The following is a 68,382-nucleotide window of genomic DNA, read 5'->3' on the forward strand; positions in this document are numbered from 1 at the left end:
GGGTATGGATTGGCTGTGCCTGCCCCTCCAATGCTGCTGCTGCAAGGGTATTCCGTTAAAGGAATCAAGGGGCTCACCATGCTTTTGTCCGCACCACTGTCAAGGGGACTAGGGCCACACAAGAGCCCCTGGGAGCATTTGGGGAGAGGTGAGGGTCTGGCACCCAGCTCCATTTACTCCCCAAAAATGTTTTCCCTTACTGACTTTGCAGGTTTGTGGATGTCAGTTCTGTCACAACCAATGCCTAAGCAACCACTCACATTTTTTAAAAAATAAAGTTGTGGCCAAAATTATGCCAAAAACCTTAAACAAAAATTCCTGTGTGAAGTGTGAATTCATTTGGGGGTGGCTTGGGGACCTCGACACGCAATAGACCTTTCGTAGTAATTTCCCTTTCAAACTAACATGGTAGACACTAGAGACATCAACTTAAAGTATTCTTCCTTTGCGGGGGGGAGGTGATTGATGGCCAGAAAGCATGGTTTCATAGTGCGTGCCCTTTGACTTAGTAAAACAGTTTGGATCAAGCACAATTCATGAAAAGAATGAATTGTTGGAACTTGGAAGGAGAACATCTTCACTTCTTTCATCTTCAAGGTGAAGAATCAGAGAGGGAACGGACCTAGGGAGAAGGCAATTCAAACGGCAGTTTCTTCCTTGAAGTATCTAAGCTCTGCAGACACTTTAATTGAAAGAGAAGTGCTTTTTAAAAGATTTGCTTCCCTCTTTCCAAGTTTCCTTTTCAGTGCTTCTCACTAATAATCATATTAACTCTTTTCTTTTAGAAATGGTTTTTCTCCCCTCTCTCCCTCCACCCCCACACTCTTAAGCATGCTTATCAGCATTTGCTAACCCACAGGTAGACAACATGATGGCCACCAGCTGTTGCTGGATTCCCATCAGCCATGCCCAGCATAGCTATTGTGCAGGGATGATGGCAGTGGCTGGAGGGCATCCCACTGGCTATCTCTGGACTACATACATACATACATCCATTGCCTTATACACACCTGTGGTGAACTCAGGATTTAAAAGGGCAGTCCTGTCCCTCTCCAATCACATTTGGCCTCAAGATAACCTGGTTTCCAGAGAAAAAAATGGGACACATTTGTGTTGTAAAAAACAAAACATGCATAGGAATACGCTTAAGAGCATAAGAGCAGCATGCTTGATCAAGCCAATGGCCCATCTGGTCTAGCACCCTGTTCTCACAATGGCCAACTAGATGCTCCAAATGGAAAACACGCAAGCAGGATTTGAGCACAAGAGCACTCTCCCTTCCTGTGGTTTCCAGCAACTAGTATTGCCTCCAACTGTGGAGCCAGACCATAGCCATGGTGGCTAGTAGCCCTCAATAGCCATGTCCTCCATGAATTGTTCTAATCCCCTTTTAAAGTGATCACTGTAGAAAGGAAGCAGGAATCAGACCATTTGTCCATCTAGCTTGGCATTATCTATATTGGTAGATAGTGGCTCTCAAGGGTTTCAGATGGGATGTCTTCCAGCTGTATCCGAATATGCCAAGGACTGAACCTGGGACTTTCTGTATTCAAAGCAGATGCTTTAACCACTGAGCTATAACCCTTTCCACAGCTAGTGGAAGTGGAGATAAAACAGTGGTTCCAAAATCAACTACTTAATGTAGCCTAGGTTATCCAGAAATGCTATTCACCAGGAGCCTTCTGTAATGCCTATTTACATGTAAGTTAAATTCAGGAAATGTCCTGTATAATATTAATTGAAAGCTTCCTGTTTTCAGGTTCAGCCATCTGCAGATTGCAGTGTATTGAAGTTGCTGAATGGCTGGGCCTAAACATGACAAACATGGATTCAAATCCCCATTGGCCGAGGAACTTAGTGGGTTGCTTGAAGAATGCAGTACTTTGTCTCAGGCCAACCTCACAAGGTTGTTCTTAATGTGCTTGGATGAAAGGTGTGATCAACACTAGATCTAGGGCAGTGTGGGCAGTTCCACTGCACAGGTTGCCAAGTTTGCACAGGTGCAAAAATTATGGTGATGATGATTATACCTATATTTATATGGGTACCTACTCAATTACAGTGGCACCTCGGGTTAAGAACTTAATTCGTTCCGGAGGTCCGTTCTTAACCTGAAACTGTTCTTAACCTGAAGCACCACTTTAGCTAATGGGGCCTCCTGCTGCCACCGCACGATTTCTGTTCTCATCCTGAAGCAAAGTTCTTAACCCAAGGTACTATTTCTGGGTTAGCGGAGTCTGTAACCTGAAGCATCTGTAACCCGAGGTACCACTGTATTGTGAAAACGATAAATATTTAGGGAGAGGTGCCAAATTTTGTCCTCACTCATGGCACAATATAACCAAAGTCTGCCCCTGGTGTGATGCAAAAAACACCAAATAAATAGATGTAGGTGTTACATATGCCAGGGGATGCTGTGCTTCCCTGCAATACTTTTTTAACCTTTCGCGCTCCTGCCGTTTGCATGCTGTAGAAATCCAGAGTTAGTTTTTCTATTCCATTCTTCTTATGTAGCAATAAAGGACAGTTATGTGTGAGAGGCCTGCTCCTGGTTCTTCATGATGTGCTTTCCTTTTACCCCTACACAACATAGATACGCCACCCTACTCACAAAGTAACTGAAACTATGGGCAAATGCAAAAGAAAACCTCTGATTGAGATAGATGACCTGACAATTTGCATGACTTTTTCTACAGCTGCCCACTTGCATATTGGGAAACTAGGGAGTGACTGAAGATGTGGACGGGAGATTCAGCTGACTAAAAGATTCTTATTTTATTTTATTTTTATTTTTATTTTTTGCATTTATATCCCTTTTAGACACCAAAGTGAAAAGTTATTCCTCTATGGTATGCGTAACCTTCTAGTGTTCTTCACTGCCTCATTTTCATGCTGAGCTTTATTAAATAATTAATCAATGTGAATGATTGAATAGATGTGTCCTAGATTTCTCAGTCACCCATCCTTTTTTTTTAAAACCGCAATTCCTCATTTTCTGTCTTAATGCAGATACTATCAAAGAAATAAATGGACTGCTGTGAACAAAATGAGAAGAAAAGGCTTTTCTTTCTTATTCCCTGATGCAGAGAGAAATAGGGCGATGCAGTGGTGCTGTCACGGCCAGTCTCAGGAGCTGAAGACAAGGAACTGCACGAGCAGAATGAGGAAGAAAAGAATTCCCAGACACAGACGCAAGTGAAATAATGCACATTGCCATCTAGAAATCTCTCTCTCTCTCTCTCTCTCTCTCTCTCTCTCTCTCACACACACACACACACACACACACACACACACAATTAGCTAAGTTTCCTAACGACACCATTGCAGTAACCACTCCAACAGAGCCCTTGTAGAACTTTAAAGGAAGGTTAGGGAGATGTTCTCAGCCTAAGACCACACACCCCTGAGGGGGTGATTCTGCAATCATCTTCATACACTTGGGGTGACTCTCCTCCTCTTCCACAGTCACGGGGCGGCTACTGACTCTTTTAGGATTGCAGTCAGCTCTCCTAGCAGAATGGAGCTGCTGGAAAGGAACGCCTTCTTCAGCCCTCAGAAGAGGCTCTGGACATCCTTACAATAACCCGGTGCGATATGAGGGTCAAATTTAACCCCACTTTGTGGAGGGGTGGTGGGGGTTTTTGTGGGTGTGTGGGGTTGTGGTCACCAAGCTGAGTTCATGGCAGTTGAGGGTTCTTGGTACACAATATACAGCACTTGTGTTTAATTAGACTTTATATGCATGGGTCGCTAGTGGGGCAGAAGGCAGGGAGTCCAAACAGTAGGTACAGCCAGAACCAAAACAGGTGGAGTCAACTAATTCTAGTTTTGTCCCCTTCCTCGTCCTCCCTGCTGAGTTTTCTAAGGAGCAACATAGAGGCTGAGGAGGAAACAATCAGGAAAGGCGGTGTTGCTAAAAAGAAGCAAGCAAGTGGGGAGTGGCTGAGGACAGGTTGGGGGTGATAGGCAGTGCTCCATTCACTCTAATGGACCAGCCTCCACTGCTGTTATATATGTTTTAGGATTGCAGCCATGCAATACAATCCTCGGGGCCTGTCCAAAGCATTTTGCCACCTGAGGCAAACCACAAAATGGTGCTTCACTCCCCACGAGGGAAGAAGGGTGAGTGAAGATTGACAGCAGGAACAAAGTGGGGGGGGGTAAAGGTCTATATCAGGATTCACTGCCCTTGCGGATCCTGCTTCCTGAGGCAGTTGCCTCACCTTGCCTCATAGGTGGGCCTGCCCTGGCAATCATATATATTTCAGTCAGAAGTAACACTTCTACATGGGGCTTGCGCACTATAAGTATGTTTACGAATTCAGTGCTTGGCTCCTACAGCACATTCACTTGGGAGTAAGCACTATTGCACTTAGTATGGAGTGTAGGGAGCTGGCTCATAGCCAGACAGATTGTCTCAAGCCAAGGTCTTCCCCGTCACCTGCTTCCTGATGCTTTTAACTGGCTGAGCCACAGGTTGAACCTGAGAGGCCTTCTGCATGCAAAGCATATACTCTCCCACTGAACTAGGGCTGTTCTGGGGATGGAGTTCAGTTCACATTTTAATGCAAATGTACCTAATTCTCACATCCCGAACCAGTAAACACAAACAGAAATTTTTGCAGTGTAGTTATCTGTATGGGAGAAAGTGCATATTGATGAAAATGACATGCAAAAATGTATACAAATATGTGTGTATTAGGAGAAATCCACATGATAATAAATGTACATTTTTGTATTATTAATAAAACAACCACCACCACCACCTGCAAAGTGGAGCAGAAATGGAACAGACCATACTAAAAGGTCACTAAAATGGGGGACTGAAATGGCCAGATTTGTCTGTCCAAAGGCTCATCCCAGTAAGAGATAAGAAGTAATGGGACTTTCTTCTGAAGAAACATGTGTAGGGTTGTACTATCAGTCATTAAAGGTACAATCAGTTCACATATACTATTTCCACTTGAAAACCTCTGTCTAGTGTTTAATGTATGGTTGACTTTCTTATTCATTGTCTTGTTCCTAGAACATGATCTCATTTCTTTTACCTAACAGCATAAGCTATACGCTCCATTAATGAAAACCTGATAGTTGGCATGGAGGAAACAGCGAGAAAGAGTTTCTTGCTGTAGTACTAATTGCTCTGTCAGCTAAAGTGCTTGCATTAGTCAGATGGAACAAGGAGTCAGGCCATCTGCCAAATGTTCTTCTTTGCCAATGACTTCTTTTACAAATATGGAAATGAATGATTAATTATAATATGACAATGTGCAGACTTCTTTCCTTCCCCGGACAGGTAGAATATTAATATACTTTGTGGCTTATGATTTTCAACCACACCAAGAATTAATTAACATCGTAGAAAAGTCAGATTTCTCATACAGCTTAATCTAAATTGCTTTTTCAAACAAAGACCCCAGAAAATCAACATAGTAATGGAACATGTTCAGCTTAATATCCCAGAAAGAGAGAATTGTATTTTATAAGAAGGTTTTTGTTCTGCTCTTACTTTATGGAAATGGCAAAATTGTTGCTTTGCTCTTCAGTTAAGTCCCATTGAATTCAACTGGATTTCAGCACCTGCTGAACTTTTCCACTGGAATAACTGGGACAATTTTATTTTTTAAGTGCTTAACTGTGGCTAGATTGCAGCCCATTGTGATAATTAATTACAAATTCCTGGTCATTGGTAGATCACTATCACTATTTTCAGTAAATATTTTTAACTTCAGTAGATGGCCAGTTCAGAGTTGATTAGTGTGATATAAACTCAAATATTACAGAAATGTCTTGAGCCTTTTCGCACTTCACCTGGCTGAATGCTACATCTTCCTATGATGGAGAACAGTAGGCCAAGGGGGGCTGTGTGTGTATCAGTTTTGGCCAATACTGGAAGCTGTAGACACAGAGGCTTATCTTGCTCTGTGCTGGACCCAAAGCTGTGGCTTGGGGATCTCCCTGGGAACCCAATGGGGAGACAAGATCTTTGGGGAATGGTCTAATAAGATCTGCTAGAGTGTTAATGCTGTGAGCCCTTCCACCCTATGCTTAGGTTGTATATGGCTTATATTATTAAGTGAAGCCATTTGGTGGCTTTTGAGTATAAGCCACTTAAATTGAATAGAAAAGCTTGCTGAAAAATGATTTCTTTTTTGAGCAAGGGAGGTGGCAATGGAGAGATAATTGAAGCAGTCTGTCTTCCTTACTATTTACAAAGACAAAATTTCCAGGTCTGAAGACAATTGTGTTTCACTGAATTAAACAGGTCTAATTTTGTCAGTGCTGTGGCTGGCTTTGATATATTAAGTATAATTGAGTTAAAGATTGGACGAATCCACTTAAAGCCTGCTGTCAAATGGTCTGTGACTTGAAACAGTCGGCCTTGTCCTCAGATTGATAGCAAACATTAGTTCTGGTCCCTTTTTCAGGTTGTGTTTCTATACTCATATTCATAATGGAAACAAGACAACTGCTTTATAATCTTTTGGGGGTGGAGGGGGAGAGAGAAGCAAGGCACACTGAAAAGGAAATAGGAGGAAAACAATCTATTTCCATACACAGCTTTGGATGCTTTCTTTTATTTTGAGCCACCCTCAAAGAATCAAGAATTTGCTCTATTATCAGAATATTTTTCAGAAAGCATCTCTCTCCATCAGCTCTCTTGCAATGGACAAACCCCATCAGGCCTCTTCACCCTCCTCCTCTGTCACCTGAGGGTATAATTCTCCCTCAGTGGGAGAGCTGGGAAACAGGGCTCTTTTCATCAGCTTTGCTGGAGGCCCAGCTCCATCAGGCAACTCCTCCCCTGAAATGGTCACTATAAAGATTGTTTAAGCCTGGGTGTGATTTCCCCCCTCTGCCCTCCTGGCCCCTTGTGTGTTGTGTTTTTGTTTGTTTGTTTAGATAGTAAACCTGCAGGGGAGGGCTGTCTTAGAATCATAGAATTGTAGAGTTGGAAGGGACCCTGAGGATCATCTAATCCAGTGCAGGAATATGCAGCTGTCCCATGTGGGGATTAAACTTGAAACTTTAGAGCACCATGCTCTGACCAATGGAGCTATTCAGTCTTGTCTTAATTGACTGCATATAAGCCACTCTGGGAGACCTTTTGGCTGAAGAGTGGTGTGCAAAGAGCCAGTGTGGTGTAGTGGTTATGAGCGGTAGTCTCATAATCTGGTGAACCGGGTTCGCGTCTCCGCTCCTCCACATGCAGCTGCTGGGTGACCTTGGGCTGGTCACACTTCTCTGAAGTCTCTCAGCCCCACCCACCTCACAGAGTGTTTGTTGCGGGGGAGGAAGGGTAAGGAGAATGTTAGCCGCTTTGAGGCTCCTGAGGGTAGTGATAAAGCGGGATATCAAATCCAAACTCTTCTTCTTCTTCAAATGCTCTAAATAAATAATGGTGTGTAATATAAATAATTAGGATGCCTTTATGCCTTTTCTGGTTCACCAGCATCCCTGACCCCATTGTTCTATCTTGGTGGTTTTTAAGCTGGGATGTCACACGCACCTGAGCAGGGGCACTCCCTGCTTAAATGTTTATGAGCAATACTGGGGTGAGCAGGAGGCCTTGCTAGTACCGTCACCTCCCCACTTTCTCTGCCCAAAGGCATTTAACTTGACTCTGGAACATAGGAGGGCACATCCACATCTCAGGAGCTGCTGGCACTTTGAAGTGGCTGCTGCCCCATGTGGTAAGCCACTAAACTGCAGGTGGCAGACTTCATCAAGGAAACCTTCTGAATGGACCTTGCCCACCCAGGCTGACCACTGGATCTTCATAGGCAGCAAGAGCAGCCCATCCCATTTAGAGGTAAAATGGGAAGGCGCTGCCCCGATTGCACACTGTCCACTGCTTGCCCTGCTCTGCCACCCCAGCTGAAGCCTCACATCAGTTCAAAAAGGATGTTTCTAAAATGTGGGTAACACAAAACAATGGATGTCTTTTGTCAAGGCCATATTTTCTTAGGGGATTTAAGGTTACACTTGATTAGAACCCAGAGGGGAGTCAAAGCCAAGGCCGCCAGAATTTGGTGGGAAGTCTTGTTTGCCTCTAGGATGCCCTTTAATGATGCCTCACATACATGGAGGCTGCTAACACATCACATGGCTTGATGGCATCATTAATTTGCATCACTGCATTGCAATATGTGACAATAGTGGCCCAGAGAGTACAATACGCTGAGCTCTTTCTATATAGTACATTTGAATGGCTATTCAAGACTTCATTTCAGAGCACAGGGGACTCACTTCAGAGGTCACTGGGTTTCAGAATCCAACCTGAAGCCTAGCATAATCTGAACTCAAAGCTGGGTGTCTACCAAAAATATCAGCGTCAACAGTAGATGAAGCCTAAATCTATTAGGGAAAATGGCAGCAAATAAAATGCATTCAAGTGTGCTATATCTTTTCCAGGCTTTACAAATTTTTATTTCCAATAAAACAATACACTCTTGGCAAAAGTTAATAGAAGGCTATATATTTGGGGGAGAAGACAACAAATTTTAAAAGTCAAAAGATGAAAAGAGATGGGGGTATCCCCAATATTCATTTAACATCATGAGGCAAACCAATTAAGACAAATTCTGCTATTAGTAAAGAAAGAAGATGTTAAAATGTGGGGTGTGAGTGATAGTCAAGATGTATTCCTGGTAGTGGCAGCTTTTTTACTTAATGAAAAACCTTAAGGATGTAGAATTGGGTTCAAAGCCTTTCATAAAAACAAGTTACAATTTTGCAGTCTAGATGGAAGCATCCAGTTTCAATTAAGACCTTGCTTACTTCCATTGGCATCATCCACTGTTCTATAATAATAGAACCCAGGTATTTTTTAAAAAATGGTTAATTAAGGGATATTATAGAATTAAGAATTTCTGCAATAATAATGAGTAAGAGTGCTCTTGGTTTGAGCTTAGGTGAGTTAGTTCCTTTATAGTAAAATATATTATTAAACAGCAAGTAAAAAGAGAATTTCAACCATTCAAAAACCTGATATTGGCACATAATTTCAATGCCAAAGGATGCATGACCCCAATTTATAAACTGTTAACAAAATGAATTTATAAAATATTAACAAAATGAGGCACAGGTGATCTAACGGAATTATAAAAATGTAGGGGAAATGGTTTAGGTTGTGATACTGATCCCATAAAATGGAAAATAAAATGCAGCAGGGGGCATATGAAATCAATTTCAGCAAGAATTCACGAAATGACCCTTATGATCAATTTTAGGTTCCACTGGTGATAATCCCCAACCTCTCCCCCAAATGAGTGCATATTTACAATTATGGAGGGAATGCCATTCAGTGGAAGTTTTTCATGAAATACCGCTCCTAGAAATTAATTTAATGCAAGAATTTATACCAATCCTATCTTTAACATTATTGAGGATATGGGATGGGCCAAATCAAAATAGTTTGGAAAGAGAAATGAATTTATATTTTTTTGTTTGCTGCCAGGATGATTATCAAAAAATAAATAAATAGGAATACTTAGAGATTAAATAAGGATTTATGGTATAGTCAAATCAGGCCCATAGCTATTGCTGAAAAATTAACTCAGAAATTAAGGGCAAGCAAAAAGATTCATTTTCAACTATATAGCAAGAATTTATTTTATATATACCGTAAACGATGATAACAATGTTCAAATGCCTTTTTGAAATATGCTACTATCTTGAATTCTTAGAAGCTTTTCAGCTTAAACTGAACTCTGAAAAAAGAACATGAGGACAACATCCCAATATTTATGAACAAAGAAAATCTTTTTTAAAAGGACTTGTTACTACCATCCAAATCAACAATTATTTTTTCCAGGCATTGTGAATGCAACCAACATGGGGGGGGGGGTTTAATTTTGATTTTCATGCAATTGTATTGTTTTCTCCTTAGTTTTATTTTAATGTTATTGCACTACACGTTTCTGATTAAATAAATAAAAAAGGCAAAAATCCCAACCCTAGCAGCATGTGAAACAGGATAGGCAAACAAAAATGGTGTTTTAAAACACTGTCCCTTTAATAGCTATTCTTGAAATCTCTGTAGCAACAGAAAATAACATTTTTTCAATGTTTACAATATTAGTTGGTCCCAAAAAAGGATGCACTCTCACTTGTTCCTAAATCAGACTCTTTCTAGGCTACAAAAGGGCTAATAATAGATCCCATTATATCAGGGGTGGGGAATCGGTAGCCCTCAAGATGTTGTTGGACGCCAGCTGCCAGAAGCCCCAGCAAGCATGCCCAATGGTTAGGGATGATGGGAGTTGTAGTTCAGCAACATCTGGAGGGCCACATACTTCCCCCCCCATTACATCTAAGGACTAGAAATGTGAAAAGCTTCTGAAAGATTCACACTTTAAAAAAATACTGCACAAATGTAAAGCAAACAGACATTTATAATCCTACATTTATGCTGAATAGCCTTTTATATAAATCATTGGACTGTGCATGGGCAGTGTAAGCCCAAGTGTTAATACTCAATCACATAGCCTAGCTATATTGCTTGCTTTGTAGCTGATGTTACCAAGAACAACAAAAGTTATCTCTTCACTGTGTTAAAATAACTCAGACCCTTGTCCGTGCCAGAGAATTAATTTGGCCATCATGGCATCACCACTCTGAATAAACATCTCGATGCTGACTCAGTCTTGTCTGTTGATAGTTCAGAAGGGGATGCTTTTCTTTTCTTCATTTTGCATCACTCAGGTGGTAGCCACCAGGGCTCTTCATGTGTGTGCCATAATCAAGCACAGTAGAAGACCACAAACCAACAGTGCAGAAGACTAGGTCCAAACCCTGATACAGTGGTACCTCGCAAGACGAATGCCTCGCAAGATGAAAAACGCGCAAGACGAAAGAGTTTTCTGTTTTTTGAGTCGTTCCGCAAGACGAATTTCCCTATGGGCTTGCTTCGCAAGACGAAACGTCTTGCGAGTTCTTGCGAGTTTGTTTCCTTTTTCTTAAAGCCGCTAAGCCGTTAATAGCCGCTATGCCGCTAAGCCGCTAATAGCCGTGCTTCGCAAGACGAAAAAACCGCAAGACGATGAGACTCGCGGAACGGATTAATTTCGTCTTGCGAGGCACCACTGTATCTGCAGTTAAAAGATGGGTATGGAACCTTCTCACCCATAAGGCTGTACTCCCTTCCGGGCAACTTTCCTGGGACTGCATGCCAGACAAAACGGGCAGAATAATAGAGCCTCTTACATTTGTACAGTAAGCTACATTTCTTCATCTACCAACCAGGCAAGCAAGAGGCATTCTCATGGATCAGGGGCAGGTTCCAGTCAGGCAAAAGCACTTGAGGAGTGCACAGATCAAGACTGGTGAGGGTTCAGCCTGGGGTGAAGAGTCCTGCAGGCTAGACAGAGGGGGCCATGTTTGGTCTGCAGATGGGAGATTCTTCACCCCCTAAATTAAAAGGGAACAGGGGAAAGGCCTTTCTCTGTTGGGGACCCTGCTTGTCGCAGGCTGTCAGTCACAATTCTGGGCTAAGGAAGCAAATAGTTAACCTGAAAATAAAAGCCTGGTGGCTAGTTCATCTAAGGTCCATCTAAGGCCAGCACTCTGTTCTCACAGTGGCCAACCAGATGCCCAGCAGGAGCCCACAAGGAGAACATGAGCACAACAGCACTCTCCCCACTTGCAGTTCCCAGCAACAGGTATTCACAGGCATACTGCCTCCAATAGTGGAGGGGGACCATAGCCACCCGGTGAAAAGCAACTTCCTATGTCTCTGCAGGAGCACAAAAAGTCTTGCAGAAGTTTCAGCTTCTTTTCAGCAAGTGCCTACTTCCTTAACATTGCAAACACAAAAATGTTTTTCTTTGTGTGGGTGATACTTGCTAAAGCATTGGATGCCAAAATAGTGGTCAAATAGTATTTCCCTAAGCCAGAAGGCAAGCCTGTGTACAGGCTCCTTGGCCCTCCCCATGATTAGCAAAAATGGGGTGCATTGTCCAAATAGTTAAAAATTGCAAATAATAGCACAGTCGAATGCAAGTTTGCATGAACAGATAAGATAATTGATCGGTGTTTCCAGGTAGTGCAGAATACTGATTCCCTTAACACATACCCTTGATTATAACTGGAAGAGAAATGGGTGAGTAAAGACACACTTCCCATAAAATCAGACATACACAGTTTTGCCCACTTAAAGACTCTTCAGCTCTGGAAACTAGCATAAAGGCTTGATACAAAATTAGTGGAGGAATGGAATGAAACTTGGAATGGAAAACGAAGATGTTTTAGCAAGCTGAGTAGAAAATCATTCAGTTTGTTTTTCTAAAACATTAAGCATGTTATCACTGATCGGATAAAAGCCTTTGTTTTCTCTGTACCAGGTGTTCTTCAGCCTGAGGGTGGTACAGGTTCTACTTGTGCGTACGAGTCCAAATGGTGGGATGACAAACATGTCACAAACTGTAGCACCATTGCCTCTTAATAACTTCCTATAAAGCAGAAAATCAAAAGATGAAAATAAGGTCCAAAATGAAACAGTTGTGCTTAACATCATGATAAATAGAAACAAAAGCTAAAGTCAGGCTTGTAATTTTGCACTCAGATGGACGCTGGTCACATTTATGGTTCTACTGAAAAATGGGGCATGGTTGGGGTCTGGTTGGGTCACAAACTTCCTTGGCAGGCTTTCATTCGTCTTGCTTCCTCTTGGGCTTCTTTGGGTTCCGAGAGCGGCTTTTGGCTTTGCAGAGAGGGCAGATTGGTGCATTCCGATGGATCTGCTGATGGCATGACAAGCAAGCCTGAAATACAATAAAACCATCCCATTAGGAAAGTGGTTTTTCCCTGGAAAGCCAGGGTGAGCAGCTTCTTCACCTTGATGGTTCCGGACACAGCCTGGCCAAATTTCCTCAGAAGTCAACAAACACATACCAGCTGGGAGAAACTCTCTCATAATACCAGAACTCAAGAGCCACCTGATAAAAACAACTGGCAGCAGGAGGTTACAGGACAGCTGAAAGAAAGACTTCCTCATCACACAAAGCACAATCACTTGCAAGAAACATCCCTTAAGTTTATTCTAAGATGGCCCAGGACCATGTCTAAGCTTGCAAAAATAAACAAAGCTGGAGAGAGTGTGGTAACATGGGCTCATATTTCCATATACGGTTGGGGCATGAGGTAGCACAAGCATTCTGGCATAAGGTACAGTGGTACCTCGGGTTAAGAACTTAATTCGTTCTGGAGGTCTGTTCTTAACCTGAAACTGTTCTTAACCTGAAGCACCACTTTAGCTAATGGGGCCTCCTGCTGCTGCTGCGCCGCCGGAGCACGATTTCTGTTCTCATCCTGAAGCATAGTTCTTAACCCGAGGTAATATTTCTGGGTTAGCGGAGTCTGTAACCTGAAGCGTATGTAACCTGAAGTGTATGTAACCTGAGGTACATGTAGCCAACCTGTAGAGCCAGACCCAACACTTGTGCTGCGTTCTCTTAACATTAATATTAGAAATCTCTTCAGCATGAGGAATTAGTATGTCTTTTATTAACTGCAGCCCAGCTTGAAATTGTGCAACGTCGGTCATGGAAAGCGGGGATCCCTTCTTACAACTGGATCAATAATGTATGGGAAGAGCTTTTCTTAGACCATCTCATGAGACATAGAAGAGCAGTGAAAGGGGTTACAAAAACGGATAATTCTGGTGAACTGAAATTTTCTTTTTCTTTTTCTTTTTTGCATTTGTGAATAAAGGGGAAAGTTTCCCTTCTCACATCTCAAGAGGGCCTGTGGAGAGGAAATGCTGACTAATAACCTAGAGTTTTATACTTAGAATTTATTCTGCAAACTGACGCATGATCCATGATTTATTTGAATGAACTGTATATTTGTGCTCCAAAATTTATGGAGGGTGAAGGGTGCCACAATGTGTTGTTTTGTTGCTGGATTGCCTGACCACCAGTGACCCAAAAGGTGTGTCCTTACCTTCATGGGTGGGGGTTGCTGTCTGAATGTTGCTGTCTGTCTGGTGTCCTGTTTCCTGGCCACCTGTAGCTGTTGAGCAGCAGCTGCAGCCGCAGCCAAAGATTCTGGGATAGGAGGTTCCTGTGGTTCTGTTTGCCATTCAGCTTTCTGCTTTTCAAAGTAGCTAAATAAAGAAGAAAAACTAATACAGGCTATGCAGAATTGCTGCCACTCTGATTCTTTCAGGGAGCTTACATTAGCCTTCACTGACCTGGTGCACTCCAGATGTTTTTGACCACAATTCCCATCAGCCCCAGCTAGCACAGCTGATGGGAGCTGTAGTCAGAAACATCTGGAGGGCCCAAGGCTGGGGCAGACCTTGGCTTTGATCCAGTAGTGCTTTCCTTGTGTGATTATGCTGCCACTCACTGACAGACACGGGGAAACAAGACAAGCCTCATCTGCGATACACATTTAAAGCAGTTTTATAACAGTTTAAATAGGCACAGCTTCCCCCAAAGAATCCTGGGAACTGTAGTTTGTTAAGAACACTGAGAGTTGTTAAGAGACACACACATACACACTTCCTCTCCCAGAGATGCAATTCCTAGAGTGGTCTGACATTCAATCACTCTTCCCAGGGAACTCTGGGAGTTACAGCACTGGGGGGAGGATAGAGAGTCTAAAAAGTCTCAGTCCCCTTAACAAACTACAGCTCCCAGGATTCTTTGGGGGAAGCCATGACATTTTAAAGTTGTATGATTCTGCTTTAAATGTATAGGGCAGTTGAGGCCAAAGATGACTCTTCCAAAATATTATGGGGAATATTCAACATCTGGGAGTAGTCAACTCAGAGCTGCCATTTTGAACACCTGCCATGTGTCAGGTGTCATGTTCCATCCTGAGTACCTGTTCCTAAAGTTTTTGAACTACTATCTTCAAAATATATCATGTGAAGTATAAAGTGTACGGTTCAGGTATTGAATAGACTGCTTCTCCTTTCATCCCTACAGGTGCTTCCCTATATCTTTGATATCAGTAGGAAGACTCTTGATGTTAGAATGCTGGATGGAAATCTCTCTATCAAAGTGAGGTGTCAGCTAACAAAGAACAGTGTATCCCATTTGTGGTAGATTTCCATCCAGCATCTCCTAACTAACACCTGGCAATCAGAGAAAGCTACTCATAGTTGGCAAACTCTAAACTGCTTGCGATCAGCAAGCTTCCCAATCTATGCAAAGTATTAGTGAGACTTAGTGTACTTAAGCCATCTATCCGCAATCCTGGATCTTCTTGTCATTCCATCACCTGTGTGTGTCTGCTTCAGACAGCTACTTTCAAAAGCAGCAGGATGGCTAGAACATATTGCATCAAACAGGACATCACCTGCAGGTACTGGGTAATTCAATCCATAGCATTGAATGCAGAACTGCAATATGTCATGTCCAATACATAGGTAAAACTACAACCAACCTACACGGACATTTTAGAAACCACAAATAAGCAATTTTTACACACACATGTGGAGCAACCTGTCACTCAGGGTGGTCCAACTTTCCATACCAAATGGGCCGCAAGAGTACTTAGGGGAAGTAAAGCCCTCTCGCTGCCTTCCCAAACCTGGCTAAGTGAGGTGCTGAGTTTTGGGAAGAATGCTCAAGGCTCTGGCAGGGTCTTCAATCCCTCCCACCTCCTTGCCAAGGCTAGGGAAGTGCTAACTGGGCTTTGGGAAGGTGGTGTGAGGGCTGCAAGGGGGTGGGTGTCAAATGTTGCCAAAGGCCACGAAAAGGCCCCAAGGGCTGCATATTGGACCACCTTGCTGTTACTAAACACTTCAGTTCTGAGAAGCACAACCAGGCAGACTTCTCAATAATTGCTTGTCAGCAGATACAATAGCGTTGCAAAAAGGGAGAACTTCTGCATGCACATGCTGGACACATGAACACAGCATGACCTCAGCCATCACTAGGCTTCAGCGAAGGAGGGTCTTCTGAGCATTCCATTCTCAAAGCTCTATAATTGCTGGCTTGGGAATAGTATCATTTTTGTCAGAGCAATTGATGAATGCAGAAGCCAAAATGTTTTACTATAATTTACAATTTCTGTTTTTAAGCCTTAGAGAACAGTAAACAAAATCTCCGAAAGCATGATCCTCAAGTAAAGAGAGATCCAAAGGGCCTTCAGAGTACTGGACATAGTCCATCACGGCACCCTGCATACACATTCCCTCTTCATTGTGCTTGAGAAGCTGTTTGCCTCTCAGGACCTGAAAGCAGGTACCTAAGCTTTTAACAAGTAATGTGTCAGCTTACTCAAGGGAGAGCTTCTCTTCCTCCTCACACAAATCTGGCAGCCTCTGCAAGCCCAGAGTCATCCTCAAGGCATCCACATGCTCCTTCAGAGGCTTGTACTCCTCATGCAAACGGCGGGTAGACTCCAAGAGCTTATTGAGGTCGTTCTCCGACTGCTTGATTGTGTTCTCCATCTGGAGAAGGAACAAGGCAGCATTCATTAGGTTTGTCCAGCCCCGCCTGAAATGCAGCTGCAACAAAAGCACCAGGAGGCCCACACAATGTTGAGGTTTTTACATTCAGGTGAATATTTAAAAGAGACCAATGAAACTGTGATAAAGAGAGTCATCTGGGATACGGAAAGTCCATGCTGGATTCTGCAGGAGGCCAGAAACAGCACAGGTTGTGGGAACAGAAGCTGAAGTCAATGCCCTGAGAACCTCAGTTTTAAAAATCAAGTTTCTAGGTCTTATGGTTCTGAAGAGATGTTCGTGGACTGCTGCAGTATCAGGAACCAGAGAGGTGGCTGTCTAAGATTCCCTGTACATATTCATTTCCTGTTTATTCCTGTTTCCCCTTCTTCTGCCACTTTCCCAGTGCTGAATTTCCCAGTGCTGAGCTATCCTCTCATAGTGAGTACATAAAATACATTGATGGTGCCATAAAATATTAACAATAATATTCGTATTGGGCAGGATTCTAGACCTTTCTCTCTCACTCACTCTTTGTCCCTCTCTCTGCTTCGCCCCCCCCCCGCCCTCCCCCCCACATCAAGCATTGTAGCAAGATCATAAATAATGAACATAACATCTTCTTTTCTCCCACCTTTTAGCACAGTGACAGAAAGTTCAATAGTTGAATGTTTTGTTCACATAAAAGTTGCTCTGAGTTCCCTTCTGCCTAGCCTGTCAGGGGGGAAAGTGAAATAACAAATCTTGGACAGACAACATTTTTTGCAACCAGGTCTGGGAAGCAAATCAATTCAGCACACATTTCTGAGGAGTAGCATCTAAGAGGGAAAGCACAACATTAGTAGTAGATAAGCCTTCACACTATGCCAGGTTACTCAGGAGTACACCCAACAAATGCAAGAGTCATGCTTACTCCCAGGTAAGTATGCATAAGACTGCAACTCGAATGATCATGAAAACTCATTACCACCATGCGTGGCTGTCACTTACAACATTGATGTCAGCATGGATGAGTCTCAGTTCCTCCACATGAGCCATTTTCTCCTGCAGCAGGAGGTCCATCTCCTGTTTGTATTCCTTGAGGTGCCTTTCCTCAGATTCCAGAGCCTCGAATTCAGCCTTCAAGCGGGCCTTGATCTTCTCCATTTGCAAAGTCTTGTTTCTGGGGAAGGGGGGAGGGGATACACACAGGCACAAATGCACAGAAAATATCAAAGTAAAGCTGAGGTGGCATTTCCTGTTTGCCAAAAGGCATTTAAATCATTCCAGCCACAGTCATAAATGTCAGGTGATGAGGCTGAGCTCCAAAGAAAGTGGGGTTTGGCAGCAGGGACATAGAATGGCCATGTTTTGAAGCTTTGGCTATGTTCAAATCTGGGCATCATAAGCCGAGAGATGCACAACCGTCACACATGCAGCCCCTTTGCTCCTGCGTCATACCTTGCTTCATACAAAACAACCCCCAAATCTACAGTCAACCATAGCTTCCTGTTACACCCAAGTGGGAAACATTGGTCAACCGTTTCTAATCAAGTCTGGATATGAAGGGTTAAAGTTGGCTTTAAAATCTTGACTTGTTCCAAAGCCATGGTTTCCTGGTTCTAACACTACAGGTTAGGGTTAGCTGCCACTTCCTAGCTTTTCCACTCGCTCATTTTTAAATAATAAAATTTAAAGGGCAGAGGCCACATATGTGCCATTTTTGGCTTCAAATGCAATTTGGCAATTTTTGACCAGTCAGCTGACTGGCATGTCAAATGTACAATCAACATATCTAACTGGCACATGGTTCATTTCTTGCTTAACAGATTACCTAATGCAAGGTATTTGGGCACAACTCAGTGACTTAGCAGGGAAGAAAAAGCACTGGTGCTTCCAGTATCAGAGGCAGTACCAGTTTTAGGGGAACATGAATGGGAGAGTGCTATTGTGCTAATATCCTTATGAGCTTCCTATAGGCATCTTGTTGGCCACTGTGGGAAAAGAATGCTGGACTAGCTGGGCCTTTGGAATAACAGGGCTTTACTTATGAGCATAAAGGGACGCGAGTGGCGCTGTGGGTTAAACCACAGAGCCTAGGACTTGCCGATCAGAAGGTCGGCGGTTCGAATCCCCGCGACAGGGTGAGCTCCCGTTCCAGCTCCTGCCAACCTAGCAGTTCGAAAGCACATCAAAGTGCAAGTAGATAAATAGGTACCACCCCAGTGGGAAGATAAACAGTATTTCCGTGCGCTGCTCTGGTTCGCCAGAAGTGGCTTAGTCATGCTGGCCACATGGCCCGGAAGCTGTATGCGGACAAACGCCGGCTCCCTTGGCCTATAGAGCGAGATGAGCGCCGCAACCCCAGAGTCGGTCACGACTAGACCTAATGGTCAGAGGTCCCTTTACCTTTACCTTACTTATGAGCATAGGAAGTTGCCTATACCGAGTTGGGACCATCTAGCTCTGAGCTGTCTGCACTGACTGGCAGTGGCTCTCCACTTTTATAAACAGGAATCTTCACTAGCCCTGCCTGGAAATGCCAGAGATTGAACCTGGGACTTTCTGTGCTTCACCACTTAGCTCTAGCCCTACCCTGTTGGATCTCAGTCCCCAGCACCACCACATCTAAGGCAGCCAACTCTTCTTTGTAGCCTCTGTCTGGTGAAACCTGCTCCATACACCTTAACTTCTACATTGCCATTTTCTGCACTGCTTCTGTTGCCCCTCTCTTTCCCATTACAGCACATCATTAGCACCAAGGCTTCAACAACAGGGGAAAATGGAGTCGTATCATATCTTTTGCCACCTCTGCATGGGCCTCCTCAGCTGCAGTGGAAATGATCAGAGAGACGCTGTCCCTCATTACGGCCTCACCTGCAGCCTACAATGCCGTAACGGCTCTGTCACCAGCTCTGTCACCCCCTTCTCTCAAGCCTCATGCACTCACACTTCCAAGAACACATTGAACAAAAGAGCACACTTTTGCACACACTTTTCCTGGTCTCCTCAGCACATTTTGCCGCAGCTCAGAACAAATGGGAGGATGAAGACTTGCAGCAATGCCATCTTTTTGTTCAGAATGGAACACGTAGCACAGTGGCAGAAGGAGAGAAAACCCTGAGCTAGGTGGCAAAATAACTGGTTTCTCTTCAGAAGTCCCAAGTTCAATCTATTGCATCATCTCCACCAACACCTTCACACAGGAGGGCAGGAGTCTACATGAGACACTGTGGGGGGGGGGGGGGAATTCCTGCCATTCAGAGTAGACCATATTTCCTTAAGTAGGTTACATGTCTGACTCAGTATAAGCCCGGCTTATCTATTCAGAGGGTTCATCTCTTTGGGGGAAATAGTGTTCTTTACAATGATAGAAGAAATGAAAAAAGAGAGAAAAGTTTAGGCTACCTCTAGCACAGCTTGGATGTCAGAGGAGGAATTAAGGTAGAACAGAGAATCATAACTAAGAGAGAAGGAAACCTGGGAAGGGGGGAGCTTTCAGTCAAGTCGCTGTTGTTAGAAATTGAATAAAATAATAACAAGTTGCCATTAATTTATCAGTTTTGATTTTCTCCTATGCCCTTCTCTGTTCCTGGGTCAACTTTTCATTCAAGGCTACTTGTAATGCCCTGTGTTATCCCTACAAGCAAATCTGTAACCAGTGGGTTATAAAAACCCACCCTTAAATAAGGAGAGGAGAGCGTTGGACATTAGAAGCCAGAATAGTCTTCAAAATAATAATAATAATGAAAAAGCTATAGAACGATCAGTATCTCCTCCTTCATCCATCAATCTAATACACACACTCCTCTTGCAAATCATGCCTCGAAACTCACTCCTATGGTGTTTCACTTTTATTTTGGGCATTCATGTGCTGGCTGTATAACTAGATTCTCTGGGTATTTTGCATTAGAAACCCAAAGCACAATTCAAATTTGACACAATGAAAACACTGAAGTTAATTATAGAACAATAAAATCCATCTGAAATCATAAACACAACAGCATTTTTTTTTAATCCAGCATGAGGGAGGCGTGGTGTCAGAATCTAACCCACCAGACAAATGTGCCTACTGTAAATAAAAGGTACAGAGTGCCTCCAGACTGTCAATTTTTGTGTGTGAGGGATTTATGCAGTTAAATTGGATTAAAGAGATCTGCCACCGTAGCACAACAAAGAAATGGTCTTTCTGCAGGTTGAAAAGTGATGGGAAAATGCACTGGAAAGAGTGAAGTGAATAGGAGAAAATCTTATATGTACACAACAAGGAAATCAGGATGAAATCTCAATAAACAAGACCTCTGGAATCACAGAAATGGCCTCACATGGCACCTTAAAAGGCAAGTGTCTGGGGAGCGCTTTCTGTTAAAGAGGGTGCTACCATCGAAAAGGTCCTCTCCCCAGTCACCACCTGCCTCACTTTGTTAGAGGCTGAGGACAGGAGACCCTGGAAAAGGCCCTCTGTAGAACAGACTTTGGATTTTTCATGGTCTGATGATTAGATACAAATAAACTAATTGGATCTCTGTAGAACAGAGGCAGCTATCCAGAAGTTGTAGACTACAACATAATCAGCACTGGCCAGTACAGCTAATATTTATGAATTATGGCAGTTGTAGTCCAAAACTGGGAGGGCCCCACGTTGGCTACCCCTGTATAGAAGATCTCAAGATCCAAGCATGTATGCATTGGAGAAAGCAATCCTTCAAGGAGCCTGGCCCAAACTGCTCAGGATTTTATAGGTTAATACAACAGAGCTTGAGCATAAGCACTAGAGCATTTTCCTTGCATACAGAAAGCCAGAAGTTCAACCCCTGGCATCTCCAGGTAAGGCTTGGAGAGACCCCCTCCCTGAAATCCTGGGGACTTGCTGCCAATCAGTGTTGGCAACTGTGTTGGCATTCTGGTCTGATACAGTATGAGGCAGGTTCCTATGGTCCATTTCAAAATGTGACTCTGCCTTCACAAAAAGACTTAGACAAGGTAAATGAAATAATAAGAAGAGCATGATGTTCATATTATATAAAACACCACATTAAAAGTGAACGAGGAATGGTGCTTTGCAAACTACATATGTCCCAGTAACATGCACTACTGTCCACTTTATAAAAATGTAAAAGGTTCCATTGCATGGAAGGGTGGGCATTCCCAGCTCATTCTGTGTGTTTTTGTGTGTGTGTGTTGGAGGGAGGCTTTAGAAAACTGCAGCAGCTGTGCTCAGTCCATTATTTCTTTCTTTTGTGTGTCTCCAATGTGCAATCTACTCCCTTAATAAGCAGGGGAGTTGATCCCCCTGCATAAAAGAGAAAGGAAAGAAAACTGACTATGCTTTGCATCCCTATATTTACCAAGGCCCTTCTCTTTTATCACAGGAGAAGGGAAACACAGTGTGCGTCTAGAATGACACTATTTTCTGGTGAGATTCAGTCACATACAGGCAAATTGCATGGGTTGTGAAATTAAAGTAGATTTGGAACTCCTGCACAACAAAACCGCTTCCTCCCCCAAATCAAACTTTTTTGCACTGGAATGTGTGGGACAGGCACAATGTCAAATAACCTCTCTGTAAACAAATCAGAATAAATGCTCAATAAATATCTGGTGTCTAAACCTCCTTGCAAACTTGTGCAAACAAATCAGGATGAATGTTCAACAAACAGGTCATCTGGAAGGTTATCTGTGTTAGGTAGATAAAAACTTGTAATGAAGATTTCCCCAATACAAATTCTGCCTCATCCTCTCTTGGCAAGGATATACCCAAATTCACCTGTCTTCTACCTTGACTATTTCCAAAAGTGTTTCAGCTTAGGAGGAATAACATCTTCAACTTAGAAATCTATCTTCCAACTTTGTTCATCGTCAGAGCTCCTCATCCATCAAAACTGCTTTATGTTGCTAAAAAAAATTACTGTTTCCAATCCCAGTTACAAGGGAGCAAGCTTTATTGAGCCCAGTGGGACTTCTTCCTGAGTAAGCCTGCACAGCATCAGGCTTATTAATTTGTTTCCTGAGGCATCCTTCCATAAAGAATGTAGCAAGGCAGACTTTAACACAGAACAGCTTTTGACAACTAGGTGCCCTCCAGATGTTATTGGACTACAACTCTCGCTATGCTGGCTGAGGCTGGTGGGAGTTATAGTTTAACATCTAGAGGGGACTAGGTTGGTAGAGGCTGATACAAAGCAATTAAAATGATAATAATGGACGATTTTCTGCAAATGTGTGGTCCATAATTCCGCTGTGCATATTTTATGTGTATTCATCATAAGTATGTCTGGGGCCGCCTCCCCCTCCCCCCGTCTGTTGCTCTCAAAAGAAGCTCCATTTAAAATCCAATGGACCTTTTGTGTGACATTTATAGTAGCTACTTTTACACTAGCATAAATTAGCCACTCTTTCACAGTGGAAAAGGAAAACGGGCGCGAGGAGAAATTAAGCTGCAATCCGACGCACGCTTTTTCCTGGAAGTAAACCACGACAGACACAGAAGGGCTGTATTCGGAGTAAACATGCGTGGAATCGGGCTGTATATCACCATCCTTTCTAAAAACGGCACACAAACAACGAAAGCCTTACCTGATCTCTTTGATGCTTTCAAGTTTGCACATGATTTCCTGTTCATCAGCCATGCTTTCTCATTCGCGATTTTAACCTCCCGTGGAAATGAACAAAATAATAGCAGGCAAAGAGGAGGGAGAAAGGAAAATCCAATACAATAGGCACAATGTAGCCGCCCCGACCGTGCTTCTGAGCGCAAAGACTGCGGTAGGGGAGAGCGAGACCTCTCGGGACTTCGAGTTCAGATTGTAATAGCGGTCCAGGCTCACTTAGGCGGCCAAGACTACAAGGCCCACAATGCAAAGCGCGGAGCTACTGCTCTCTTTCTTCCGGCAACCTCTCTTTGCATTTGTCACAGCTAATTATGTCCAGTGGTCATTAGGAGTGCAAATAAGTGAGATGCGTTTTCCTAGAGTGTTTTTTTTAGTGGAGATTGGAGAGTGGAGATTATGGATTTTTCCATAATAATGCTTCATCAAATGAATTAAAAACTACAACCTCTATTTGACAAAATTTGGATAAAATGCTGTATAAAAATTACATAGTTACTTTGTGCTATATATAGTCAATAGACGGTAGAATAGAGTAATGTATACTGTACGAAAGGAGAGCAAATTGCACAAAGCTATGTGTGTATGTCTGTGTGTGTGAGAGAGTATTGTTTTGTGTGAGCTTTGTGCAACATAGACAGCCCCCCTTTGTGAAATACAGTCATACCTTGGGTTAAATATGCTTCAGGTTGAGCATTTTCAGGTTACCCTCTGCGGTGACCCAGAAGTAACGGAACGCATTACTTCTGGGTTTCGCCACTCGCGCTCAAAATGACGTCACGCACATGCACAGAAGCTGCGAATCGTAACCCGCGCAGACGTGCAGTTGCGGGATGCATTCCACTCAGGATGTGAACAGGGCTGCAGAACGGATCCCGTTCGCATCTAGAGGTACCACTGTATAAACTAATTATTCCAATCACTTTGAAGAATATCTGTACGTTTTGTTCCGTAACTTTCATTCTCAAAGAGTTACAGACTTACTTTTTAAAATGAAAGCTGTAGGTTTGGGGGCTGCTGCTCACTGTGGGCTCTGTACATTCATACCCCCATTCTCACCTCTTGGCAGCCCTGCTCAAAACGCCCTTTCCTTGTCCTTACTGAACCAAAGCGATGGGTGTTTTGCTCCCTTACCCCACTCTCTCTCTTCAGCCCCTGCCTCCTTTTTGGAAAGAAAAAAAGAGGGGCTCCTGCCTCCTTCACAATTTGTGGTTCTTGCCTCCACCAACTATTGGTTCACACAAAGCATTCGCTTTTAGTTGTTCCTTTTTATGATAAAATGCACCACGTATTAATGTAGTGCAGCAGACTATTCCACTCCAAGACAGAGGGAATTAAGGTAAAAGCCCATTACCCTAGTGGTCTAGAGGCCTGTAACTGTAGCTGTGAACAGAAAGAGATAGAACGATTAAATTTTTTGCATCAGGACTTCCAATAAGGCAACACTGTCACCTTTTATTCATCTCACAATATCATGTCACATTCTTTTAAAAAGCTAGCTGCACATACATACGTGGGAGAAATATTGATTCAATGACCCTACCTAATTGGTAGTCTCTGAAACAATATGCAAAGTGAAAAACAGAAACCCCTTGAAATTCACCCTGTTCTGAATTTTGCATTGCAATTCTGCAGCCAAATAATGTATTCAATAAGGCATATACTGGAGTTAAGTGTGCATTAAAAATACATATATTAGTGAACATAACACACAATAGCCTTGCTGTCTGGGGCTGATGGGAATTGTAGCCCAAAACATTTAGAGGACACTAGGTCAGGACCATAGGAAGCTACCTTGATGGTAAGAGCTGTTTGACAGTGGAACAGACTTCCACAAGAGGTGGTGTACTCTTCTCCCTTGGAAGTTTTTAAGCAGAGGTTGGATGACCATCTGTCATGGATGCTTTAGCTGAGATTCCTGCGTTGCAGTGGGTCCCTTCCAGCTCTACACTTCTATGATTCTGTTATTTTACAACAACAGCAGCAGCAGCAGCAGCAGCAGCAGGAGCAGGAGCAACAACAACAACAACAACCAGATCTATTGTGAGATTAAATATTCTGCTGCATTTTCTGAGGAAACTGTTATGGTCCCCATAATTCATTCTGGAGGTCCGTTCTTAACCTGTAACTGTTCTTAACCTGAGGTACCACTTTAGCTAATGGGGCCTCCCACTGCCGCCATGCCGCCATCGTGCAATTTCTGTTCTCATCCTGAAGCAAAGTTCTTAACCTGAGGTACTATTTCTGGGTTAGTGGAGTCTGTAACCTGAAGTGTCTGTAACCTGAAGCGTCCGTAACCTGAGGTACCACTGTAATATAATCCTTGGTTTCAGGAGAACACTTAAAAAACCCAGATCAGCTTAGGGCTATATGTTTGGAGGATTCAGGATCCTTTGATGTGTGATTTAATTAGAGAAATTAAATGTGATTGCTTTGAGGGGGTTGAGGGACATTAGCTGCAGTGGGCCAGTGAGTCTCCTCTGGTTGCTAAGACACTGAGGGAACGAGAGCTGGCAGGTTGAGGAGATGAGGAGGGAGAGGAAATTAAGATTCCACAGAGAATGCACAAAACATGAGCAATGGCAAGGGGCTTATCCACCTTCAACAACAACATCAACAAAACTCATTTTTTTCTTTGTTATTTTTATTTTAACCCAAGGTAACATTTTCAAGCTGGATTTATTTCTTCATGGGTTTATTCAGTTCCCCATCACATCAATGAATGCAATATGAGTCAGACTGCAATCCATAGCCCACTTAAACCATCAACACCCCCTGACCACTGGTCCTGCTAGCTAGGGATAATGGGTATTGTAGTCCAAAAGCAGCTGGAGATCCAAGTTTGGGAAATATCAATATAGAAACTACTGAGTTAGATGGCAAGTTAAAAATGGTTTACTTACAAACCCTTCAAAGGTCAGATTCACGTGCTTTTCCATACAGCAGTTAGAAAACACAGGCAGGAAAATTTATGTTCCAGTGTGGTGAGTGCTTCTAAATTATTTGTTTAGAATCACAAAGATGGCTTGTTTAAGCCACACACTCTGAACTTGGAGCAACTAGCTCAGAACTCCTTACTGGTATGATTTACATGGTGGAATGGAAGAGAACAAAGGCTTGCTAACCCTCCCTCTCAAGGTAAGGTGGAGTGACCTAGCTAAGCCTGGCAGGACAGCTTACTCTATGGTCTTAACCCAATGATTCTCAAACTTCTTTCTCTGGGCCACATGTTCAGAATAAAAATTTCCTTGCGCCACACCGAATGTTTTTATTGATTAGAAATACAACGGAAAACAAAAAGAATAAACTCCTAGCAGTGCTTGATTTTGAAAAGATCTCTATCCATCTTCCTGGGGGGGGGGGTTTCAGCCAGAACTCACCGGGGCTCAGTTCCGGCACCTCTCAGGTGGGTGCGATTGCCATTCTAAGAGAATGAGAGGTGTTCATGGTGAGTTCCAGCACCAGTTTTTCTTAAAAAAAAAAAAAAAAAGCACTGCATTCTGCAATATAAATAAATAAATAAATACTACTTTGATACCACACTATACTACACTGAAATGTTTAAATGTCCTTGAATCTTTCTGCTAAACTTGCCATCCTCTCCTGCCAAACTACTGTGGTACAGCACACCCTTTGAGAACCACTGCCTTAAGCCTTTCATGCATTAATTAGACTTAAGCATTTTGGTTATATGAGGCTGATTATCCCATACGGGGGTGGGTGGAAGTTGTAATCCAGTAAGGTCTGGAGGGCCACTTGTTTGCTATCCACATTGTAGATAACTTCAATGAGTTGTGATAGCTAGATACATAAAAAAAAAAAAAAAATCAGCATTGCTGGTGGCTATTGACCTAGGCACATCCCACATGTTTGTAGAAGCCTTTTAAAGCAGCAGTGTGGCTCATGAAGATGGGATTTGCAAGTGGCTAAGAGGGAACACAGAAAGAAACTCCCAATGGATGCTATTTGCTTTGGGTGGGTGGTGTGGGAACTGATGATGCTTTGCAGACTAACAGCATCAGGATGTTTGCCATCCTGCTCATGCTCAGTAGATATATTTGTGAATACAGAAAACCGTGTACATGCAGAATGATGGGCTTGTCAGTGATCTCTCTCTCTCTCAAATAACATTTAAGAAAACAATTAATAAATATGAAGTCATTGAGACATACTTTCCATAAAGGTTAAAGGAGAATCATGAAATAGCTGACTCACTTTAATTTTAAAGGGCAAATCAATACGGGATAAGAGAGAAATAAAATGAGTCACTATAAAATTCATTTAATAAACTGGGGGGAGGGCGGCTAGCAGAGTTTGGATCATATCAATAAGTCCAGCTGGCTTTCTGGCAGTGACGCCTTGTGCCTCAATTTTCTTATTTATTTATTTGTACATCTGTTTCATCTGATTTCAGTAGAACCCTTGCTTCATTCTGTAAACTGCTTTGGGATCTATGATTGAGCAGTAAGACAACACAAAAATGAAACTACTTATGTATATATATGGGGTGTATAGGGGACGTGTAGCACCTCTGTTGGGGGACAGGTCATGCTCCTTTGGGGGTAGTTTGTCCACCTTTGGTCTCCACCCTGCTCTCAGCTCTCATCCTAGAAGCTGTCACCATGCGACCGCGGTCACACCCTGGGAATGGCTTCGACTGACCAGCTAACCAGGTAAGGGTAACAGATGAGTCTCAAACCCTTGGTGAGGTTCTGGAAGCTTGAGTGAATGAAACCAATAATGGGTCCAACAGTTTCTGACTGTGCTATAGAGGGAAATGAGGGGCAAATGGGGCTCATCAACCTGGGAAGTTAGCTCATCCAGGAGAAGGAAAACTCTGATCCTAAACCTCTGTTGAGAAAGGCTTCAGAAATAAATCCTGAGGAAAAATCTGTACTTGTTGTCTTGCAGGACATCTTCAGGAGAAGAAAAGGCTAAGCAGTAAACTCTACACAAATCCAGAGTGGAGTTGGATGGGTGACTTATACACCTCTGTCTGGCAACTCTTGCAGCCAAGCTGGTGCCAATTGTATTGTTCTGCTTTCCTTTGGACCAACCACAGCAGCGAGATCAAGGGGGGAGTCTTGTTATCTGGGCAGCCCAGGACCCTCCATGCACACTGCCCAGGAAAGAGGTCATTTCAGTGCTGCTAATGTGGGAGCAAGAAGTTATGAGTTACTGTTCTGTACAGACAAAGAAGGTGCTGTGATTCTCCAGTGGCTTGACTTCACACCCAGGAGCACACTCCATTATCTCTCAGGACGTGTGGAGACCAGCAACAACTGTGTCTGACAGTGAGGGCAGAACATAGCCATAGTTGCCAGCATCCACTGATAGCAGAGATACCCTTGCTTGTTTATATTTCATAAAACTGTAAAAAAACAAAACAAAAAAACCACAACCCTCAAAGTGGTTTACAAAGAGAATGAAACAATAAAATTATTAGAAACCGTCACAAGGAACTATTTAAACATTAAAGAAATCAGCACCAAACTACAGATTAAAACACACACCAGCATTTGACACATCTGGGTGGGCTTGCCTGAACAACGTTTTTAGCAGAACAGAGCAGAGTGAAAAAAATGCATGTTTGATGTCAATAGGTAAGGAATTCCAAAATGTAGCTGCCATATCTCCCCAGACTCTGTGATCATCATCTGAGGCCTCTGTGTGCCTCACCCACAAGAGGTCTAGAGGGTGGCAACAAGAGAGAATGGACTTTTATGCGGTGGTTTCCCGCTTGTGAGACGCTCTCCCCAGGGAGGTTCATTTGTTGCCTTCAACCCATATATTTAGGTGCCAGGCAAAAACATTCCTCTTCTCCCTGGCCTTCAGCTATTTAAACAATCTACGAACTTTTAAACTGGGGTGGGGGTACTGTTTTTGCCTAATACTATGTTATGTATTTTTGTATTTTTATATTGTAAACCACCCTGTGATCCTGGGATGAAGGGTGGTATAGAAATTTAATAAATAATAACAACAATAGATCAAGTTACTAGAAATGGGGAACGGGTATCCTGCAGCACCTCTATCAATGCCAATTCTGTTGACTGAAGTGGCTGAGTGGGTGCATTATGCCGGGAAGGTGGCCTCATTGGCAAACCTGTCCTAAGTTGTTTACGGCTTCTTATAGACGGACACCTTGAACTTAGCCCGGTTGCGAACCGGCGGCCAGTGCAGACCTCCGAGCACAGGTGTTACAAGCTGACAGGGTCAGCAATTGTGCTGCAGCATCCTGCACCAACAGCAGCATGCTCCTCCCTACTCCTCCTCCGCCTCCCAGCCACCCATTGAGCGCACTGCAGCAGCCCAGTCCTGAAGCAAGCAGCCCCCTTGCTAACCTCCTAGGCAGCGCACGCGGGAATCGCTCACGGGCCAGCGGCAGCTTAGCGGATGCCCGCGCCTGCGCAGACGGCGCGATAGCATCTTCTCGGCCAAGCCGAATCCGCCGCCGCCTCTTTCTCAGGAGCGGGAGGGGCCCGGGCGCGGTTGCTAAGAGACGGCGCCCGAGCGGCCTTTCTGAGGAGCAGCCTCAGCAGTAGCCGCGAAGAAGCGGCGGCGGCGGAGGCCAGGCCAGGCTGGGCCGGCTCCTCCACCTCCTGCTCCGTCCGGGGGCCGCTTCCCCGCCTCCTCGTCCGGGAAGGACGCCCCCGCCCCATCCCTCATGCTGTGGGCGCCGCGGGGCGGGAGCGGCCGCGGCGGGGCCCCCCAAGCAGAGACGCCGCCGCTGCGCCCAGGAAGAGACCGGTGAGGAGGGCGGAGGCTCTGTGCGGCAAAGCGGCCTCCGGGACAGGTGGGTACCCGGCGCCTGCCAGCCTCACCTTCGGGAGGAGTGGGGTGGGGAAAGGACGTCGCCTCCCCTCCTCTCTGTCGCCCGCGGTAGACCCGGGAGGGGGGCGTCGAGGCTTCCTCGTGGCTTGGGAGAGCTTCTCGTTGCAGGGGCAGTGTACCTGCCTGCCTGCCCACATGCAGCACTTGGGGTTTCAAAAGAGCATTTCCCTTTTGAGGGGCTAGGGAGCTTGTCCGCGCTTATTTAGGGTTTTGTGTGCTTGTGCGTGTTAAGATATCGTAATCGTTGCTCATTTATTTCTGTTCTGTTAGCCTGCAACTTGGCAAAAAAAGCACACCAAACCAAGCAAACCCCAAAAAGGAAGAAACAGAAGGGTAGGCGCCTGGGGGGGAAAACTTTGGTAAGCCCCCACCATTGAATCCAATGTGTTTTGACTATACAGTACATGATTTTAGCGTTAAGCTCCCTGGAATTTAAACCGCCCCCCCCCTCAAGTTGCAGGCTTACTATTTTTTTAAAATATATTTATGATGGTAAGGTCTCTTACCTTCTGCCATACACCCCCAACGCTCTTTAAATTTTGTTGTTCAGTATTTATTTATTTTAAAAAATTGTGCACCACTCGATTTTTTTAAACCCCCCCTCAAAGTGGTTTACAAAAACATGAAATTGTAAAATCAAGAAAGATTCAGAACCCCACTTTAAAATATGCAAACGTTAAAATACCAAATTACCTCAACTTTCTAAGCATCTGGGTAGGCTTGTCTAAACAAGAATATTTTTAACAGGCGCCGAAAATAGTACAGTGAAGGCGGCTGCTTGATTTCAACAGGCAGGGAGTTCCAAAGTGTAGGTGCCACCACACTAAACAATCAAGTTCTTATAAATGCAGAGTAGGTATTATGTGGCATCTGTAATAGTGCCAATTTTATATATATTGATTTTATTTAATTAGCATATATTTTATTGCTAACCACCCTGTGAATTTTTACATGGAAATGTTGGGTTATATGTTTAAGTAAATTCTTAGGTGCAGAATAGAGGTCTGTCCTCAGCTTGCAAGCTGGAAATATGTATAGAAAGCTGGTTAGGGCGTAAAAGATTAAAGCAAATAACTCAGCAGGACCCTCTAGGGTTAGATATAGTATACTGCTGGGTGCTGCTGGGAATTTGAAATAACTTAAAAACAATAATTAGCAATTGTAAGGTATTATTTGTTGTATTTTATTTAAGGTGCTTTCACACCATTCTTCAGCTATAACCCCTGCTGCCATTTCTGCTTCCAAATGTCAGTCATAACAGTTCATGCTTTCATTCTGAACAGACACAGCACAAAAGGAAGCAGGATTGGGAGGGAAGAGGAAAAGGAAAAATCAGGCGCTGTTTCTTGTTTACAGAGTTATTGACATGACTAACTGGCATGGGGAGATTTTAGGGAGGTGGGTGAATGCCATGTGTTTCTGGGACAGATTACTGGGTGGAAATTTCAGGGAAGCATATTTTTGCAGAACATTAGGAGAAACAAACTATGGTAAGAGTTGTTCAGCAGTGGAATATATTATCTCTGGACTCTTTTTTGCTGAAGCGAGATGCCAATCTATCAGGGATGCTGTGGTTGCATTCTGCATTGAGTAGAAGGTTGAACTACATCCGTATTCTTGAACCTTGGGTCTCCAGTTGTTGCTGCTCTACATCATTCCTATCCATTTTTTGTGAGTGTTCAGGAATGATGGAAGGTGTAGTTCAACAACCTCTGGGGATCCAAGGCTGAAGAACATTGGATTAGGTTACTTTAGAGGGTGCTGGTCATGGACTATAACAATAAAGATTGGATTTGATTACTTCCAATGTTCCTTCCAACTATGATAATTATGTGGGGATAAGTCTAAGTTCAGCTATTAGCTTTTGTAGCTATTTGGAATCTAGGTTCATAGGTAATATTTTTCCAAACACTGGAGCAGTGGACTGATCTAATCATGCCTTCAGTAGTCCCAAAAGCATCTGTCTAGCCTCTGGAAAATGGGGTGTGGTTTAGATGGGCTTTTGGCTTGATCCTTCAGCTGATGCAATGGTGAAAATGAATGATATCCACTTATTGCTGCATGCAAAATCTATAGAAAGAACAAGGAAGGTTATTTTATAGGAGTTGTTTCTCTGCATGCTACAGAACATAGAATCATTAGAAATCTTAAAGGGGTACCAAATTATTCAAGAAGCTCAAAGTAGACCATGAAGAATTCCAAAAGGATTATCTCAAGAACGGATGAATGGGCATCAAAATGGCATATAAGATACAACATAAGATTGTGCAAAGTGATTGACCTTGGGACACAACCCCCTGTCCTGAAATGTGTCCTTTCATTTATTCACTCTATCCCTAGAGAAGAGATCTTTGAGCTGTGGTTGGGCACTTACTGTAAACAACAAATCTGTGTGGTCTGTTACTGAAAAAGGTGAGTTCTTTATTAGGAATTGTTAGGGAAGAAACTGAAAACAAAATGGATAGTATCACAATGCCTTTATAAAACTTACATTTAAAATACTTTGTACAGGTCAATCTCAAAGTGGACAGCAAAGAACTGAAATTATCAAATGATTCAGGTTTGAACAGGTTCATCAAAAAGAAAGACAAGCATTTGGAACTTAGTTTAGAAAGGAGACCAACATGGAGGTTTATAAAAAAATTATCACTCTCCCATAATACTAAATCCCACCAGGGGAGGGTTATGGCCTTTATTCCTTGCTTGTGTGCTTCCTAGAAGCACTTGCCTGGCCACTGTAGAAAATGGGCTGTTGGATTTGATGCATCTTTAGTGTCAACTAACAGGACTCTTCTGGGGGAATATAAACACTGCTGTGTGCAGTTACTCAAAAATTTTGCAGAACAATATTTTTATAGGTTTCAGAACATGAGATACAACATTTAAAAAGAACCACAGTGTTAATACTTTGTATTGTTCAAAGCTTTAACCTGATTACTTACTTCAATCACATTTTAAAATATGCTATTTTTTTTTACTCTTTAGCAAGCTCATTAGAGTGCATTTGTGTGTGGAGTGAAGTAGTTTTGTAGACTGTTTATTATAAGCATGAATTATATTTTTTCACATATCTACTTAGCCCACATTGACATCCAAATGACAATTTGTGGTCAATATGAACAATTCAGAGAACTAGTACTCAGTATAAACAGCACATGTTTTGTTTCTTTCCACTTTGCCTTTCTTCCCACAAGCCTTTGTTTACCTTTGTTGTTCTGTACCTTCTTAATCCCTTCTTGTGGCACACTGTTAGCTGGAAGAATCAGCTTTGGAGTCTGTTGCCATTAGTTAGGTCAAATATAACCTGGTGATTTGGTAAATGAATTTTATCCATGTGCTTTTGCTGTATTTTTCGCAGTAACTTTCTGCAAAAGTTCTGAAATTGCAGAACTTGAACTGAAATTATTTCTAGAACTTTATCCAGAGAGCTATTAACTTAGTCAGAATTGTTGTTTGGTTTGTAGTTGAATGGTACCTACAAAACTAGATCCAGTGTAGCAGTACAATCTTGGCATCCCACCTCTACATCATTCTACCCAGAACTTTAAAGAAATTTTGACAAGCACAGAACTGGCAGTGATGGCACAATGCTAAGTGCCTTAATATAGGAATGCAGAATTTGTGCCCGCCAAATGTTATTGGTTTCCAACTTCCATTGGCTTGCATGTTTACCTTGAACTAAATTCTGCTAAATTCAGTTAGACTTACTTCCAAATAAGTGTGCATAGGATTGCAGTTTTAGAAGAGGAAGGCTCAAAAGGATGCAATCCATATCTTTGCCTTCAGACAGAATCTTGCACATGTTAGACCACATGTTAATCCCTGACGGATATATTACCTTTTCCAGCAATTGTGGTGTGCCAGAAGAAGGGAAACAGGAAAACAATTGTGCTGTTTCACTTCTTCTTTTTAATAATGCCAGCACAATTTAGTTGAACAATCCATATAGTGAACCAAACCTCCAGTGTAGGGAAATCCAAGACTACATTATGAATTTTCTTCTTTGGCCTTTTAATGAGGAGGCTTATTTTATTCCAAATGCTCTGAATCTGCAGTTGAAGCTACAGGCAGCCAATTTGAAAAGGTGTCGCACTGTAACTTGAGCAAAATTGAATGTTCCACTTAGCACTTCCAACACAAAGACTGTGTGTTTTGGCTGCCTTCTGTTGCCTGACTTTTGCCATGCCTCTCCCTGTCTCTTTTAAAGGTTTATCTTTTTCTTATTAAAAAAAAATTACGGACCCCTTTGATGTCTTCTAAGCAACCTGCTTCCTTTTCTGCTAGTAATGAAATTGTGCCTAGTACCTAAATGACATGTAGATAATATGCCTGACAATTCTGTAGGGCAATTGTATATTATTCTGTTCAGCTGTGTGTTTTATAGCAATATTATTGTGATCTTTGCACCCCTAGTACTTCTGACTTGAAACATTGGCCTGTTATGGCTAATAGCCCTGAATGGGGATGGGCATCCAGTCAGACCTAGTGATGTAGATCTCCATCCTTGCATATGCTCATCTCACCTATGTGTGTGGAAGGCTGGTTCCATGTGGAGGTCTACCTTAGTAGGTTTGGAAAACTGAATTTTTCAAAATAAATAATAATAATATTTTAGTATTTATACCCTGCTCATCTAGGTAGGTTGCACCAGCCACTCTGGGTGGCTTCCAACACATATAAAAGCATGATAAACATGGTGTGAATTTGCTAGTCACATTATGTTTTTAGGCTACCGAAGCAATTGACTTAGTGGTGCTCTGGCATCAAAGGAATATATTTTACCAGCAAGTGATGGCGTGACAGCTTTTTCTAAATGCATCTGTGTGGGAGACTGCTCACATGGCAAGCCATTTTTGTGAAATGGCTTTCAGTAATTCTGATAACCTCAGCTATGTACTACGACCCTTATTTATTTGTATTGCGGTGGAATCGCACAATGAGTTATTTCACAGAATCTTTCCATGTGGAACTGCCTCCATACAGTTGCATCCTCCTGAATGGCAGCCCTGCCGGTATTTGGATATTATGGAGCATTTTCTGTAACTCCGTTAACAGCAACTGACTCATTGTCATTCTTGCTGTAGTTCTATCAAGGTAGTGCTAAGGCACATATTTTTATTGTTCTACTGTGGAGGTGGCTGTGGGAGAATAAGAATCAGTAGCTGTTGTGAAAACTCATCCAAAGCCAAATGTACTTTAACAAACTACTTTAATCTGAGAGTCCTGCAGAAGAAGACGTGCCACTTAGACAAACTGAATGCCAGTTGCTAAGAGCAGGCATAACCTGAGGTGCTTTCTTCTTTATTACAATTTGTATAGTTTCCTGTTGGGTGGAGGTGGTTGTCCATAAATGTTTTTCCTGCTTAACCTAAAAACTCTTAAGCAGTTTATAAGAGCACACAGTCTTCTACACCACAAAGTAAAACATGGAATTGAAACATTCTATGATACCTGTTTTGTTTGAATAGCTTGTGGTTGAGAAAAGAAAATCTACCCCTGCCTCAAAAAAAAGTCTGTGCAGAAATATCCATGAAATGCCCTTGGGCGTGTTGAGAGTAGCTATGGTTGATTCAGATTAAATCTTATCAAAAGCAGTAAAGTTTTCAAAATGTGTCATAATATCTACATAATTACAAAAGCAAATAATAAATAGGATGCTTTCTAACAAAAGATTGTCACCACATCCTCTGGATAGAATAAAAGAGATGATGCATTGACCTCAGGGTCATACATTTGAAGTGATAGAATTTTTATTTTTTTGAGCAAACTCAAAATGTTTCACCTTTCTCCTCATCTTAGGGGTGAAAATTTGCGGTAGCATTTTAAAAGATCAGTTTCTTTTTGGAAGAGAAGCAACTCAAGACTTATTGTGCCTTTGTAATACTTTGTATACAAATGCAAAAGATGAACAGATATTTTGTGAGGAATAGGATAAGCAGAAGCAAGTATTCTGCTTTGATTTGGATTCATATAATTCCAAAATTCAAAATCCAAACTTAACTCCCGGGCAAGAAGATTAAAACAAGCGCCACTTTTCAGCTCTCCCAGTTTGTAGTTCCTCATGACAAAACTAGCTCCCACCATGGCAAAAGTCTGTGGCATATGGTCCAGATATTTGTGGATTTAGAGGTCTGCATTTCCACTTACTATGGCAGGTGTTTTATCACCCTCTGGCAAGAGTGACAATTTGGGGTAGTTCCTAGCCTCACACTCTAGTTTCAAGTTGAAAGCCAGCAAGGATCATCTCCACAGTTGTGCTTATTTTCGAGAGCAAAATATAAAGGCAGTGTCCACCTCAAACTCAGACCTGGAAATGAAAACTTGGCTTGCTGTTTGGCACTGGCTGGCTGATAGAATATACTATTGATATAGTATATTACAATATTCTAGTTAAAGGTTTCTCCCCTTGTGTCTATGTAACATTTAGTGAGAGATGAAGTGGTTCAAAATACCATCTTCGACAAATATTTGAAAGCAAATCTAAATATGTGCTATTACTAATATCTGCTGTTTGGTTTAGTTAGGTCTGTGTTTTTTAAACTTCTTTTCCTTTTTTTAAAATTAGGAATGTTTGTAGCCGCCATGTAAGCCTGAAGTATAGAGACCCAAGATATGATTCTGGCACTTTAAGAAATATAAGAGACCAGCTTTAACTGTAAGTTAAATTATTTTGTTTGAAAATGTACAATGTCTTAACGTTACTTGATTCTTAACTACAAGTCTGATGAAAACAAACTTTTTATCTGTTAGTGAACACTCCAGCTGTCATGTTTACTTGAAACTTAAGTTTATAGCTATGCAGACACAATCCTTGCTGCTTGAAATGGTGAGCTGGCTCACCTAGTGTGAAGTAAATTTGCTCATGGCAAGCTTGATGGCTCCAGTGCATCTCATGATATCTGTCTAGCAATCATGACAGGATGTACTGTACTGGGAAAGTATTCTCTCTTTAATAAGGTACTAATGACTATCTTGGGACAATCTCAACTATAGAGCCACAAGTAGGAATGCCGCTTGGGGCAAGGTATTGACTGTACCATCTGTTCCTAGCATGTATGAACACTTTAATTGATATATTAAGAAATTCAACTTTTAAATTGATCTTCCTTCTTGTCCCTCTCCAGTGGTCTAGATACTGAAGTTGTCCTCCCTTCTTTCCACTAGGAGGCAGGTTCTGCTTAAATTCCGCTCTCAGTACAGGCCTAGATTTCATTGTGAGGGCTCCAAGGGCAGAGTGTTTTGTTTCTTTTCTTTTCTTTTCTTTTCTTTTCTTTTCTTTTCTTTTCTTTTCTTTTCTTCTCTTTTCTTCTCTTCTCTTCTCTTCTTTTCTTTTCTTTTCTTTTCTTTTCTTCTCTTGGGAAACCATTGTACCCACCCTGGGCAAATGTAGTATTTTCTTAGCGATTCCACTTCTTGAAGAAAGCATGTTTTTATCTCTTTCTTCTCTATTAGCTTCCCTTAAATATACCCTGATCATAAATTATTTTTCCATTGATATATAATTTTATGGTATTACTCCAAAAAAAATTGGTGTTATGAGCCATCAAACCTCGGAAATACGCTTTCTCTGGAAGGTTTCCACAATTTTGGCTACTAGTGTATAGTTCAGATAATTGTTTATTGAGTGGTGGTGGTCCTGAGGAGTATTCAATCATATGAGCCCCTGCAGCTGGAGCCAGAAGTGTTGCAGTACAGATATAAGCTTACTGCTTTATCTGAGGTTTATGAGAAGTAGGTTTTAGTTTGTTGTCCTTTCCCAGGCAACCAAGGGGACAGCTTGATGTAGAATAGTGACGTTAAGATGGGGGATTCAATCACATAATTAAAACCTCTTTGAATGCAGTGTAGGACTGCAGCCTTTGTAGTCTGTCAGTGTTCTTGTATCCTTTAAATACATTTTTTCCCTGATGGGCAAAAATGAATTAAGAGAATACATATGTTACCACCTGTCTGTGCTTAAGGAACAAAAGATTTGGATAGAGGGATTATGCTATTTGCATTATTAACGCTAGACAATTTAACAAATCAAACAAAACTGTGTATCTTTTTTTTAAAAAATTGTTGTTTCGTGTCCATTGAAGTTGGTATGCAAATATTAGGAATGTCTCTCAGGTTTTGTTTTTTTTTTAATTTAGAATTCCCATTGAGACATGAACCATGGAATGTGTAGCAGCTGTTTGTTTAGTGCTAGCAGTTTCAAGCATGCAAATAAGTGTTAGGTAAAAATTTTGTGTGATGCCATCTTCAGTAGGAAATTATCAACTGCAAACTTGTGTGGTAGAGGTAATATTTTAGAGCTAGGAGAGTAAATTAAACAAGGAGGGGGAGAACCATGTACATCACATTGAACTCATTGGAGGAAAAGGTGGGATATAAATACAATAAATAAATACTTGCTTCTGGCTAGCCTCCTTCTGTACGCAATATGAGTCATGAATCGCCCCTTTTCTCAAGCCATTGCCTCATCTTTTAGACATGCACCGTTTTCAGTTCTCTTGGAATCATGTTTCTCCCTGATGCAAAAATTGGAGATAGGTGTGTAAGATAATTAGATTGAAGAAATAGATCCCTCCCTTATTTTAAGAAGTGCATATTTTATTTTTTTGCAAAATTCTTGAGGGTTATGGGGGTGGGAATAGGCATTTTGTGGCTCTAAATACAGTGGTACCTCAGGTTACATACGCTTCAGGTTACAGAGTTCACTAACCCAGAAATAGTACCTCAGGTTAAGAACTTTGCTTCAGGATGAGAACAGAAATCACGCAGCAGCGGCGTGGCGGCAGCAGGAGGCCCCTGAAGTGGTGCTTCAGGTTAAGAACAGTTTCAGGTTAAGAACAGACCTGTGGAACGAATTAAATTCTTAACCCTAGGTACCACTGTACTAGTTAATGAGTACAAAACAAGCAAAACACACACACACACACACACACACACACACACACACAAAATTCCAACCCCATAGGAATTCCTTTTCTATAGATTCCCTTGATGAACGCTGTCAATTTTTCCTGGGGTTAGTGATCTTTCTCCTAATAATATGATGATATGAGTAATTTAGGCCAAATTCTGTAGTAGCAAAAGCCTAGATTTTTTTTTAATGAAGGAATAAGAATTATCTGGAATGAAATGTTTTTGAAGTTTGTGGTGCAGATAATTGTTTAACGTTCTGATCAACTTTATACTCTTTCTGTCTCAATGAGATTGCCATTTCTCTGGCAGAATCCCACATCACTCCAATAGCATTTGAGCGATGGAGTCCTGTGGGGCAGGCTGTTGCATAAGAGGTACCCATGTTCCATGTCTATAACCATTGCTGTCCCAGTATGGGATGCTGGCACTACTTTTGGCAGTGCCTGACCATTCTCTTACAGCAGAGGTGGCAAACCTTTGATTCTTCATATGTTGTTAGACACCAACTCCCCTCAGTCCAGCCAGTATGGTCAATAGTTAGGGATGATGGGAGTTGTCATCCTGCAATATGTGGTTCCCCATCCATTTTTTGCATGATTCTGTCCTTCACACATTACTTCGGCAAGGTGGGATCCAAATATTGCTACTCAAGTAACATATGACTCTGGTAATAGTCTTCTGTTGTTGAATGAAATTCCAAACCTATAATTTAATGCATAGTTTTGGCCTGCGAAGAACTTATATTCACATTACAGTATTTCTTTTTCTTTGTGATTGGTTGCTTTTGAAACAGAAACTGGGTTTCTCATAATTTGTGACTGAAAAATTCCTACTGATTTCAGTGGACTCTGAGTGATTATGGGCTGCTTGAAAAAGTTTAAATCATCAGCATGTAAATCAAATGCCTTCTTCATAAAATAGTTTTTTAAATGTACTTTGTATCAGGATAAAATAGTGTTGTGAACAATGATTATCTGCCTTTATGCCTTAATTCTTCTAAGAACTGGAGCTCAAATTGTGCAATTGAAAAATTATTATTTTTCATCCTGTTAAAATCCTGTTGTGGTATATAATTACTGGGAAAGCATTTTTATTTTATTACACAGAAAGGTGTATTGATACTTGAGGTACAGTACTATGTGAACAGAATTCAAGTGCTTTGGGAACACTTGTTCTTTTTGAATTGCATTATCAGCCCCACCAGTCAGTCGTGACTCTGCTGAAAAACGGTGTTTAGGTAAGGATGCCCGGTTGCTAAGCAATGGACATTAGAGGCTTAAACGTTTAAAGCTGTAGTGCAAAGTTTCCCTCTTTGAGTGAGATATTTTCACGTTACAAATTGGAAGGGTTTTTTCTTCCTTAAACTGCTATTTAAATATGTATTTTATATAAGGAAGACTATAATAGCTCTAAAGTTATGAAATTTTGCATAATTGGAGATGATTTTATTTTTATTACTGTCTCTTACCATCTTTTAGTCTGTTACTTACAGATGGGGAAAAATTTACCCATTTCCAAGTAATAGTTTTGGTGGTATTTAAAGGCATTTAAAAAATTCTGCTTACTTCAGTATTAGCAAGCAATATATAGCAGCAACAATTAAATATGGAGGGTAAACTAAAGGATTGCTTGGTAGCTCATGAAAGACATATGCTACAGATAATACAAAAGTTGATCACATTTATTTCACTTCACATTTTCAGTTGCAGAAGGTGATAATTCGATGGGTCAGCAAGAGGGAGCAGAGAATCTCTACTTGTCTTGGTCAAAAGATAAAATAAAAATAGCAGGGGATTGTTTTGTGCCTTGACAGGACACGTGTTCCTGACCTCTTTCTCAGGACCTGGATAATGTGGTATGGTGAGCAAGGCCAGGTTTGCAAAAGAAAAGTAGACTTGGCTTGCCTGTGGCAGGGACTTCAGAGATGAATGAGAAATTGGGAAGTAGGGTTAGGGAAATAACTGGAAATCTCTATCCTTCCCCGGACCTGTCATTCAAAGATGTTGATCCCTTAGCTAGCAACTAAATTTTGTGTCAAGAAAACACATTGCAAAAAAACCTCAAAGCCCCAGGTCAGAATGGACTCCTGCTGAAAGAATATGCGGCTAGGAATATTCTCCATTGTTCAGTGAGGCCCAACTGGACCTACCTACAGTGTTCAAGACTTGTTCAGCCACAGGACTTCCTATTGGGTGCCCTGTTGGTCTCTCAAGCTCTAGCCTTTCCCTCCTTTGGCCAGAATGATGTCATGCAGTTGAACACTTGTCTGATAGCACTGTTGTTTGTTTGTTTTTAAACCAAACTCAAATACTATGTAAAAAATCATGATGTGGGGAAAACCTTGAAGCTAGTCATCACTTCTCATGATTCTTGTCACCCCATTGCTGTACTGCCTCAGCTCTTCCTTGCCTCCTGGAGGGGGCAGCAAACCACAAGAGCAGGCGCTGAAGAAAGCAGCCCACCCAGAAACTTAGCAATATAGATGTCACAAGCATCTTTTTTTAAGCACAGGAGGAGATGCCGGTCCAAGCTGGCTCTGGGCTTCTTTCTGGGAGCCCCCTTTCCCCTTCTTTTCTCCTTTTGAACTCTCTTTGCCAGCAGGACCTGCCTAAGGGCGTCTCCTGATAAGCTCTTCTGGGGTCTTTGAAAAGCAGGAAGGTCTTTCTGCTTCACCTCCCCAAAGCCTGCCCCCCATGTTTCTGCCCAACCCTGCCTTTTGAATAGCTGCTGCCCTCAGCCAGGGTGCACTTGGAAACCACTGCTTGTCCTGTGGAAAAATACATTGGGGTTATTTACCTCTGAGTTTAAAAAAACAAAAATATACCTTGCCCTGTTGTTTAAGCCCCTTTCCTCCCTTCTTGCCTTCTGTGTCAGTGTGGGTGTTTATGTCTCACCCCCTCGTAATGTTCCCTATTTTCTCCTCCCTATCCTCGAACTCTCCCCAATTCTCCCCTGGCCCCTTTGCTTTCTCACACATTTGTTCCCCCAACCCTATACTTCCTTATGTGCTCCTTCCTTTTTCTTCCCTCCCACCCCCACTGGCAAAAAAGGAGGGAGAAATGTTTTTGTTTTTATTTTCTGGTGTTTACATAGTTCCGGCCTTATTTCAGACATTGTGATATCATGATGTTTAGCTTTTGATACGTCACCATCTTGAATACCAGACATCACACAGCCCTACCATGAACTTCGCATCTCAACATCTGGGCAGGTCTGTTTGGGAATGGAAAGTTCTTCAGATTGTTCTGGCCAGAAATATCAACTGACCACTTACATGGGGCTTCTTCCCTGTTCACTTTCCATCACCATCTGTTTTGGTTTTATTTCTTCACCCTTCTTTTCATTTGGGCTCCCCCCGCAGACATGAAATTAGTTTGAAGACCACAGGTTCCCTACCTCGATGAAAAGGGAAGGGAGAAAGAAGCTTGCTGAGCATTAGGTATGCCATATAGATAAAAACAGTATGGGAAGAAGGAGCAAGCAAGAGGTAAACATAGCAATTACTGTACTTTTCTGTGTATAAGACTATGTTTTTTTACTCTAAAATAATGTTCAGAATCTGGGCTCGTCCTATACACTGATAGTATCTTCCCCCATTTTCTTAAATCAGAGCCCCCCAAAATAGGGGGTGTCTTGTACATGGGGGCGTCTTATAGATGGAAAAATATGGTACCGTATTTTTTGCTCTATAAGACGCACCAGACCACAAGACGCACCTAGTTTTTGGAGGAGGAAAATATGAAAGAAAATATTCTGAATCTCAGAAGCCAGAACAGCAAGAGGGATCGCTGTGCAGTGAAAGCAGTAATCCCTCTTGCTGTTCTGGCTTCTGGGATAGCTGCACAGCCTGTATTCGCTCCATAAGACGCACAGACATTTCCCCTTACTTTTTAGGAGGGAAAAAATGAGTCTTTTAGAGAAAAAATACGGTACTTTATCTGTTCTATTCTGTAAGCAGATGTAGTACATTTGTAGCCTGCCATATAATGCTGCATTTCCAAAGCGAAAGGCGCCATGTTCATGCTGACTTGCCTATCAAACGATTCATTATAGCAAGCTCTAACTCTTAACACCTGCCAAAATGTCTTCGGCTTCCTTAACCAACTTTGCCCATCCTGTTTGATAATCTAATTGCCCCCTGCTCTTCAGCCCACCTTTCTCTGTAAATCCTTTGACTAGGAAGTCTCATCTGCAGCAGAAACACATGTAGGGTGCATTTGCTCACACTTCATTTCTCTGTCTTTTCCCCATTTGAAATTTAGGCAGTAGATTCACTGGGGAAGAGCCCCCCCCCCTTGGGAGCTTATATTGTTCTGTAACATGTCATGTGCATTAGAATTACAGTATAGTTGAGTAGCATGGCTTGGAGAGCAAGGCTTCTAATATTTCAGGAACAATTGAGTCAAGCATGCAGCATGGATGCTACTAGCCATGATAGCAGTGCTGTGCCATTGCAGTTGAAGTCTTCAATGCTTCTGAATACCAGTTGCTGGAAACTACAGGAGGGGAGAAGGTTATTGTGCTTGAATCCAGCTTGCAGGATTCCCACAAGCATCTGGATGGCCACTGTGAGAACAGGATGCTGGACTGGATGGGCAACTGGCTCTGGCCTGATGCAGCAGGCTCTTCTTATGTTCTTACACTTGTCTGTTAGTGCTTGGGGATATCATTATGCAAATAAGTATTAGGTAGGAATTTAGTGTGATGACAACCGTTCATGAAAGTAGTAGGAAATCAGCACAGGCAAACTTACTAGCCGCTCTGAGCCTGGCCTTGGCTGGGGAGGGCGGGGTATAAATAATAATAATAATTATTATTATTAGTCAGAAATGTATTTTAAAGCTAGAATGATACACTCTTGGTTAGATCCTTCCTGCCCTCTCTCCACTGTCCCACACCAGCTACAGAATGCTCATTTTCTCACAACATTGAGACACATATTGCCTTTTAGTTTAGACAAACTCTTTCTGTTCTCTTGGAGAAATTGTGCGTTTTTTCCTGATGGCAGAGGAGAGCCATGGAAAAATTGGACAGAAGCAGGTGCTTGCGACTTGGAGAAAGAGAATCTCTTCCTTCCACCATTCTCTTTCAGGAAGTTCAAAAAAGTTTCAGGGAGTTCAAAAAAGTTCTTGCAAAGCTCTTGAGGACTACTTAAAAACAAATAGTAATGGTAGGGGTAACCAACCTGATGCCCTCTAGATGTTTTAGACTCCAATTCCCATCACCTCCAGTCAGAGTCGGTAATAAAGGAGTTGTAGTTCACAACCTCTGAAGAGCATTGTGTTATCCCAGGCTTTTTAGTGGCCCTGAAGAATGTAGTAGTAATAGTAGTGGTAATAATAATAATAATAATAATAATAATAATAATAATAATAATAGATTTTAAAATCCCATAGGAATCCCCTTTGGTATATGTTCCCTTGATGGTGTCAATTTTACCTGAGGTTTGAGGGATTCCCTACCACCACCAAATAATAGTATGATTATGATAGCTAATAATAATTTTGATGAAATTTTGTAAAGGCTGAAGCTTAGATGTGACAGAGACTTAACTGTCATCTGAAGTGGAATGTTTTTTTGAAGTTTGTGGTGCAAATAGTTAACTAAAGTTCCCATATATTTTTTCAACTCTTGCATTTTAGAGAAAAACACATTTCTGTTCCATGTGGGACAAGCTGGTCACATGAATGATACCCATGCCGCATCCTTACACCCACTGTGCTAATACAGGTTGCTGACTGATGTGGATGATTTCCATGTGATTCCATCCTTTACATGATATTTGGAACCATGTGGGATCCAGGCATAGGGATCTGCCATGCCAGATACTATTGAATCTGGTGATGGGCTTCTCTTGTTGTAGACGGTTGAGTAAAAATTCTAACTCTTTGATTTAATAAAAAAAAATGCCCCCAGAAGAACATTTGGGAGCAACAAATTGCATCTCAGAACTTATCATTAGAAAATTCCTATTGATTTTGTTATACAGTCAATATGTTAAATCAGGCTGATAAAGCTGTCTTTTCTGTGCGGATCTAACTTCCCCCTATTTATTAAGATGTCGTAGCACTATAGCAACATTTTAAAAAAAACAATTTAAATAATTACTCCCTCATAATCACTGATTTAGAGGCAGTTGTGATTCTCACATCAAAGTGCTCCCCCCACCTGTCGCCTTTTAATGAAAAAATGACACAGCTGAATTTTCTTGTTAATAGTCTTTCAACCACAGTTGACAATCACTTAAAAAAAGAAGAAGCAATATACTCCTGTGAGTCATGGAAGTGGGTGTGTTTCTGCAGAGAGCAGCTTTCGTAACACCAATCCACCAATCTGTCACCAGAGTCGGAAGAATAGAACACCCCTGCACACAGGCTCTGCTTTGGCAAAGAGCTATCTTCTTTACTACCAATGTGAGTTACAGCTAAGCTGCTGCTTTCTTAGAGGCAAGTGAAAGTGAGTATGCTAGCAGTAACGGTAACATGCGCTTGGAGATGAATTCCCCCCTGTAGTTTGCTTTTCAAATCTTGTTTTTGATGTGTGACAAATCTTAAGTGCCTGTTATTCATAATATTGTGGTTCAAAGGAGGCAGACTTCAGTAAGTAGTGTGTGTGTGTGTGTGTGTGTGAGAGAGAGAGAGAGATTTTTCTGAATTGTTGCACCACGCTTGACGTCCTAAAATATGGAAACAAGTTGAAAGTGTGCATGTTTCAAAAATAAAATAAAATGTATGTGTGCATAAGATTAATGCTGGAAAAAGAGTTCTAATATTTTTATTAAGGATTTTCTTGTTTTAATAAAAATATTAGAACTCTTTTTCCAACATTAATCTTATGCACACATACATTTTATTTTATTTTTGAAACATGCACACTTTCAACTTGTTTCCATATTTTAGGACGTCAAGCGTGGTGCAACAATTCAGAAATCTCTCTCTCTCTCTCTCTCTCTCACACACACACACACACACACACACACACACACTACTTACTGAAGTCTGCCTCCTTTGAACCACAATATTATGAATAACAGGTTCAAAGGAGGCAGACTTCAGTAAGTAGTGTGTGTGTGTGTGTGTGTGTGTGTGTGAGAGAGAGAGAGAGAGAGAGAGGGAGGGAGAGAGATTTTTCTGAATTGTTGCACCACGCTTGACATCCTAAAATATGGAAACAAGTTGAAAGTGTGCATGTTTCAAAAATAAAATAAAATGTATGTGTGCATAAGATTAATGCTGGAAAAAGAGGATCTTTTGTTAAATTTTGAGTGTATAGAATCTAATACCCCACTTGGGGGACCGGCAAGTTAACACTTGGCAAGAGCAATTTGCATAAGAGAAAAGACAGGAGGAAAAAGAGTATTTTAACCCTTCCTTGTTAAGTATTTACCCTTATACCCTTTCTCACAATGTTATTAATTGTTTGTATTCTTGTTCATTGTTTACCTCAGAGATTTAATATTCTTTAAGGATAAAAGCTGGTTGGGGAAAGGGTTTGGGGGAGATATGGCTGACAGGGAAACGGATAAGTGCTCCCCTTCTTGAGATTGCTTTGCAACAAGCAGCCTTCAGGCACCTTATACCCCTTATTTTAGATTAGGTCAATCCGCATCCGTATAGCTTATGGTTGTTTGCTGTTTAGTCGTGTCCGACTCTTTGTGACCCCCTGGACCAGAGCACGCCAGGCACTCCTGTCTTCCACTGCCTCCCGCAGTGTAAAGTTCACCAGTAAAGATAAAACATACTATATGATTACTTAACAAGGTATTGGATGGTACATGTTACAGGTGTTCAACAAACTTTCAAACTTTACATCACTGTGATACTTTACTAAAAACTAGAACAGTAAATTAGTGAGCCGGTGAGGTAACAACTTAATCGTTCTTCAAGATTATGTTTGTGCAAGCATCCTTTTTGTTGCTTTTCATTTCATTTCGTTTGTCTCCTTCCACAGCTAAGAATTATGTGTTTAGGTTTTTAAATTATTTTAATAGTATGGGATTTGTTCAGTTATTGCTTTACATCCCTGCAGCACACACAAGTAATTTATTTTAGTCTACAAAACAAAGGTGGAGAAGCCTGATGGTGACTGTAAATATCAGGGGTTGTGTAGGGTCACACATCACCCTCTCCTCTACACCCAGTATAAATTGCAGGGGAAACAGGTCTGTAGTGACTGTAGGACTTGCACAAAATCAGCTTTAAGAAAAGGAATAGGTAATGATCAAGGAGGATAACAACTGGGATGAAGCACATCTTGAGTTGAATGAAGAAACACCAGTAGATACTTGCCCAAATTGTGTGAAAGTTACTCCTCTTTAAGGGATGCTCTGCGTGCTACCAGATCCCTGTAGCAAAATTCCCTTTTGATTTGTGCACGCATGCTTGTTTTATGCTTCCTCTTGAACCATGTGCCCTTATTTCTCTACAAAGATATCTGGCTACACCACATTGCCTATTATAAGTTTGCCCATGTGGGAGAGGAAACGGCAAAGTAAATTTCCAGGGCAGAGAATTTCTGATTCTTAGTAAGTTATATGGTCATATGGGACCCTGATTTCTGCTAGGCTGAGATGGAAGGGACCTTCCATTGCTATTCAAGGGTTTCATGATATACAAAAAAGGTAGTTTGCTTGCTTACACAGAACTCTTCATGCCCGTATGAATATATTTTACTCTAGTCGTACGTCTGCTCATCAGTTACTGATTATCATTAACCAGCATCCCCGCCCTTCTAGGTGGGGAGAAGTGACAATAAAGTCACTTCTCTCAACCAGTTTTTTCTCTATCTCTTCAGGGAGCTTCAGGTACTTCTGACTCAAGGTAAATGAGCCATGAGGATCAATGGTGTAGAGTCCTGTCCTCAGCTTTCTTTTTTCTGTTGTAGTGTCTTCATTGGTCACAAAGCTGTATCTTCTGTTCTGCCTAGAAGTGTGTCCTTGTGTAGCAGGTCTGGGCAATATAAAACGCTAAGTGTCCAGAGGTGGCAGGGGCTTCACATCACTCAGGCTGAGGATATCAGCAGACATCAATACATAAAAACATACATTTGATGGGCACCTTCATGAAGGCTGACCCAGAAGTAAACATCTTCTATGATGCTTTTTAAATACTTCTGAGATTTGTCACAAACTTAAGTAGCGTTCAAAAATTTCATGGTAACTGACAGGATTCAGTTACAGTGAAAATAAACATTTCGTTTTATTTTAGCTGAAACAATCCATTTGGTGAACCTCAGCATTTTAAAATTTATATTTGTAGAAGCATATGCACCCTCATCTTCTGGAAGGCAGCTCAAAGTCATAAAATAAATAAAATATTTACACTTCTATAAGTTACATCAATCTGTCCAGTTTCTTGAGTATGATTTCCAAATGGCCTTGAAGTGAAATGTGAATCACAAATGAGCCCAAGGTACTTAGGTAATACCAAATGCAGAAATCGGGGGGGGGGGAGGGAGTCCAGAAGCCCCACTGAACATCTGGAGGGCCACAAGTTCCACACCGCTGCCTTAGGACATAGGATTTGCAGAATAAATAATTTTACAGCAGAGTTGTCTGTGTCTTCCTTTTTGGAAGGAAACTTTCTGGAACACAGTCATACTTGGAGCAGGGTAGTTGTTGCATATGCTGACGTCTGCTTTCAGTAATGTGAAGGTTACATCCATTCACAGAACGCTGTGCACAGTGACCTTTTCTGCTGCTATTATCACACTTCTCCAATTGCTATTCTAATAGCTAGTACACTTGGGTGCGGGCCTTCGTACAGCCAGAGGTGTGTGGAATACTGCATGATTTGTGTCTAGGAGGTGGAAATGAGAAGAGTCCCATAGTAACTTGACCGCAAGTGGAAGTTTGTTTTGTCAGCTTAGAATCTCCCCTTATTTGCATTGCTAGCCTCAATTGCTAAGGAAGGGATTCACTTATTCAATAATTTAGCATTTCACTTGCTGTTTCAGAAAACAAGGGCACCAGGATACTTTTAAAATTAGAACAAACAGGCTATATTGTAAGGGTGGTGGGCCCATTTTGAAGGCCTGCCTTGGGACCTGATCTTTTCTTGAATGTTCTGCTAGTGGGAAAATGCAGATGATCCTGTCAAAGCTCCTGTCTAGCTATAAGATGGTGAAATGAAATGGGTAGCTGACACAATCACTCCTGAGCCTCCTCTCTGGCTTAGTGGTGCCCATGTGGTTCCTTAGAATTTTGGGCAGCTTTGGGCTATGAAGCAAACTACATGAAGGCTAGAGCTCAAGTGATACAATTCTTTATTGAAAGCTGACTGAACCCTGGCTAGTTTGCATAAACATGCCTACCATGTTCCAGTGTGGGCTACGAGGAAGAAACATTTTGCATTGCATCCTCGAGTGGTCAGCAGACAGTTATTTTGAATGGTCCAGAGGTTATTGACTCCCACTGTAGAGGAGGAATCTGGAGCATTTGAGGACCTGCTGCGACCAACTAGTTATACATGTTGAGGATAAATTGCCTCAAATTCAGAGTGTTGTTGATGCTTATTAAATGTCTATACTGCCCTCCATCTGAGGATCACAGGGTGGCTTGCAATATAATGCATGGAGTACCATTGACTCTGCAGTTCCAGTTCCAGATGAAGGTACCCAATGCCACAGTCAGTGATGTGTTGTGGGATCAGTTTGAACTTATGCAGTCAGCAGATGTGGACAAGGTGCTAGCAGTTGTATGTCTGACCATTTGCTCTCTTGACCTCAGTCCCAGCTGGCTTATTCAACCTATCAGAGTTACTTTGACGAGAGCATGCTGCCTTGAAATAGGTGGTGTGTCCACTTCTAAAGAAACCTACTGTGGATCTCTTGGATTGGAATTGATCCAACTGAACTATTGATCCTCATCTCTGACCTTTACAGGGAAAGGGACAAGGGGAGTGTTACCTTGCTCCTGCCTCTTGATCTCTTTGTGACTTTTGATACCATTGAGCTGTTAGCTCTGCTTAGGACTACATATTCAGAACCATCAGTTTTGATAGGTTTCACAAATAGAGCAGCTGTGATAGATCAAAATGAATGACACTTCCATGCCTGTATCTTTAATGCGGAAGATTCTTGAATCTTTGTACATACTGCTTCTTTAGATAAGGCTGTTGAAAACCTTGGTATTATCAGCAGAGTAGTGGAAAAACAGCAACTATTGTGCCAAAAAAGTTCTGGCAAACCAATGCTGGAAATGTGTCACGGTGCCTTGCATGAGGAACTACTGATAAAGCAGAGTCCCAGTTCCCCTCCCTCCCAGATAGTTTGTGATAGTAACTCTAGATTTTATGCATAAAAGTCCAGCCCCGTGGATCCATTGCTGAAAAAGCTAAAAGGTTCAGTCAGTACTCCGTTTGGGGAGAGAGAGGAGATTGCTTGCTTTCTTCATTCGTCCGTGTTGCCTGCTATCTGCCTGGCTTTGCTTAAGCTACTACGAAGCCTATCCGACTACCCTAAAACTGGTGACTGAAATTTTATTGACTCAATATGCTAAAAAATGCTTCATGGCTGGGTGGGCTACAGTTATGCTATTTACCTTGATTGCTTTGGCAGTTTTGTTAGATATTGGACCTGGAAAGGGGACTAGTTATCTTGTGATTTTATAAGCTATGTGACTTCATTGCTCAGTTCAGTCTTTTTACATTATATTTTAGGTATTGGCACTTTGCTTTTTTTATTGACTATGGCATAGTCATCATTTATTTTAGTTATTGAGAGTGAATTTTCGTTTAATTATTATTTGGTGGTATTTTGAAAGTTAATTTTAGTATGTATTATTATATCCTATATTGATTATTGAATATTCCTTTTTTGATATAAGTTGTTCATTTTAAAGTCAATTTTACATATGACTTAATTGCATTAGATCAGATTATTATGATTGTGATTTTTTGTATATTTTGTATTTGTATAATTTGTTGTTTCTACAGCTTATAAATTGCTGGAAGTAGTCACTAGGCGTATGGGGGCAAGGTGCCATGTACTCTGATTACATTGAATTCAATGGGACTTGCTGCTTTGTAGGGATGTATAGGATTGTGTGTCAGTTATTTTAAGGCATAGCACCTCAGAATGTTCTATCTATCCCTTGAAAACACATAAGTCAATTGTAAGTTCTTTGTGGAGGACACTTAAACACAAAACAGGTGCTTTTTATCTCCTTTGTGTACAGGAGGGAGTAGGGGAGCATATACTAAGGGGGGGAGGAGAGAAGTAGCAGGTATGGTGGCAGCATATTTGGCTACCCCTCAGCAGCTATTTCCCAGGTAGTTCTGTGTTCCCTTAAATAGCTGTTGCAATTATCTTTCTCACTTCTTAGTCTGCTGCTAAAACAGACAAATTGTGGTGCAGGACTAAAAAAACAGTGTCTACCAATACATGTCATGATATAACATTGGCCATTCAAAGCACCTTACCTTTCCCCTTTTATGGTTGTTTTGCCAAATATCTGCTTCCACATATAATGGATGTGAAGTGGCCATTGAAAAGAAGTTTTTCAAAAGATTAATGTCAGTTTTGAAGAGGTTCCACAAGTACAGTTATTTTTCCAGTTATGTTTCTCTGGCAAGGAAAGTGAGGAAAGGTGCCATTATGTTTTGTTTGCCCTTGTACTGATATTCAGTAGTATGTACAGTAAATAATATGCTTTTAATATAGGGAGATACATTTGCATTAGCAGATTTCATTCTTACCACGCTTCCTCTTGACTCCAGTGACTTGCTTTGATTTTGCAGAGTGTGCCTTCTTTTTCTCTATTGGAGGAAGAATGAATAAAGATTTATACTTTGAAATGAAACAGTTATTTGATTTGGCTTTTTAACAGTGTGGATGAACAGTTCATTTTAAAAAAAGAATAATGAACAGCTGAGTAAATATAAAATATACAAATGTTCTGAGTTCCTAAATAGGTCTTTGTTTCTTAATACCTCAGAGCATACAGGAAAGAAAATAAATACAAAAAGGGTTGGGAGAAGTACTCTGGAAATACACCTGGAATTTCTTGCATGAGGCCCTTCCCATGCATTTCAGTCATCAGCCATAGAATCCGGAATGCTTTATTCACATACAGATCACTGCATAGCTTTTGGGGCCAACCTTCAGATTCCGTTTTTGAACAGAGATGCTGCACACTATTGTGCATACCATGCGTACTATTGTGCGTACTATTGTGGTACCATGCTCAGGTACCATGATAAGCCATAGTTCCTACAGTGTCAAGGATGGGGAACCTCTGGCCCTGCAGCAGTTGTTGTACTTCAGTTCTCATCATCACCAGCCAGCATGGCTAAATAAACGGTCAGGGCTAATGAGAGTGGGAGTCCAACAGTGTCTGAATGACCACAAGTTCCCCATCCCTGCATTATGTGAACAAATCATTTTAAGCTGTGGGCTGTTACACTCCGTCTTTTCTTTTTCACCCACAAGGAGAAAAGCAGAAGCGCACCCCCTTCTCCTTTTAAACTAATTACATGGTTTCGAAAGATGTCCTAACTGGTTTGCCTTAATTATGGTTAGTGAGAACAAGCCAGGACCAATCTGTGGTTTCAGATCCCTGCTTGTTCTGAATTTGAATTTAAACAAACAACACATAGTTATTACCAATCCCCTTTTAAAGCCGGCTATGTTAGTGACCATCATCACATCCTGTGGTAACAAATTACATAGTTAAATGATGTGTTGCCTGTCTTGAATCTCTCGCCATTCAGTTTCATTAAATGATTCCAGGTTCTAGTACTATGAGTGAGGGGAAACCCTCTTGTCTCTTTTCTCCATTCCATGCATAGTTTTATAAACTTATATCTTGTTCTCCACTATTCACTTTTTTCTAAACTAAAAAGTCTACAATGTTGTAACCTTTCACCTTCGTGGAGTTGCTCATTTTGGTTGTCCTTTTCTGCTCCTTTTCCAACTACACAGTATCTTTTCTGAGGTGTGGTGACCAGAAATGTGCATGGTATTGTGGTTGGTCTGGGGTAGTAGGATTATTCAGTGCACCCCATATTCTCTTTAGGCATTCTTCCAGTGTGTGAAGGTGAACTTTCTTTGTTTTCCCTGGTTTGTGAGTACAGTTTCTTATTCACAACAGCCACTGTGACAAGCAGCTGTCTGACAGGGCATTAACTTGAAACAGTGAATTTGCTGTGTGGGTGGTGTTGGTATACTTGCCATCACTGGCCCAGTTCATATGCCACATTAAACCATATTTAAGACTATAAACTGTTTAATATGAATGAGCAGCGTGCTGCTCAGAATTACAGAATCATAGGATTGTGGAGTTGGAAGGAACTCTGAGGGTTATCTAGTCCAACCCCCCGCAATGCAGGAATCTAAGTGTGCTCCCAGTGTGCTCCTCTGCAGATGAAACAAGCCAGAGTCTTGTCATGTTTGTGTTTCTTTCCCTGAAACAAAATATGAGTGTTAACCAATGTTAGTTTTAAGTTAAAGTTTAACGTGATGTGCAAACCACGCCTCTGTATTAAATGCATTTATTTTGGAGAGTGAGGGTAAGGGAATTCAATTTACTTGGAAGTAATACAAACTCTATTGTATTCAAATTATCTAAAAATGTGTTTTGTAAGATTCATAATTATTTTGCACTAGTCAGTAAAATCTAATTATGCATGTTGTGTATTTTCATAATGCAGGGACATATTACTGGCTTGGGGTATATCACAGATCAAAACCAGCCTAGTGATGTCAACAAGATGCAGTGGCGTACAACTTCTGGGCTACTTTGGCCATAAGAGAAATCTGGCCGGAAGGTGAACGTGATGACGGGCTGGTCTATGGTGGAAAGGCTGAAAATGGAGAAGAGCCGCTCCCAAGAAGAGAGGACTAAAGAGCAAGATGGTGGGGATCGTAGCACCGAATCTGAGGAATGGACAAGCTCTGAGAGTGAACCTGAGCAGCCTGGCTTCAGGAATAGCTGCAGCAAGGCACAGTTGAGGGATAAAGAGATTTCCCACAAACCACATCGACAACTTTGCCGCTCTCCTTGCTTGGATCGTCCGAGTTTTTCACAGAGTAGCCTCCTTCAGGATTTGAAACCGGAAGAGAATAAAGCACACTTGAGTCAAGAATATCAATCTAAACTTGATTTTGCTTTGAAACTGGGGTATCCTGAAGATCAGATTCAAGCTGTGTTGAACAAGCTGGGGGCAGATGCTCTTACCAATGACATTTTGGCTGAGCTTGTGAGACTTGGAAACAAGGTTGAGAATGAAGGACAAGCAAGTAGTGGAAATGCCACTGGTCCTGCAGGTACAAAGGAGGTTGCTAGTCCTGAGCTGTCTCTGGAAGATGAGGTCGTAGACAGCTCTGACAACTTGAGGCCAATCGTTATTGATGGAAGTAATGTGGCAATGAGGTACTTTAGTAGTAATAGAATACTTCTAAGAAATGCACTAATTATGCTGCATATGTATTTGTTTGTTTTATTTCAAATACACACTCTGCTTTTCTGTTATTAAAAACAACATCCAATTAAAAATGATATCATAATAGATTTTAAAAGGCAGCATCTGTAACTCAACTGAGATAGCCCTTTTAATCAACCATGGGAGCTCAAAGACCTGTTGAAGAAGATGAGCCTTAAGTCTACACACTTGTATTTAAAAACTAAAAATTGAGCTATTTAATAGATTTTTAGGGCTATAGTCCTGTATATGTTTCTCTGAGAGAATTCAGTGGGGCTCCATCTGAGTAGACATACATAGGACTGTACTGTTCATCTTGTACAGTGTATCACAGAATAGAAAATCTTTCCTTTTACTTGAGTAATTAAAGTCCAATGGAATTTAAAGGCCTATTCTTATAGGTAAGAATGGAATCACTTTAGTAAATTCTCAAGGCATTATTCACTCTCTGAAATACATGTCTGAAAAGCAGTTTAAAATTTACAGACAATTTGCTGAGCACAAGAGTTGTAGCAGGGGTGGTTACAACCCATTGAAATAAAATTGTGTCTTTCTAAAGTGGGTACTAAACTTCCAGAAAAGGTTTCTTTCCCTCTATAAGTCTGCTTAATGCTATTTGCTAAACTACATTTTAGTCCCATCCATATTCCAAAGAGCACAGGGTGGTGTACATAGTCTGATGTGAGGTAGGTTAACCTGAGAGATAGTGAATGGCTTTAACTGAGATTTTCCTAGTCTTAGTCCAACACTCTGCCCCACTACATAACACTAGTCTCTCTGGCTTTATGTATTTTAGAAAAGACAAATCTCATTGCAGTACTTATGACCAGTACTTGCTAAACTAACTTGTTCTGTTTTTCAGTCATGGCAATAAAGAAGCATTTTCCTGTCGGGGGATTCAGTTAGCTGTCGACTGGTTTCTGGAGAAAGGTCATAAAGATATTACAGTGTTTGTGCCTACATGGAGGAAAGAGCAATCTCGACCAGATGCACCAATTACAGGTGGCAAATCAAACATACATTTGTTTTCTTCAATTGCCATTACTAGGACGAGGATAATTACTGTGCTAGACACTGGCTTTTCTTGGAATGGGGCCAAGGACCTGAATCAGAGCATTTTCTGTATACACATGCATGGTAGTTGCTCATATTCTAAGCCACTAGATTGTTATTTTTTCTTAATTTTTTTACACTTCATACTTTAAATCCGTGCTGCACATAAGCCTGCAATAGTTACTAGCCTGCAGAAGTGTTAACAATCCTTCTGAGGGATGACAAAGGAGCAAAAGTCTATGGCATTTCTGTGCTGGGAGTAGAGGAGTAGCCTACTTAGTTTCTGTTCTGGGCATGGATGGGAGGGCTTGAGTGCTCCATTCCTCCTCTGCAATTCCACTTCACCTGCATGCATTTTCCCCTCACCTGTGTCTGCAAGGTCTTTCCATACAAGGCAGTGTTACAGTTTTTTGTTGCATAGACTGAACCATAATATAAAATGTCATGGTGTATAAACTGAAGCAAGCTTAACTGTGAGATTATTCCCCAGAAGGGAGACTCTTCAGCCTTGTGCCCCAAGGTGTTGCTGGAGTAAAACTCCCATCATGTCCAGCCATCTCAACCAATGACTAGGAATGATGTGAGTTGCAGTCCAAAAATATCTGGGCACCCAAGATTGAAGTCCACTGTTACAGAGCAAAGCACTGGCACACCAACTTTTATGCTCTTGGGGAGTGTGCAAACACTTCTTCTTGTACAATTCTTGAAGAATATCTCAGATACTGAGATAAACATAGAGAGCAAGCGTATTTCTATATAAGGGACTTTGCTATTAACAGTTTCTTATATAACCCTGGTTTTTCAGATCAAGATATTTTACACAAACTGGAAAAGGAAAAAATTCTTGTTTTCACCCCATCTCGAAGAGTTCAAGGGAGACGGGTTGTCTGTTATGATGACCGTTTCATAGTGAAACTGGCGTGTGAGTCTGATGGCATCATTGTGTCAAATGACAATTACCGTGACCTTCAAAATGAAAAGCCAGAATGGAAGAAATTTGTAGAGGAACGGCTTCTGATGTATTCTTTTGTGAATGATAAGTAGGTTTCTTTATTTACAAGTAGAATAGTAATCCTTAATGTTTATCTGGTGAGATTTGAGTATTTGACTTTGTCTACATTTTCATAGATCGTTAAACAGAAGCTGCCTAGTAGGGCAATGTAAGACCATTAGTGACTCCCTTTTGTTATTCTCTTTTAAACTAGAATGCCACACACCTATTTCATTTTTCTGCACAGAGAAGGGACTCCAGTCCCCTATTGATTTCGATTGGCCTTTCTCCACTGGTTCCTACTCTACAGTTTCCTTTTTGAGATGGGGTGGGGGAGCTGATACAGATTAGCTTGCCTTCAGGCACCTGCCAAGCTCATAGCTATGACCAGGTTCAGACTGGGTATTTCCCAGCCCATTCCTAACCATTGTATTGTTACCAGTCTACCGTGTCAGGTAAATTTAATACTAGCAGGTGAAACTGGTCTCTTGGTTTTTCCAGGTTTATGCCACCAGACGACCCATTAGGACGCCATGGCCCCAGCCTTGAAAATTTCTTAAGGAAAAGGCCTGTTGTTCCTGAACACAAAAAGCAACCTTGTCCTTACGGTGAGTGTGTCACACTTGACTATTTCGGGAGTCAGAATAATAAAATTAGTAACCTTGATAAAAAGCAAAAAACCATAGTGGGTCGTCTGAGGTGTTTTCTGTATTGGAAACCATGTAAGAAGCCTGAGTAGGACAGAAAGGCGTAGCATGCTTCTAGAAGTGTGGGGAAATCAGATTTTGTTTGGGTCTGCTGAGTGCACTGCTGAGTTTTTTTTTTTAAAAAAAAGGTTTCATGGTTAAACCAAAGACATGGTATTAAGTAGGTAACTGGCTCTTGCTTGCTTGATCTTGGCATTGCGTACGTGTGGCTGGGAGCAGGGTGGGAAGGAAAGAGGAGGACCCAGAGAGGGACTGCAGTTTGGGCAAAGTGTTAAATTTCCTCTTACCTCTATGCCACATGTGCCCCAGAACCATCCTTCCCTTCTCTTGCAGTTTCAGAAACTAAGAATGGAAGGGCCAATCATGTGTTTAATGTCACATCTTGGCTCTGTTATTTAGAGCAGTGGTTCCCAATCCGTAGACCACAATCACATAATGAAAACTACCATAGATGTATCAACATTTTCAAAAGCCGGGGGCCTATGGCTTGGCTTTTACAGTACTTAGCTAATTGTGAACCACTGATTTAGAGGGATGTTTACATGCATTAGCATTTCTGGGGAAAGTCTGGAAGAAAATACAGCTGGAACTTAATTCGGTGTTTGGAAATATTTTCAAAGGTCTCCTGTGCTCAAAAAGTCATTTAACTAATCGAGTATTAAGGCCACAGAGAGTCAATTAACAGCTGTAAACCACCCCTGATTTTTTTTTTTATTGAAGGGCAGTATTCGTTAAATAAAGTTTTAAAACCCAGTTAGATATTTGACAATTAAACCTCTCCCTCTCCTTGTTCATTTTCAAGCTCCCAGCACATCCACAGTCAGCAGATCCATTCTGTTAAATTCCTAATGAGTAACACTATGTGGTCTTGGCTGAAAGACTTTTACTGCACAGTCTACACAGTCTAATGTGCATGTCTACTCAAAAGCAAGTCCCACTGAGTTCAATGGCAATTACTCCCTGTTGTGCATAGACCTGTAGCCTAAGGGAGTTACATATTCACACTTGCATTTCACTTTCATAACACCTTTGTGTCAAAAGTTAAGCAGAGAAATGGTGACCTAAAGGCACATCATGTGCATGTTTTAAAATATGATAATGCATGAAGCTGACTGTTTAAAAATAAAATCAGGGATCATGTGGTAGATCTTGGAGAGTTGCTGCCAATCATAGCAGACAGTGTTAGGCTTGATAGATTAATGGCCCTAATCTGTATATGGCGATTCCCTGTGCTTCTATGAGTGGGAATTTAAACCTGAGTCTTTATTAGACTCACACCAGTACCTGCTCTTGCCACCTTCAGGGAGGTTTATATCACTTAAGTAAGATAAATAGATACAGTGACTGGATTGTAGAACATATATAGCACATATTTGGGTCTGCTAACAAAGGAAATGTGATGGCTGTTAATAGTTCATTCTAGCATTGACTGTTACAATGCATTTAAAGGACCTTGGGTTGTATCCATCTATGTCATGTTCCAAATTGACTCATTGAAATCAGTGAACAAGTTAAGAATTGTATCCAACTAAGTTTTATTCATAGTAGATGCACTGAAATTAATGGACCCAAATTAATCATTTTCATTAATTACAATGGCTTACTTTGACCAGGGCTAGGTAGCATTGGCTATAACCCTTACTCATTACCAACTTGAGTCCATTGAGTTCAGTGGGTCTAGTCCAGGCATTCCCAAACTCGGCCTTCCAGCTGTTTTGGGACTACAATTCCCATTATCCCTGACCACTGGTCCTGTTATCTAGGAATGATGGGAGTTGTAGTCCCAAAACAGCTGGAGGGCCGAGTTTGGGGATGCCTGGGCTAGTCTAAGTATGACTCTGACACAACCTCCTGTGCTTAGCTAGATATTGCTTGCAAAGACCATGCCTAATATGGGAGATTTTTCCCCAACAGGGAAGAAATGCACCTATGGACACAAGTGTAAATATTACCACCCGGAACGAGCAAACCAGCCTCTGAGATCCGTAGCTGATGAGCTTCGCATCAGTGCCAAATTATCCGCTGTGAAAACGATGAGTGAAGGAGCACTGGCTAAATGTGGCACAGGAGCAGCCCTTTCCAAAGGGGAAATAACTTCAGAAGTGAAGCGCATTGCTCCCAAACGTCAGTCAGATCCAAGCATTCGGTCTGTTCCTGTGGAACCCGAAGATAGACTTTCAATGGTGCGGAAGTCTGAGGCTAATTCTGTCCCCTCCCTTGTTTCAGCATTAAGTGTCCCAACCATTCCACCTTCCAAAAGTCACGCTGTTGGGGCATTAAATACCCGGTCAGCAAGCAGCCCTGTACCTGGTTCATCTCAATTCACACATCAGAAATCCTCACTAGAACACATGGCCAGTGTACAATATCCTCCAATCCTGGTCACTAATAGCCATGGCTCTTCAATGAACTATGCAGATCAGTACCCAAAGTATGAGTCTTTGGGGGACCATGGCTATTATTCAATGCTCAGTGACTTCTCCAATTTGAGTATTAGTAGCATGCATAGCACAGATTACTATGGGGCTGATGTAGACCAAAGTTTATACTCAAGAAATTCAAGCCCCTGTCCAGACAGTTGCTTAAGCCATACAAGCAATGATTCGTACTCCTCATATACAGACTTATATATGGGTCTGGGAGATGGGAGCCCAGAAGACAGTGTGAAGGTTCACCGACTCCCACCTCAAAGCCGCCTTCAGCCTTTCTCCCATGGTTATCATGAGTCCTTAACAAGAGTTCAGAGCTATAGCCCTGAAGGGTCTAAACATATTCACAAGCATTCACTTTCCCATTTAGCACTGCACATCCAACACCCAGTTGTTGGGGCTAGGTCCAGTTGCCCAGGGGACTACCCTGTGCCTCCAAACGTTCACCCATCAGCCACTACCCAGCCAAGTCGTGCCCTCGTTATGACGAGAATGGATAGCGTTTCTGATTCGCGTCTTTATGAAAGCAATCCCACACGACAAAAAAGGCCACCGCTCTGTCGAGAGCAGCATGCCAGTTGGGATCCATTGCCATGTCCGACCGATACCTACCCTTACCATCCCTACCCACTGAGCAACAACCTCATGCAACCATCTTATGAGCCTGTAATGGTGAGAAGTGTGCCAGAGAAGATGGAGCAGATCTGGAGGAATCCTTGGGTTGGAATCTGTGGTGACCCACAAGAACCACACATAATCCCAGAGCATCAGTATCAAACCTATAAGAATCTCTGTAATATTTTTCCAGCTAGCGTTGTCCTCTCGGTGATGGAGAAGAATCCCCACATGACAGACGCACAACAGTTGGCAGCTATGATTGTTGCCAAATTGAGAACAGGACGTTAAGATCCTTCATTTTGAATTTCTAAAGCTAAATAATTGAAAATTCTGTACATTCTGGAGATCTCTAAAAATGACAGGTGATATGCTCTGTTTGTTAATAGGTTTTAATTGCAGTATACAATTCTGTATATTATTGTAGTGATTATATTTAAAATATGCATGAAGCATTTTGAAAAAGCAGATTGTATAATAAATATGAGTATTTAATGATTTTTAAAGCAGGGATTTTTGAAAAAGGCATTTTACAGGAAGTGCATACCTTATGCATGGATGTATCATTTATTGAATCTAAAAAGGTCATATGTTGGTATGTCCAAAACAGGTCCTTCAAAACAGCAATTATATTGCATGACTCATTGTATAGTCTTCAGTATTAACTGACATATGTTGCTCCAACATAACATTGGGTTTTTACAATAAACTGTGCACTTGGACATCCTCACAAGCAGAAGCCTGCTCTTCTTAAATATCCTTCACAGAACTACAATAAAACAAGCCCAGTCAGTTGACATGCCTTGTGTTTCACAGAGGGCTTTTGCACCTATCTAGTGGCTCCAGCATGAGGCGGCTTTTGTGGGGAGGCTTAGTTCTCTGGGGAATACACTTTTTGTGCAGTGGAAATACCTTTTTGCACATGAGGAGCATTGCCCAACCTTGAAGGGAATGGGGCTGGGGCTGGGAAGCAGTGAATGTTTCTCTTGGACCTTCTAGATAGCTTGAGCTTCTGCCCTTTGGGAAAAAGAACATGGCCGGCTTGCAAACATGTTAATAATTCTCAGCTAAATACTGTTGTAATCTTTGCACTGTTACCATAGGCGTGTACAACACATTTCATTAGGGTGTGCACCCAGGGATTTTAAGTTTTAAGGTGAACATTTCTTGAATATATACTCATACTCAGTCACAAAGGACAGTATTTTTATCTATCAAATTAACTAAGGAAACTAAAACTTAATTAAACTTACTTTTTAAAATTAACAACTAAACCTTCCTTTAAATATGCAAACATAGAAAATGAGGCACAAAATACCAAATCTGTGGTGTAGTGATTACCAAGTGTATACAAAATACAGTCAGTTATCATGATCTGTATGAGCTAACCCAAATTGACCAAAGCAGATTAAGATTTTTTCATGTTCCTGTTGTGTAGAATGGGATGTTGCCCACCAGATGTGAGTAACAGGTGGTGAGTGGAGCTCTGACAGAGACAGAGCTATGAAACAGAAACAGATACAAACTGAAAGAAAAGGCTGGAATGGATATGCAACTTCTTGTCCACTTCTAGAGACAAACACAGGCAGACACTGCCTATACATTCCAGTTTTATTCTAGCCTTTTAATCCTGCCTGTGACTCCCTATCTGCTTCCCTACTCTCCTCTCTTGCACCTTTGTCTCTCCCTGCCCCACTGCTTCCCCAATGGCAGCTGAGGAAGCTGGGTTGCCACTCTACACTCTATCCTCATCACAATCCAGTTTTTTGTTTTTTTTTAAGGTTCTGCTAAGCACACCAGCATGCCCTATGTGCACGCCTATGGCTTTTACAGATCGTTACAATTGGCATTTCTAGCCTTTTCAGTACAGTCCAGAAGGCAGAGAAGTTGTAGCATCTGCAATCTGAATTCTGCTTTCCTGTTCTTGTGCGTTGACCAAAGACATGCCGAGAACGTGTGCTGGAGGATGCCAATGAACAAATATGCAAAGTAGTTTTAAAAATCCAGTTCATTTTTATTAGTGTTGGACAGCAGGCTAGTTTTCAAATGGGTGCTCTAGAATTGGGTTTACTGCAAACTTGCTTCAGTTTTGCACTTTGAAATCCATGCAAAGGTGAGCATTTGCTTCCTGGAACTCCCTGTTTGACAGGCCAGAATCATCATTCTATGGGTGGCAATGTTTGCACAATGAGTATCCTTTGCTCCAGGGTGGGCAATTTAGTAGCTAAATGTCTCCCATAAGAGGCATTTATGGCGGTGGTGGCTCTTTTGTTTTCTTTTTTAAGGCTGCACTGACTGGACACCCTTTTTAAATCCAAATGTGTATTTCAACATTTTGAACCACTACTAACTCGATATGTCTCGAGCTAGGACTTGTTGACTTCTACTGTAGTTTTTTTTCATGAAAGTCGAGAAGGCCTGGTTTCTGGCCTTTTGTTTCTTCATGAGAAGGTGTGACACTGCCTAAATGTTTCTTACTATGAAACACACGGAATGTGAGGCTGCAGTCAGGGTTGTTTCTGGTGTTTTGATAATGGCTTGCAAGCTGCTTTTGGGTTATTTGTTGATCCCAGTCTAAAAAAACCCAAAGGAAACCCCAAGCCCTCTACTTGATTGATTGCACTAATCCTACAATGGCTGCTGGTGGCCCATTTCTGTTTTGTGTTGAGTACACTTCAAGAGGGATTTGCTTGCATTAAGTTGGACAGCTCAACAGGTGGTAATAATTCTGTCACATGCTGATCCAGTCTGTTTGCCTACAACCACACAGGGTCCAGAGTGTTTGTGCTCAGCGTGGGCCAGGCAGTGCCTATAGCAGCATGCAGCACAATGGTGGCAAAAGGGTGGGCAAGGAAACTTGGCTATCTTGCTGTGCTCCTGCTTGAGTGCACAACTGAAGACCCAAGACTGTACAAGATGAGGATATTGGTTTACCTACAGTATCTTTGTAATCTCAAGGTCCCCTGCCTTCATGATGTCATAATCGGTTTTCAAAAAGTGGTGCGAGTTCAAATGCTGAGCTCAAAGCAAGTAACAACAATCACAGTAGCATTAAAAAACATGAAACATTGCAGTCTATATTATATCAAATGCAGTTGCATGCAGGTAAAGGAAACAACAAAATCATACTAATTGAAACAATTACTACTATTCAATAGTAATTCAAAATACAGGAAAGAGTGGCTGACCACCAGCCCTGTGCCAGATGGCATTCTTTGGGAAGGGGCTGTTTCTTCACTCAGTGCAGGTAGCACACTCCCGGGCATTTATTTTCAAGTGTTAGAATACCTGGGGGTCTAATGATGAAACCCAAAAGTTGCTGTTTTTTCCAGGTAGCTACAGAAAATTGTTGCTGAAGAACTAGAGGCAAACAGGTGGTTTGTCATGGTCGCAGGTTGGGTTTCAGCAGGAGGCTGAATCTGCATTAGAACAGAATGGCACACACCATGTTGGCTTGTGGTTATGTGGGCTTGTCTCCAGAACATCAATTGTCCTCTCTCATCTTTTAAAAGCAAACAGCAGAAATGCAGATCAGCCCTGTAGCTTTAATCTGTGCACCAACACAACCCTTACAGATAACTGCATTTAAATCTGGAAAACATCTTAAAAAAAAAATAATAAAATAAAAATTGGCCAGCTTTTGTCAGAATGGGATTCCTTTATTGTTGCATTTATTTTATACTTCCTTCTCTTGTGTGGTGTAAAAGCAGCTGAGAGCAACGCCTCAAATATCCAGAAACGACCTTTTGTTTGTTGATACAAATTGTATCTTTCTTGATTGTATAAAAAAAAAATGTACAAAAGCCATCTCTAGATTAGCTTAAATATTGTATTTTCATCACTATGTTTGTGGCACTGTGTGTCACAGGGGAGTAGCCCATCACAGATTATGAACCTTTTTATTTAAAATGGGCACTTAACAATTTATAGAAAAAACAAAGGTAACTTTTCAAATCCACTTTATTACTATAATGTGCACAGCTAGTGTGTGTGTTTAAGAACACTACTCTGCATAAGTTATATTAAGTCTATTTATTAAATGAATGCATTCCTGCAATTGATATTTTTTGTAAAGCATCAGTGTTAATAATATTGATGTTAATATTTATACAGTTACAGTAAAATTGCTGTACATCCTGCTTTTGTTCTTAACAAAATAACTATTGTATGATTTAGGTTCAATAAGGAATTTTGTGTGCTCACAATTTCTTGCATGGAAATCAGTTTCTGTATGTATAAAAATGGATGTTCTCCATTTTATTCCTATGTTAAGGCAAACTTGCAGGGGATTTTGGAAGAGTCTTTTTAGCAAACCTACTGTTAGGCTGAAATTACCTTGAGAGCTTTTATTGGGATCTAAAATATTTTACTGTTTCCGTCAGTAAATGTTTTTTGTTTGTGTGCGTGTGTCAGGGGGTTTATATATTGTTTTGTTCTGTATTGAAAAACATTTCAAGCCTTTTTTGAATGCTTTCTTGGGAAGAAATATTGCTGTGAAGATGAAGTAGTTTACTGTAACACTGCTTTTCCTAAACAATGATTCCCACATTTTTCTGCTGTACAAGGAAGAGGTGGATGAAAATTTTGAAGCAGTATGCAAATCTTTTGCCTGTCAATTATCTTTCATCAGTGAAACTTTTTTATATATGTTTCCTTTATGCCTTGATCCACTTCTCTTTTCTCTTTCTCTCTTGGGAGACTTTTCCCATGCCAGTTCAAAACTGACATTTCACTGCCTTCATCTCTTATTGCAGAATTTCTTCTAAAAGTAGAAGGGATAGTATAAAAACAAGTCACAGTCGCCTACATTGTAAATATAAGACTTTACTTTAAAATGCTCTTTTTGAGAGTAAAGTATTTAATTTTTTTAAATTGTGTACCAAATAACTACAGAATATGTATCTATATATAAATTTAAAATAGCCCAGGTAACAGCAATCTTTCACTTGTAAAATATTTCAATTTTATCTTAATTTATTATTGAAGAGTAGTTAATGTTCAGTTAGGCAACTGAGTTGTGTCTGAAAAACCCAAAATGTAGATTGGGAAGCAATCTTAAGTAATTTTGTAAATATTAAATGTTGTTCTGTGTTTTTGCTTGTACACACATATTTGACTACTATTAATCCTATTGTACTATCGAGCTGCAGTATTTTGCTTTTCTTAATTTGTAGAACTAAACATAACTGTTTAATTGTTGTAAAAATTTATAAAATCTCTTTGGGTTTTTTTGTTGACCCAAATATAATGTAAGTCTCAATGACAAAGAGTGAAGATAGACTTTACAGCCCATTGCCCTGATCCAGCAAGAGCAATGCAAACAGGGAAGCTGGCTTCCACATGTGCAACAGAGGCAGGTGGTACATCATGATAGCAATCTAGACTCCATTGAATTAGTTGGATGTGCTGTTTTATGCCGAAGAGAATGCACATCCCCATGTCGGGGCAGTGCAGCTACAGCTGGGTCAGGGCCAGCATGTGGTGTCTGTAATCAGTGTAATATTTTGTGCAATGTTTTTCTATACAGCTGCATGTTTCAGGCATCCACTGGCATGGGCATGTGTGTAAGTTTTGTAAAAAGTTTTTTATATATATAAATATTAAATGGCGGAGATAATCGCCAAAGCAACATCTTGCAGGGGACAGAAAACATGCTTTCCCTTTAAAATGTGAAAATCAATGCTTACACAACAGTGGCCCTGTTTTCATGTAACTGCAAGCCAAAACAAGAATGAGCAAGCGTGTGGGTACCAGAGTGAAAATCTGGTCTTTCTGCTGATGTGCTACCTGGAGCCAACCTTACCTGGAGCTAAGCCATAAGTATGTTGGATGTGGGTCTGAGCTTTGTGGCCTGTCTTCCCCCAACAAACCATGAGTGGTAAAGAAAGAACATACCTTATATGTTGGGAGCAAGACAAACCACATGTAACACTAAGCCAAACTGTGCCTTAGCTCTGGGTATTGTAGCAGAAGAATAGGCAGAGTGAAACGGTTGCGATTTTCACTATGGGTATCTGCTGCTTGCGGAGCCATAGTTTGGCTTAGTGTTAACCATGAACTGGGCCTCTTAAGAATTGTTTTCTTGCAATTCAGTTGTAGACATTTCTCTGCAATACTTAACCAATGAAGTACTGTAGTGACTTTCCACAGGGCCTGATGCCACTCAGCAGCTTCATAGTACCAATGAAAAAACAGCCTTTTTTCACTAGAGTGGATTCCTTAAGAGGTGTATGGTGTCAGGGCAAGACAAGACAGTGGCACAAATTTGAACCCATACTTGTAGGGTTCACTACAGAGAAGTCATTAGTGCCAAGTTAGTCACTTGGATAAATAATCTGTGAAGTGTTGCTATATTTTGATCTGCCAAATAGCTTACAAGCATCACACATACAGGACTTCTGAATGTTTTTGTGTTCAGCATTACAAAAAATGTTAGAAATCTTGCCAGAAATTGTAGTCAATCAACCACTGCTGATGAGTCACCATGTTAGCGTAACTTTAATAGGAGCTTTACAGAGTCCACTGAAATAAGTGGATATTCAGCAACAGAAATAAGTGGATATTCAGCAATCACCAAGTTCGTGACTTTGAGGATCTTTTAATTTTCTGTGACAGGGCTGCAATGTATATGCGCATGTGCACACTAGTACAAATGTCACTGTCATTTCATGCTCAAAGAATGCAAGCACCCATTTATTTATGAAACAGCTTAATAGTCGCTTCCAGCTTGCTTGGATTTTGACCTTTAATTTTCTGGTGAGTGGTGTGGGCATAAAATATTTCTGTTTAAATGCATCTCAAAGGTGGTTATGGTGGGGGCGGAAGGGATCCTTGTTTTCTCCACTCCACCCCATTAGCAGGTTTTGTGTAGATGTTTTGTATCTAGGCATTTATATTAATGTATTCAATAAACTGAGTCACTTGGTCAGTACCTCACAAGTCTCTTGTGCATTTCTTTTTGTGGCCAATACCCGCCAGTCTAAAACTTGCAAATTTGAAGTTGTATTGAAGCCTTAAGCCATAGGTCTTAAACCAGTGGTTCAGGACCTACGTGCCAATCTCTCAGCTAGGCCTGGAGGATGCAACCTTTTATTCTCTTTCCTTTTGTGAGATTTTCCTCCCCATTTTGTCCCAGCCCAGCCTTGCCTCCCCACCCACTGCTGGAAACATGCTGCCTGGCCTTGGAAGAGGATTTTCATCTGATTTCAGCTGCCTCACTGATCTTCACAAGACAGTGGGTTGTGGCAGGAGGCCTATAAACCATAGAAACGAGGAGCTTGAATTACTGCTGGTGGGGTAATCAGTGAGTGAATCCAGTAGCATCCAATTCTAGAGTAAGCCTTGTAACGTGATGGTTTATTCACTAATAAAGGCTGCTACTCCACTGTACATTTGATTTGGAATAGAGGGGTTGGGCAGGAAGAAAAGGTGGAAATCCCAGTTGAATTGAATGGGTTCATTCATGCATTAAGTCTACTGAGAGTCCAGTCCCCTTGAACGTTTTATATTTCCCTGTCTCTCATCCATCCAAGTTTGGATCGGATTTCTATTGCTTTGCTGTATGGGTTAAATTCTCTGAAGAAATATAATTTGGGAATAAGAATTCATGGGTTTACTAGGGTAGGGCTTATCTTTTTCCTTCCTCCCCAGGTAAATGTATGCTGATAGGATTGCGAGCAATTTCACAGCCTGATCCTTTGGGATAGTTTACCCAGGTTTAACCTTCATGTGCTTCCTCCTCGAGAGGTCCAGAGGGTGGCAACATAACGGGCCTCCTCTGCAATGGCTCCTTGTCTGTGGAATGCTCTCCCCAGGGAAATTCGCCTGGTGCCTTCATTATACACCTTTAGGCGCCGGGCAAAAATGTTCCTTTTATTGGGGGGTGTTATTAGGTGGTTTTTATTTTGATTATACATATTGTGGTTTTTATGTTGAGCTTTTCTGTGCCCGCCCTGAGACCTCCGGGTATGGTGTGGTATATAAATTCAATAAATAATAAAAGAATAATAACCATGGATGGGGCTTAGGATTGCCATGCGTTTCCTCAATAACACCAGAGGGTTATTGCAGTTTTTCACCCAAATCTGAAATGGCAATCCTAATCCAATTTACTTGGGAGCACACTCCGCTGAATAAGTAGGACTTTCTTCTGAGTTGGCATGGGTAGGGATGCACTGGAGTGCTTGCTTACAGAATGATTAGTCTCAGTCAGTCTCAGTCAGTTTTATTGCACATAGCCAAAGGCTGCCGCAATGTACACAGAATTATTTGACAATTAAAAGAAAATATACTGAATTGATAAAAAAATGACTTAAAACATTTATATTATTAAAACATTACGTACTCTAAACAAAGCTATAAAAGTACCCCAATGTACAAATAAAAACATTAAGCAATAAAATTCATAAGCTTCCCATAAATGCTTATTCAGA

At 41.4% G+C, this 68,382-nt stretch overlaps 2 protein-coding genes across 5 annotated transcripts; one reads left to right on the plus strand and one right to left on the minus strand.

The window, feature by feature from the left end:
* Positions 1-8,836: 8,836 nt before the first annotated feature.
* ZC4H2 (zinc finger C4H2-type containing) lies at positions 8,837-23,221 on the minus strand. The gene is made up of 5 exons (XM_080990009.1): positions 22,961-23,221; positions 17,396-17,567; positions 16,236-16,408; positions 13,945-14,107; positions 8,837-12,764 (listed from the first exon to the last, which is right to left on the minus strand). The coding sequence occupies exons 1-5, from the start codon at positions 23,011-23,013 to the stop codon at positions 12,651-12,653; spliced, it is 675 nt and encodes a 224-aa protein (XP_080846135.1). The 5' UTR covers positions 23,014-23,221; the 3' UTR covers positions 8,837-12,650.
* A 6,278-nt stretch (positions 23,222-29,499) lies between these two features.
* ZC3H12B (zinc finger CCCH-type containing 12B) lies at positions 29,500-60,683 on the plus strand. 4 transcript variants are annotated; one of them, XM_080989784.1, is made up of 8 exons: positions 29,500-29,788; positions 32,167-32,238; positions 36,392-36,481; positions 53,385-54,106; positions 55,018-55,157; positions 56,014-56,248; positions 56,701-56,807; positions 58,821-60,683. In XM_080989784.1, exons 4-8 carry the CDS (start codon positions 53,511-53,513, stop codon positions 60,239-60,241), a joined length of 2,499 nt encoding a protein of 832 aa, XP_080845910.1. In that variant the 5' UTR covers positions 29,500-29,788; positions 32,167-32,238; positions 36,392-36,481; positions 53,385-53,510; the 3' UTR covers positions 60,242-60,683. The 4 variants fall into 4 exon arrangements, with proteins under 4 accessions (XP_080845910.1, XP_080845909.1, XP_080845912.1 ...); XM_080989783.1 differs by lacking the exon at positions 32,167-32,238; XM_080989786.1 differs by lacking the exons at positions 29,500-29,788; positions 32,167-32,238; positions 36,392-36,481 and adding an exon at positions 45,174-45,192.
* The last annotated feature ends 7,699 nt before the right edge of the window (positions 60,684-68,382 follow it).

The sequence above is a fragment of the Podarcis pityusensis genome (assembly GCF_964106645.2).
Source record: "Podarcis pityusensis genome assembly, chromosome: Z".
NCBI lineage: Eukaryota > Metazoa > Chordata > Lepidosauria > Squamata > Lacertidae > Podarcis > Podarcis pityusensis.

What these genes read in the sequence shown, in the direction of transcription:
- ZC4H2 (XM_080990009.1), bottom strand. Translation starts at nt 23,013, where the DNA reads ATGGCTGATGAACAGGAAATCATGTGCAAACTTGAAAGCATCAAAGAG. An exon ending in TCCATGCTGACATCAATGTT is followed by an intron (nt 16,409 to 17,395) that starts GTAAGTGACAGC and finishes TTCCTTCTCCAG; the next exon opens with ATGGAGAACACAATCAAGCA. An exon ending in GAAGAGAAGCTCTCCCTTGA is followed by an intron (nt 14,108 to 16,235) that starts GTAAGCTGACAC and finishes TTCTTTATTTAG; the next exon opens with CTACTTTGAAAAGCAGAAAG.
- ZC3H12B (XM_080989784.1), top strand. Translation starts at nt 53,511, where the DNA reads ATGACGGGCTGGTCTATGGTGGAAAGGCTGAAAATGGAGAAGAGCCGC. An exon ending in GGAAGTAATGTGGCAATGAG is followed by an intron (nt 54,107 to 55,017) that starts GTACTTTAGTAG and finishes TCTGTTTTTCAG; the next exon opens with TCATGGCAATAAAGAAGCAT. An exon ending in AAAGCAACCTTGTCCTTACG is followed by an intron (nt 56,808 to 58,820) that starts GTGAGTGTGTCA and finishes TTTCCCCAACAG; the next exon opens with GGAAGAAATGCACCTATGGA.